This window comes from Bos taurus, chromosome 3 (assembly GCF_002263795.3).
Source record: "Bos taurus isolate L1 Dominette 01449 registration number 42190680 breed Hereford chromosome 3, ARS-UCD2.0, whole genome shotgun sequence".
NCBI classification, from domain to species: Eukaryota; Metazoa; Chordata; class Mammalia; order Artiodactyla; family Bovidae; genus Bos; species Bos taurus.
In genome coordinates this window covers 71,919,349-71,991,437 of record NC_037330.1, presented here as the reverse complement: position 1 = coordinate 71,991,437, position 72,089 = coordinate 71,919,349, and the positions used below count along the sequence as shown (strand labels likewise).

General features: G+C 36.1%; 1 long non-coding RNA gene across 1 annotated transcript in view; it reads right to left on the bottom strand.

Annotated features, from left to right (window-relative positions):
- Positions 1–70,609: 70,609 nt before the first annotated feature.
- LOC112445884 (uncharacterized) overlaps positions 70,610–72,089 on the bottom strand; it is a 1,482-nt gene continuing 2 nt past the window's right edge. Inside the window, exons 1-2 of the long non-coding RNA XR_003033888.1 lie at positions 72,000–72,089; positions 70,610–70,981 (exon numbers count right to left, since the gene is read on the bottom strand). The exon at positions 72,000–72,089 is cut by the window's right edge and continues 2 nt beyond it. This is a non-coding gene — a long non-coding RNA (uncharacterized lncRNA). The remainder of the gene's footprint in view (positions 70,982–71,999) is intronic.

Below are 72,089 nucleotides of genomic sequence, written 5' to 3'. Positions count from 1 at the left end.
GCATTCAAATACCATTTTTTAGTATTGCCTTATTGAATGCACTCAAGTAGCACTTTATAAATGCACAGCAACAACAGCAAAAATTATCAACAAATATTTAGCTCTATTAAAGGATATGAAGACCAATAATAATACCTTTGATTCAACTCCATTTAAAAATCATTTCACTGGATACAAAAACTGTCAGCTCATGTGGCACTTATATCTGTGTCAGCTGATTACCGAGTCTCATGCTTCCAGTCTTTACTACAGAAATCTGTAACAAGTTGTTAATAAAACCAATTCAGTTAAACTCAAAGTCTTAGATTTGTTTCTAAATTTGTCTTTATATCAAACAGTTAAAATCCAATAATTGTCAATGCATATGAACCTAAGCTATTCATGTTTTGGGGAAGGGAAAAAAAAATCACAGCGAAGGAAACTGACATTTATAGAATGTCTCATGTGTTACAGACAAGCTGAGAGATTATTTATCATCATTATCTCATTAATTCAGAAAAGTCCTTTGTGAATTTGAAAATATTATTTCTATTTTATAAACGTATAAAATTGATAGATTTGATAGATTCCCTAACAACCAGTGTAACAGAGCTAATAATTGCTGGAGCTTACAATGTCCTAGAGGTTAAAATTATTGTAAAAACTGAGAAACTAATTTTAAAATTTAATTGGAAATGTGAGTTACCTAAAATAGTCAAAACAACTTTGAAAAATTATATTTAGAAGTATTGAAGTACCTACTTTCATGACTTACTTTAAAATTATAGTATTCAAGATATTGTAGTGTTGGCCTAGGGACATACATATAGGTTGATGGAACAGAACGTAAAGTTCAGAGACAAACTCATAGCCAGAGATTTTTCACAAAATAGTTTAATAATAAACTGTTTGTTGTTTAATCACTAAGTTTTGTCTAACTCTTTGTGACCCATGGACCATAGCCTGCCAAGTTCCTCTGACTTTGGATTTCCCAAGCTAGAATACTGGAGTGGGTTGCTGTTTCCTTCACTGGGGATCTTCCTGACCCAGGGGTTGAACTCACATCTCCTGCATTGGCAGGCAGATTCTTTACTGCTGAGCCACCAGGGAAACTCAAAAATAAATTGGGTAATCTTTAAAATGAATTTTGCTAAAATAGACTGCTATCTGGAAAAACTGAACCTCAACTTTTAGCTCACATAATAGACAGCAATTTTTTGAAATGAATAATAGACTTAAAACTAAGAGCTAAATGTATTAAAAAAGAAAAAACAAAAACAAACCTAGGGGGAAAAGAGATGAAAGCTTTTCTACCCTTGGAAGGACATAAGAAGTCTGAACCTTTAACAACTATTGTATGTAGATAGATAGATAAAAGTTGAAATTCATCTAAATTTTAAAACTGCTCATTAGATGACATGTTAAGAGAATAAAGAGGCAAGCTACAGACAGGGAGAAAATATATGCATAACATGTATTTAATAAAGAACTTATCTAGAATGTTAAAATGAATGCTTACAACTCAGTAACAATGGAGTAGAATATTAATATTAAAAATTAAGCAAAAGATTTGAAAAGTCATCTCACCAAAGAGTGACAAATAAGCATATGAAAGAACTCTTGACATTTGTTGTGGGAAAATTCAAGCAGAAACATCAATGAGATACAACTACACAGAATTATGAAGCCTGAAGTGTTAAAAGATTGACAATATATGCATTGCAAGAAAGTGAAGTAATGACAACTTTCATATGTTGTTGAGAAAATGCAAAATGGTACTCTTACTTCAGGACAGTTGGTGGTCTCACAAAAAATTAAACACCAACTTATTATGCAACCCAGAAATTTCAGCTTCTAGGATGATACATAGAAGAACGAAAACATATATCCACACAAAGAATTAGACAAAAGTGCCCATAGAAGATTCATTTATAATAGCTAAAACTTGGACCAATTAAAATACTTATCATTCTGAATTAATAAACAAAAATGTATATATCATTTTGAAAAACACCACTATTACTTACTAATTAGTGAAAGGGAATAAACTAGTTATTTATACAGAGAACATGCATGGATCTCAAAAGCATTTTTTTGGGATAAGGAACACAGACATAAATGATCACTTAATGTTTCTATTTATATAACATTTTAGAAAGGCAGAAAAATTGGGATAGAAATCAGCTCAGTGGTTTCTAGAGACCAAGTTTAGAAGAAGGAAATAGTTGCAAAGTGGCACTAGGAAACTGATACAAATGTTCTATATGTCAATTGCTAAGGTAGTTACATAAGTACATATATTTGTCAAAATTCATTGATTTGAGAACTTAAGATCAATGAATTGTAGTGTATGTCAATTATACCACAACAAAGTTGAATTTACAAAAATTGGATTTGGCTAGTACTGGAATCCATACTCTTGTGCACTGATAATTCTAATATAGCCAAATCATTAATCATGTCTGAAAATGTGCAAAAATTATTTTGAGTTTAATTTTAGTATCTGAGAGTTTGTTCACACTCAACCTATAGGTTTAATTAGAATATGAATGACTTTATCTGTATTTTGCAAGCACAAATGTTTCTTGATTCTAATCTACCTGGCATATCTTTTAAATAATGCAGCAAACGTGGTGGTTTAGAACTGTTTTATTTATTTTTTTAATTTCAGTCACCAGTAATCTTTGAAATTAAATAACTCTTAGGTATAATGCTAACATCTTTCTAGTCTTGATATTGTCCATATCACATGTCTGTCTAACTGTGAGTTAAAGTATATGGAAAACATTATAATTACTGGACTGCTATTTATTGTTTTGATTGCTAGTTGGCATTGCTTTTGTTTATTTGACCTGAAAACTGCATCTATTGTGATTGATAAGCAATATCTATATAAACATCAAATAATGCATTCACTTATAATTTTTATTTTCATGAATCCATATAAGGATATCAGAGAAGAAAGTAGGTAAAATAATGAATTTGAAAGAATATTTACAATTAATGACTCAGTTAACAAAATATCTAAACTTAATTAAATGGAATTCACATTTTAATAAATACATATATAACTTAATACATGTAGTATTTGTGAAAAACAGATGGTTATGCCCTGTTTTAAACGTGTATAGAAATTGCTATTTGACTTTGCTATAAGAAGAAGTACAAAAAGGAACCAATATTTACTTAATGCCTTTTATTTATCAGTTGATTTCAGTTCTATTCATTCCTTTATTCATTAAGCAAGTCTTCACTAATTTTTAGTGATTATTATGGATGCTGTACCTGCAGTATTATCAAGATTGACATTACATTTTCTGGTCCAAGATTGTAGACTGGGCATATATGGTTAACTGTTTATGAAAGGACCTTAGCAAAAAACAAAATATACTTGACCTGAAAATCTTGGAGATAGGAAGGAACAAATAAGAGTATTTATCAGAGACTTCTAAATCTCCTCTAATGTCTCATCATCCCTCTAATTTTCAGTAGGTCCATTGTTGCATAGAATAAGTGTTACATTTTTCAGTTCTCGGGGTCAGTTGTAAATATTTGGCAAAGTTTTGCTAATGAAGCCTGGAAGCCAGCTTCTTGGAAATCTATCTTCCTTGAATCCTCCTTTATGATGACTGGAATGATGGAAGTAGCCAAATGCCATTTTTTGTATGGAGCACAAATGTGAGAGTACTTTCAAAGCTCCACGTAAGTACTACACTGATTTCCCATCTGAGTGTGATGTTCTCCATAGTTGTCTCAGACCCTGCTCCCGATTTTATATTCACTATCCTATTCTTGCTAAGTTTCCCTAAGCCTACTAGGCAGCTAATGGTGTTCAGCACATTCTACTCCCATATATTCCACCCTGGCATATTGAATATTTTAAGTTGTAGGAGCTTGAACGGAATAAACAGGAAGTTCTTTCATTGACCTTCTTCTGTCCTTCTCCCCTGAATCATATCATGAAACCTTTATGAAAGAGTTACCCACTTTATACCCAAGGAAATAATCATCTTTAATTTCAAGATAGCTGGACATTGAGGAACATCCAAATGAACAGGCCTTTCTAAATTTTCATCAGTTTAGCAGACTTAACTCATGCTCTTTGTAGAATCATATTTTTCTGTGATTTTCTGCTCATCAAACCTAACATAAAAATACACAGGATTAACCAGTTTTTCTTTTTATATTTATTTCCTTAGGAGCTATTTCATCATGTAAAACTTATGCTAAAAATGTGTACTCTTTTTTTCTGTTCATCTGTTTTTGTCAGTTTAATTTTCAGACATGCCAAGGACCATAAGAGCGTAGGAGAAAACTGTTTTTTCCTGCAGTTTCCCCTTGAACAACACTCTGGGTTAGATTCTATTAAGGCCAGTAGAACCTTCTCTGACTCAACTTAGAATTGAGAACATATAATTTAATGAATAAGATATACGGATTGCTAAATGTATCATTACCGTTCACTCTCCTTTCCTAAATTTATGACCCAAATGATTCAGGCAGACAGCAATGTCTATGTTCATGTGCACTTCAGATTAAAAAGGATACGTGCCGATTTTTTTTAGGAATACTTTCACATACTTTTATATCTCTTCTAATGATTCGTCAAACATCCAGTTGGAAAGTGCGAGGCCAGCATCTCTTCTTTTCAGGCTCCTCAATTATCTATGTTTTGTTTTGGTTTAGTCTACTCAGTGGTATCTGAGAGACAGCTTATATTGACTACAAGGAACAGATTCACTGTATCTCTTCCCAACTATACATTCTCTGATATTAAGTTGGTACCTTAAGGAACCTAACACAGTATAAGTATTTATACCAAAAAAATTTGCAAATACTCAAAAAGGTTTCTCTTTTGAGAAATTTATTAATACAGTATTGAATCCATGTGTTCAGTTTGGGGTGTAGGGACTCTAGGTCTCCAAAATAGGATGATAAAACACATACACATTCATTTATTTCTGTTAACTCTGGTATCATGATCATACAGACTGGTTGGAATAAGTGATGGGGGAGTTAAAAGGCAAACACAGCCATCTGTTAAATAGCACTGTACTTGATATATGTCAGTTCTTTTCACATAAAAGGAAAAGGCCCATTTTAAATATTGCTATAAATTATAGACTTAATTATGACTGTGAAAGAGAACTTATTGATTACTATGTTTTAAATTTTAAAACTAACAGTCATCAGAAGTTTGGAAGTCATAGAGAAAAAAAGAAATATGTTTAGGCTCTAGATTTTCATGTAACAAATTAAGGAATCAAAGATTGGCCTATAGATCCTGATCAAGAGAAAACAATAACAAAAAAGTCCACAAAATAAAAATTTGAGTATATTATTAAAAGTTAAAGAGATATTATAAATACAAATTTAGACAGAAGAGGAGTTTGGTTAGACCAAGTTAAATTTTGATCTATTATTATGAGAAAATAACTGCTAATGTGTTTTAAATAGCTCAAGAAACATTGACAGAGCATATTATATGAAATTATGAGATCATATCTTAGAAACTGTAGATAGTCTAAATAGATCAATTTCCTTTGAGGAAAAGAAAACTGAATGTTGGAAGTATGGGAGTAGTTTATATTATAAGCACCTTTGTATTATCAGATATTTTAAATAATTCATACATTACTTCAGAAAAAAGTCTTTTTAAAAGAGAGATTTATTTATCCTTGGTTGTTAGCAGTATAATATATTGAAAAAGATGTGCCGTTAAGTCAGAAATTTTAAATATTGCAAAAAAAGAGTTATATAATTGAAGGACATCATGGATGGAATACTAACCTGAGTTAAAGGGTCAGGAATGGTTGCATAAAGGAAGTGATGTTTAAGCTCAAACTTTGATAATAAATAGAACTTAATTATTTAAAATAGAGCAAAATTTCACTTTTAATGTCTGAGTATTATTCTATTATATATCTTCAATCACTTCTTCTTTAGTCATCTGTTAATGAAGGTTGCTTCTGTATTCTTACAATTAAAACAATCCTACTATGAACACTGGGGTGCATGTATCTTTTCAAACTGGTGTTTTTGTTTTTTCAGATATATGCCCACAATTGGAATTTCTGGGTCATATGGTAGTTTTAGTTTTTTGAGAAAACTCCATACTATTTTCTTCAGTGGTTGCACCAATTTACATTCCCATTGATTGTGTACAAGCATTCCCTTTTCTGTCCATCCTCACCAACATTTATTATTTATATGCTTTTTGATGATAGCCATTCGACTTGTATAAGTTAGTGTCTCATGGTTTTGATTTGCATATCCCCAATTATTACTGGTGTTGAGCATCTTTTCATGTGTCTGTTGGACGTTTGATTTCCTCTTTGGAAAAATGTTTACTCAATTCTTCTGCCAATTTTTTAACAGGGTTGCTTAATTTTTTGATATGGAGTTGCATGACCTCTTTATATAATTTGTATATTAACTGCTAATTGGTAATATCACTTACAAATATTTTTTTCCGATTAAGCTGGTTATTTTTTTTTTTTTTGATTTGTCAATGGTTTCTTTTGCTTGCAAAAGTTTTTAAATTTAATTAGGTCCCATTTGTTTATTTTTGCTTTTATTTCCTTTACTTCAGAAGAGGGATCCAAACAAATATTTGTGAAAGTGTTCTGCCTATGTTTTCCTCTAGGAATTTTATGGTATCTGGTCTTACATTAAGATCTTTAATCTATTTTGAGTTTATTTTTGTATGTGGTGTTAGAGAATATTCTGATTTCATTCTTTTACATGAAGCTGTCCAGTTTCTCCAGGACCACTTATTGAAAAGTTTTTTTTTTTTTTTCCTCTGTTGTATATTCTTTTCTCCTATGTCATACTGTAAGTGCATAGGTTTATTTCTGAGCTTTCTATCCTGTTGCATTGATCTATGTGCTTGTTTTTGTGCCCATACCATACTATTTTGATTATTATAATTTTGTAGTAAAATTTAAAGTCAGGGAACACGATTCCTTCAGCTCTGTATTTTCTCAAAATTGTTTTGGCTATGTTGAGTCTTTCATGTTTGCATATAGATGTTTTGTTTTAGTTCTGTGAAAAATGCCACTGTATTTTAATGTGGATTGCATTGAACATGTAGATTGCCTTGGGTAGTATTTTAACAATATTGATTTTTCCAGTCAAAAACATGCTTTATCTTTCTATCTGTTTGTATCATCTTCAATTTGATACAAACCTTAATTGAAGGTTTATATCACCTTCATCAATGTCTTCTATTTTTCCAAATGCAATTCCTGTGCTTTCTTAGGTAGGTTTATTCCTGTGTGTGTGTTTTTGTTTTTGTTTTAATTGAAGGATAATTGCTTTACAAAATTTTGTTGTTTTCTGTCAAACCTCAACCAAATCATCCGTACTTATTCATATAGCTCCTCTCTTTTGAAACTCCCTCCCATCTCCCACCCCATCCCACCCCTGTAGATTGATACAGAGCCCCTGTTTGAGTTTCCTGAGTCATATAGCAAATTCCCGTTGGCTATCTATTTTACATATGGTGATATGTTTCCATGTTACTCTTTCCATACAGCTCACCCTGTCCTCCTGAATCCCCATGTCCACAAGTACATTCTCTATGTCTGTTTCTCCATTGCTGCCCTGTAAGTAAATTCTTCAGTACTATTTTTCTAGACTCCATATATATGCATTAGAATACGATATTTAGCTTTCTCTTTCTGACTCACTTCACTCTGTATAATAGGTTCTAGGTTCATCCACCTTATTAGAACTGACTCAAAGGCATTCCTTTTTATGGCTGAGTCAGACTTTATTTTGGGGGGCTCCAAAATCACTGCAGATGGTGACTGCAGCCATGAAATTAAAAGATGCTTGCTCCTTGGAAGGAAAGTTATGACCAACCTAGGTAGCATATTCAAAAGCAGAGACATGACTTTGCCAACAAAGTTCCGTCTAGTCAAGGCTATGGTTTTCCCAGTGGTCTTGTGTGGATGTGAGAGTTGGACTGTGAAGAAAGCTGAGCCATGAAGAACTGATGCTTTTGAACTGTGGTGTTGGAGAAGACTCTTAGTAGTCCCTTGGACTGCAAGGAGATCCAACCAGTCCATTCTGAAGGAGATCAGCCCTGGGATTTCTTTGGAAGGAATGATGCTGAAGCTGAAACTCCAGTACTTTGGCCACCTCATGTGAAGAGTTGACTCATTGGAAAAGACCGATGCTGGGAGGGATTGGGGGCAGGAGGAGAAGGGGATGACAGAGGATGAGATGGCTGGATGGCAGCACTGACTCGATGGATGTGAGTCTGAGTGAACTCCGGGAGTTGGTGATGAACAGGGAGGCCGGGCGTGCTGCTATTCATGGGGTCGCAAAGAGTCAGACACGACTGAGCGACTGAACTGAACTGAATATTCCATTGTGTATATGTACCACAATTCTTTATCCATTCGTCTGTCGATGAACATCTAGGTTGCTTCCACGTTCTAGCTATTGTAAATAGTGCTGCAATGAAAAATGGGATACATGTGTCTTTTTCAATTTTGGTTTTCTCAGAGTATATGCCTAGGAGTGGGATGGCTGGGTCATATGGTGGTTTTATTCCTAGTTTTTTAAGGAATCTCCATACCATCTTCCCTAGTGGCTGTATCAATTTACATTCCCACAAACAGTGCAGGAGTGTTCCATTTTCTCCATTCCCTCCCAGTATTTAATGTTTGTAGACTGTTTAATGATGGACATTCTGACTTTCTGATGGTGTGAGATGGTATCTCATTGTAATTTTGATTTGCATTTCTCTAATAATGAGCAATGTTGAGCATCTTTTCATGTGTTTCTTAGCCATGTGTGTGTCTTGTTTGGAGAAATGTCTGTTTAAGTCTTTTCCCACTATTTTATTGCGTTGTTTGCTTTTCTGGCATTGAGTTGTATGAGCTGTTTGTATATTTTGGATATTAACCCTTTGTCAGTTGTTTCACTTGCTATTATTTTCTCCCATTCTGAGGGTTGTCTTTTCACCTTGCTTATAGTTTCCTTTCCTGTGCAAAAGCTTTTAAGTTTAATCAGGTCCCACTTGTTTACTTTTGTTTTTATTTCCATTACTCTAGGAGGTGGGTCATAGAGGATCTTGCTTTGATTATGTCATCGAGTGTTCTGCCTATGTTTTCCTCTAAGAGGTTTAGTTTCTGGTCTTACCTTTAGGTCTTTAATCCATTTTGAGTTTATCTTTATGTATGGTGTTAGGAAGTGTTCTGATTTCATTCTTTTACATGTAGCTGTCCTGTTTTCCCAGCACCATTTGTTGAAGAGGCTGTCTTTGCCCCATTGTATATTTTTGCATCCTTTGTCAAAAATAAGATACCCATAGGTGCATGGATTTATTTCTGTGTTTTCTATCTTGTTCCATTGGTCTACGTTTTTGTTTTGTGCCAGTACCATACTGTCTTGCTGACTGTAGCTTTGTAGTAAAATCTGAAGTCAGGAAAGTTGATTCCTCCAGCTCCATTCATCTTTCTCAAGACTGCTTTGGCTATTCGGGGTCTTTTGTGTTTCGATATGAATTGTGAATTTTTTAATTCTACTTCTGTGAAAAATGCCATTGTTAATTTGATAAGGATCATATTGAATCTGTACATTGCATTTGGTAGTATAGTCATTTTCACAATATAGATTCTTCCTACCCAGGAACAAGGAAAATCTCTCCATCTGTTTATCTTGTCTTGATTTCTTTCATTAGTGTCTTATAATTTTCTGTGTAGAGTTCTTTTGTCTCCTCAGGTAAGTTTATTCCTAGATATTTAATTCTTTTTCTTGCAATGGTGAATGGGATTGATTCCTTAATTTCTCTTTCTGATTTTTCATTGTTAGTATATAAAAATTCAAGCAATTTCTGTGTATTGATTTTGTATCTGGCAACTTTGCTAAATTCACTGATTAGTTTCAGCAATTTTCTTATATTATCTTCAGGGTTTTCTATGTACAGTATCATGTCATATGCAGCAGTGAGAGCTTTACTTATTCTTTTCTGATCTGGATTCCTTTTATTTATTTTTATTCTCTGATTGTTGAAGCTAGGACTTCCAGAACTATGTTGAGTAATAATGGTGAAAGTGCGCACTCTTGTCTTGTCCCTGAAATTAGGGGGAATGCTTTTCCCATTAAGTTTTTCACCACTGAGAATAATGTTTGCAGTAGGATTATCATATGCAACCTTTACTGTGTTGAATTATGTACCTTCTAAGCCCATTTTCTGAAGAATTTTAATCAGGCTTCAGCAATATTTGAACCGTGAACTTCCAGATGTTCAAGCTGGTGTTAGACAAGGCAGAGGAACCAAAGATCAAATTGCCAACACCCACAGGGTCATCGATAAAGCAAGAGAGTCCCAGAAAAACATTTTTTCTGCTTTATTGACTATGCCAAAGCCTTTAACTGTGTGGATCAATATAAACTGTCGAAAATTCTGAAAGAGATGAGAATACCAGACCACCTGACCTGCCTCTTGAGAAACCTGTATGGAGGTCAGGAAGCAACCATTAGAACCGGACACAGAACAACAGACTGGTTCCAAATAGGAAAAGGAGTACTTCAAGGCTGTATATTGTCACCCTGCTTACTTAATGTATATGCAGAATACATCATGAGAAACGTTGGGCTGGAGGAAGCACAAACTGGAATCAAGATTGCCGGGAGAAATCTCAATAACCTCAGATATGCAGATGACACCACCCTTATGGCAGAAATGAAGAACTAAAGAGCCTTCTGATGAAAGTGAAAGAAGAGAGTGAAAAATTCGGCATAAGGCTCAACAGTCAGAAAACTAAGATCATGGCATCTGGCCCCATCACTTCATGGCAAATAGATGGGGACACAGTAGAAACAGTGACAGATTTTATTTTGAGGGGCTGCAAAATCACTGTAGATGGTGATTGTAGCCATGAAATTAAAAGACGCTTACTCCTTGGAAGGAAAGTTCTGACCAACCTAGACAGCATATTAAAAAGCAGAGACATTACTTTGTCAACAAAGGTCCATCTAGTCATGGCTATGGTTTTGCCAGTAGTCATGTATGGATGTGAGAGTTTGACTATAAACAAAGCTGAGCACAGAAGAATTGATGCTTTTGAACTGTGGTGTTGGAGAAGACTCTTGAGAGTCCCTTGGACTGCAAGGAGATCCAACCAGTTCATCCTAAAGGAAATCAGTCCTGAGTGTTCATTGGAAGGACTGATGTTGAGGCTGAAACTCCAGTACTTTGGCCACCTGATGCGAAGAGGTGACTCATTTAAAAAGCCCCTGCTGCTGGGAAAGATTGAAGGCAGGAGGAGAAGGGGATGACAGAGGATCAGACAGTTGGATGGCATCACTGGCTTAATGGACATGAGTTTGGATAAACTCCAGGAGTTGGATGATGGACAGGGAGGCCTGGCGTGCTGTGGTTCATGGGGTCGCAAAGAGTCGGACACGACTGAGCAACTGAATTGAACTTAACTAAATCATAAATGGGTGCTGAAGTTTGTCAGAAGCTTTTTCTGCATATAATGAGATGATAGTATGGGTTATATCATTCAATGTGTTAATATAGTGTATCATATTGATTGATATCCGCATATCGAAGAATCCTTGCATCCCTGTAATAAACCCAGGTTGATCACGGTGTATCAGCTTTTTGACGTTTGCTGAATACTGTTTGATAAAATTTTGTTGAGGAATTTTACATCTATGTTCATCAGTCATTAGTTCAGTTCAGTTCAGTTCAGTCACTCAGCCATGTCCTACTCTTTTCGACCCCATGAATCGCAGCACGCCAGGCCTCCCTGTCCATCCAACTCCCAGAGTTCACTCAGACTCACGTCCATCGAGTCAGTGATGCCATCCAGCTATCTCATCCTCTGTTGTCCCCTTCTCCTGCCCGCAATCCCTCCCAGCATCAGAGTCTTTTCCAGTGAGTCAACTCTTCGCATGAGGTGGCCCAAGTACTGGAGTTTCAGCCTTAGCATCAGTCCTTCCTCATACTGGCATGTAATTTTCTTTTTTGGTGCTGTCTTTCTCTGGTTTTGGTATCAGGGTGATGGTGGCCTCGAAGCATGAGTTTGGAAGTGTTCATTCCCCTGAAATTTTTTGAATGAGTTTTTGAATTTAGGCATTAACTCTTCTCTAAATGTTTGATTGAATTCTCCTGTGAAGCCATCCTGTCCTGGGCTTTTGTTTTTGGAAGATTCTTGATCACAGCTTCAATTTCAGTGCTTGTAATTGGGTTGTTCATAATTTCTATTTGTTCCTGTTTCAGTCTTGAAGATTGAACTTTTCTAAGAATATGACCATTTCTTCCAAATAGAAGAAATTTTGTTGCCATATAGTTGTTCCTAATAATCTCTTATAATCCTTTGTATTTCTGCATTGTCTGCTGTAACCTCTCCTTTTTTATTTCTAATTTGTTGATTTGAATCTACTCTCCTTTTTTCTTGATGAGTCTAGTTAAAAGCTTGTCAGTTTTGTGTTCTGAAAAAAACAACTTTTAGTTTTATTAATCTTTACAATTGTTTTTTTCATTTCTTTTTCATTTATTTCTGCACTCATCTTTATGATTTCTTTCCTTCTACTGATTTTGTGTTTTTTTGTTGTTGTTGTTGTTCTTCTTCTTCTTTTTCCAGTTTTTTATGTGTCAAGTTAAGTTGTCTATTTGATGTTCTTCTTTTTTCTTAAGGTAGAATTGTGTTGTTATAAACTTCCCTCTTAGAACTGCTTTTGCTCTATCCCATAGGTTTTGAGGTCTCTTGTTTTCATTGTCATTTGTTTTTAGAATTTTTTTATTTCTCTTTTGATTTATTCAGTAACCTGTTGGTTATTTAGAAACGTGTTGTTTAATCTCCCTGTGTTTGTGTTTCTTACAGTTTTTTTTTCCCCTGTAATTGATATCTAGTCTCAAAGCATTGTGGTTGGAATAGACGTTTGATATGATTTCAATTTTCCTAAATCGACTGACATTTGATTTGTGACCCAAGATGTGGTCTATCCCAGAGAATGTTCCATGTGCTTTTGAGAAGGTATATTCTTCTGCATTTGGATGGAATGTCCTGAAGATATCAATGAGATCCATCTCATCTAATGTATCATTTAAGACTTGTATTTCCTTATTAATTTTATCTTTTGATGATCTGTCCATTGGTGTGAATGAGGTGTTAAAGTCTCCTACTATTATTGTGTTACTGTCAATTTCTCCTCTTATGTCAGTGTTTGTCTTATATATTTGAGGTGTTCCCATGTTGAGTACTTAGATATTTACAATTGTTATGTCTTCCTCTTGAATTGATTCATTGATTATTGTGTAGTGTCCTTCCTTATCTCTTGTAATCTTCTTTATTTTAAGGTCTATTTTGTCTGTTATGAAGCTTGCTACTCCAGCTTTCTTTTGCTTCCCATTTGCATGGCATGTATTTTTCCACCCTCTCACTTTCAGTTTATATGTATCTTTAGGTCTGAAGTGGTTTCTTGGGTCTTGTTTTTATATCCATTCAGCCAGTCTGTATCTTTTGGTTGGGGCATTTAATCCATTTAATGTAAAGTAATTATTGATATATATGTTCCTATTGCCATTTTCCTAATTGCTTGGGGTTAATTTTGTAGATCTTTTTTCTTCTGTTTTATTTCTTGACTATGTAAGTCCCTTCAACATTTGTTGTAAAGCTGGTTTAGTGGTAATGAATTCTCTTAACTTTTGCTTGTTTGAAAAGCTTTTTATTTCTCCATCAATTTTGAATGAGATCCTTGCCGGGTACAGTAATCTTGATTGTAGATTTTTCCTTTTCAATACTTTAAATATATCCTGCCATTCCTTTCTGGCCTGCAGAGTTTCTGCTGAAAGATCAGCTGTTAAGTGTATGGGCTTTCCCTTGTATGTTACTTGTTGCTTTTCCCTTGCTGCTTTTAATATTCTTTCTTTGTGTTTAGTCTTTGTTAGTTTGGTCTGCATGTGTCTTGGCATGTTTCTCCTTGGGTTTATCCTGTATGGGACTCTTTGTACCTTTTGGACTTGATTGACTATTTCCTTTTCCATGTTGGGGAAATTTTCAACTATAATCTCTTCAAAAGTTTTCTCATACACTTTCTTTTTCTCTTCTTTTTCTGGAACCCATATAATTCGAATGTTGGTGTGTTTAATAGTGTCCCAGAGGTCTCTGAGACTATCCTCAGTTCTTTTCATTCTTTTTCCTTTATTCTGCTCTTCAGAAGTTATTTCCACCATTTTATCTTCCAGCTCACTGATTCATTTTTCTGCTTCATATATTCTGCTATTGATTCCTTCCAGAGTATTATTAATTTCAGTAATTGTGTTGTTTGTTCTGTATGTTTATTCTTTAATTCTTCCAGGTCTTTGTTGGTTGGTTCTTGCATTTTCTCCATTTTGTTTTCCAGGTTTTTGATCTTTACTATCATTATTCTGAATTCTTTTTCAGGTAGTTTGCCTATTTCCTCTTTTTTTTTTTTTTTTAATTTGGACTTCTGTGTTTCTAGTTTGTTCCTTCATTTGTGCAGTATTTCTCTGCCTTTTCATTATTCCTTTTTTTTAACTGATTATGTTTGAGGTCTCCTTTTCCCAGGCTTCAAGTTTGAATTCTTTCTTCCTTTTGTTTTCTGCTCTCCTAATGTCAGTCCAGTGGTTTTTGTGTGCTTTGAATAGGGTGAGATTTGTGCTGAGTTTTTGTTTGTTTGTCTGTTTTTCCTCTGATGGGCAAGGCTGAGTGAGGTGGTAATCCTCACTCAATTTTCCAATGATTGGGTTTGTATTTTTGTTTTGTTTGTTGTTTAGATAAGACACCCTTCACAGGGTGCTACTAGTGGTTGGATGAAACAGGATCTTGTATTCAAGTGGTTTCCTTAGTGTGAGTTCTCACTATTTGATACTTCCTAGGGTAGTTCTCTGGTAGTTTAGGTCTTGGAGTCAGTGCTCCCACTACAAATTCTCAGGGCTTGTTTTTGAGATTTGTGTGGTTCTGTATATTCTTTTCTTCTGGTCAGGTACTCCTGTCCACTCTCAGCTGGTGTTCTGCAAGCACTTCTGTGTCTGAAGGTGTATTCCTGGTCTATCCATGGAAAGAGATGTAATCCATGTCCACATACTCATCTGCCATCTTATTCTCCTGTGTTTTTGTTTTTTTTTTTTTTTCCTTTAAGCTTTCTAGTTTCACTGGCTCATAAGGTGGCCAGGCCCAGAGGTCTCTCAGCTTGTACTTCGGACCCAAGTCCGTACTTAAAGAAAAGAAGAATTTACCAGGTAGAAAAGATCAGAGGAAGGAAATCCAAGCAGTTGTCAAGTCAAAGCAGGGGAGATGCTAAGTTTTTCAGGTAAGAGAGGGTTTACTTGCAAAGGAGCCCAGTGAGGAGACAGGAGAAAAGTATCAAACCTGCCTTCGCAATGCAATGGGATTGCACATGGATGGACTTGGAGGCATTATGATAAGTGAAATAAGTCAGAAAGAGAAAGACAAATACTGTATGATATCACTTATATGTAGAATCATAAAAGTAAAACAAGATACTGAATATAACAACAACAAAAAAAGCACAGTCACAGATATAGAGAACAAACTAGTGGTTACCAGTGGGAGTAGAGGGAGTGATGGAGGAGAGGAGCAATATATTGGTGGGAGAGTGGGAAGTATAGACTATTGGTTATAAGAAAGGCTCAAGGATGCACAATATAACCTAATTGGGAATATATCCATTATTTTGTAATAACTGTAAATACAAACTCACCTTTAAAAACTGTATAAAAGGAATTTTAAAATGTTGAAAAACATAAGATAGAGTAATATAGAAGAAAATATTCAAGAAGTTATTTTGAAGACAGTCAAAAGCACTTATGATTTGATTGGAATAAAGTCATGGAGGTTGAAAGAGTTAAAGTTTTGTCACTCTGGAGAATAGGAGATGGAGAAATGGGGAGGAGCACAATGTTTGGGAGACTTGAGGTGAAAAAAAAAAGGTTACTTTATATTTGTATAAATCTGAGGAATTCTGAAATTTTCTTCAGTGGTGCTAGACTGGCACAACACTGTAACAAGAGTCCTGAGAAAATTTGCAATAAACCATTGGCCATGGTGAACCGTGGTGAACTGAAGAGGGCAAGGAATAACATTTGTGGAAAGAAGTAAAAAAGAAGAGGGAAGAAGGGGCTGGAAATGTTTGATAAAAGCAATATATTGGTGAAAACAAGATGATATTTAAAAAAAATAGGAGTTACAAGTTATTATGTTAAAGGAAAAACAACTTGAGATAATTATAAGAAACAGAAATGGATGAACTTACAGAAAGAAGTCAATCTCAGAAGATGAAGAGGCCAACAAACTGAAATGCCAAGTAATTGAATGGATACTGAAGATACCTGGAAATGGTGAGAATCAGGGATGAAATAGTATGAAAACAACTGAGAGAAAGGAATCAAAAATGGCCTGAGGAGACAGTAGATATTAGCAATGCCAAGAGTTGGAGCATAATACAGGTGGTTGACAGAAATATAGATTTTACAGAGAGATGTAAACTGAACAAAAGCATTAGCATAAGCAAGGGGGATAATTAGTCTGCTCACCAATACTTTTAACTCATTAATCTATTTGTTTATTCATTCACTTTTCTCTTTATCCTTTCAACCATGTTTACGTTTGTTCATTAAGCAACTTAATTCATGATTTACTATGTACCAAGTTCTGAAAAAATTCTTAAAGTTAAATACATACTTTCTGCTCTAGTTTTCCTAATCTAGTTGAGTAGAAAGAAGTGTAGAAAGAGAATTACACATTAGCATAAGTTTTATAACAAAGATCTTTGCAAAATGCTCTCTGGAAATAAGAGAGAGATTATATGGTTATTAAAAGGACCCAGTCATAAGCACTCCATGCAGACTCTGGAGGAGCTGTATTTTAACTGAATATTTACTTCTGAGAAATGTGAGGTAGAGAAGAATATAAGGACATGAGAAGGACATATGAACAATTCACTTAGAAAACACTTTCAGCAAATTTAGGAAATAGCAATGACCATGAGGTAGTGTCTTGAATAAGTAGACCTTGATTTCTGTAGAATACCATTAATAGCAATTACCGAAGCATAATGAAGTAATACCTCTTGCCAAGTGCACTGAATTTAGCCTCTGTATCCATGACCATGTGGAGTCCAGTGATCTGCAGGTTACTTACCTGAAAAATTTAATTTAACTTTCTTTGTACTCAAGTGTCTAATTTATCTGTGAAGCAAGATGGATATTAACACTTTCTGATCTAATCATCCTTGTGCTTAATGTTGTCTCTCCTAAAGTTCTAATTAAATCCATTCTTCTTCTCCCACTGTTAAAACATCCCAAAGAGCATTGATTTAATGAATTATTTGTATACTGATGCTGTGTTGAATCTTTTCTTTTAGGTGTATATGAGAAGATTTTAAACATTCTGTGAAATATTTCCATTCATCCACAGGGAAAAATGTACTGGGCCCTTCGTTACTTGACAGAACTAGTTGTTCTAAGTCTAATATGACAGTGAAAATAAGATGCATATTTTCTATTGTCTTTTGTTTCAGGTCTAGGATTAGCAATTTTAATTTTAACTGTTACATTCACAGGCCTTCGACTGGAAAAAGACAAGCTGCAGAAAGGGTGACAGTAGTTGGTACATCTTTGAAGATATATTTTAAAGACATTTAACAACTGAATAAAATATGATTATAAATAAAGAGACTGTATTATTGCAGTTATTTTTTCTGAATTAAAGATTGGTTTTCCTCTTCATAAATTTCTGAAGTAAAATAATAGTAAAAGTAAATAAAATTTTTATTGTCCTCACACTTTCATTTGTTAGATCTGTGATATAACTAACCCAGACAAAACCACTGTCCTTTCAAGGCATCAGTTCAGTTGAGTCGCTCAGTCGTGTCCGACTCTTTGCGACCCCATGAATTGCAACATGCCAGGCCTCCCTGTCCATCGCCAACTCCCAGAGTTCACTCAAACTCACATCCATTGAGTCTGTGATGCCATCCAGCCATCTCATCCTCTGTCGTCCCCTTCACCTCTTGCCCCCAATCCCTCCAAGCATCAGGGTCTTTTCCAATGAGTCAACTCTTCACATGAGGTGGCCAAAGTACTAGAGTTTCAGCTTCAGCATCAGTCCTTTAAAGAACACCCAGGGCTGATCTTCTTTAGGATGGACTGGTTGGATCTCCTTGCAATCTAAGGACTCTCAGGAGTCTTCTCCAACACCACAGTTCAAAAGCATCAATTCTTCGGTGCTCAGCTGTCTTCACAGTCCAACTCTCACATCCATACATGACTACTGGAAAAACCATAGCCTTGACTAGACAGACTTTGTTGACAAAGTAGTGTCTGCTTTTTAATATGCAATCTAGGTTGGTCATGACTTTCCTTCCAAGGAGTAAGCATCTTTGAATTTCATGGCTGAAATCACCATCTGCAGTGATTTTGGAGCCCCAAAAAAATGAAGTCTGACACTGTTTCCACTGTTTCCCCATTTATTTCCCATGAAGTGATGGGACCAGATGCATACATTAACATTATTCACTCAATTATATATTTAAGAAATATTTCTAGGTACTGAAATATTGTGCTCATAGTTAGATAAGACTGATTGGATAAGAACTATTTATTATATCTTTAATTATATCATCTATAATTAATCTCTGATTAATATTAATATGGAGAAATTCTGATATCTAAGACTTAATCTATGAGAAAAAAACATTTATCTGTTCTTTTTTTAATCTCCACTTATTTATTTTAATCTAAAACTATTCATAAAGTATAATTCTGAATCAGGAAGTCCAATTTTCAGAAACCAAACCACAGTAGCTATTGTCTGCTTCATCTTTTTATCAAAGCAACTATTTCAAGATTCCCTCTGGGTCATATATAACCAATCCCTATATGGTCCATTGCCATCATGCTCCTCAAGTTTGACATGAAATATGTTTCAACCTCAGTGCCATAGCTTAAGTTTTCCTTTCTTCCTACAATATACAAAATTCTCTTCTCTTCCTCTCATTATATATCTTTCTCCATCTGGAATATACATAATTATTCTTCCCATGACTTAGTTATTTTATAACCAGAAGTTTGCGCCCTTTGACCTCCTATTTGCTCATTTTATCCATCTGCAAGCCTCTTTCCTTCTGGCAATCATCAATCTGTTCTCTTTATTCATACTTCTTTTGTTTTCTGGATTCTATATGTAAGTGAGATCATACAATCTTAACTCTCTGATTTATTTCATTTAGCATAATGCCATCAGGTCCTTCCATATTGCCACAAATGATTGTTTTTTAAGGCTTAATGATAATCCATTGTGTATGTATAAAGAAGCAATGGAAAATTATTTAAAATCTACTGTAGAAGGAACATTATTGAGATAAATTTTAAAGACAGATTGAAAGACAAAAAGTTATGAGTCTACTATATAATAAATGGTCATTCAAAAAAGCAAGTCACTATTTTTACAATTATATGTGAAATTGAGCTTCCTTGGTAACAGATAATGTAACATTGTAGTTTCATATATTTAAGAGCATTTTGTCCATAAATTGATGTCCATAGTATTTCCATCACAAAGTATCAATGAATAAAAATGGCTGACCTATAGAAAAATAGCCTATAAAACATCGGATTTTTAAGTTTTAAGTAGATATGGAGAATATAAGAGTGGTGATTAATTAGCAATTTTTTAATTTGCAAAATTAATAAGGTAAACAAGATAAGGATGAGATGCTTCTATGGGTTTCATTGCAGACTATCCATATAAGGCATTTAGAATAAAATTAATGTCAGACCTGCCATATCAATGAAAGGCCTATAATTAACTGGAAACAAAGATGAGTAAGTTGAATGAAATATATGATTTTACAGAAAAATTTTAACCTGTGACGTGTAATCTTTTGCCTTTAGAAAATATTAGAACACAGTCATTAATAAACTTGTTAGCTAAAATAATATATAAATATGTTAAAGCTAAAGAGTATCTTAAGTTTGATTAATGTTGATAATTAAAGTCTTGAAGACTGACCTTGCCTACACTGGATATTGCCATATTTTCCATCTTACCAGTGTTGTGACTCCTTTCATGGAATTTAATTTGCATTTCCTAATGAACTTTTTATACTATTGGTCATTTGGATACACCTTGCTATGAAATGTCTGTTCAAGTCTTTAGCCCTTTTTACTTTAGGAGTCCTAAACATACTTTGCAGGTGGAGCTATTACACTGCCTTCTCCCACTCTGTGGACTTCTGTACTCCTGTAATTCTATCATCTGGTAAAAAGAAGTCCCTAAACATTTTTTTTTTTTTTTTTTTTTTTACTGTGCCTTTGGCTTGTGGATCTTAGTTCCCCAATAAGGGATTAAACTTGGGCCCTCAGGGCAGGGAGACCACTGGGTTCTAAGCACTGCATCAGTGATGATTTCCCAAGTCCTTAATCTTTATATTATTCAACTAATCCTTTTTTTTTTTTTCGTCATTTTCGAGTCAGTTCAGTCACTCAGTCATGTCCGACTCTTTGTGACCCCATGGACTGCAGCACACCAGGCTTCCCTGACCATCACCAACTCCTGGAGCCTACTCAAACTCATGTCCATCACATTGATGATGCCATCCAACCATCTCATCCTCTGTTGTCCCTTCTCCTCCAGCATTCAATCTTTCCCAGCATCAGTGTCTTTTCCAGTGAGTTAGTTCTTTTCAACAGGTGTCCAAAGGATAGGAGCTTCAGCTCCATTCCTTCCAATGAATATTCAGGACTGATTTCCTTCAGGATGGACTGGATGTATCTCCTGGCAGTCCAAAGGACTCTCAAGAGTCTTCTCCAACACCACAGTTCAAATGCATTCATCTTTCAGCGCTCAGCTTTCTTTATAGTCCAACTCTCACATCCACACATGACTACTGGAAAAAGCATAGCTTTGACTAGATGGACCTTTGTTGGTAAAGTAATGTCTCTGCTTTTTAATATGCTGTATAGTTGGTCATAGCTTTTCTTCCAAGGAGCAAGTGTCTTTTAATTTCGTGGCTGCAGTCACCATCTGCAGTGATTTTGGAGCGCCCACCCGCCCCCCCCCGCCCAAAATAAAGTCTGTCACTATTTCCATTATTTCCCCATCTATTTGCCATGAAGTGATGGGACCGGATGTCATGATCTTAGTTTCCTGAATGTTGAGCATTAAGCCAACTTTTTCACTCTACTCTTTTTTTTTTTTTTTTCATATATATCACCTCAGAAATTTCTCTTAAGCTCTCTCTATCCGGTTTCTAGTGACCACTGATCTGAATTCTGTTACCATAGTTTTTCCTTTTTCAGAGTGTCTTATAAATTGGAATGTGCATTTTCTAGCCCTTTCTTTCCTAATTTTTGTCTTTTCCTTTTTTACTCTTTTCCATGCAATTATTTAATTAAATAAACTCTTTATATTTTTTCTGGCTTTTCATGCTAATATAAAATTGCTGATCTTTAACACAAATGAACATTTTGAACCAATTCACTTAAACATTATAGTAGTATAAAACACCATATATTATGCAAATACATACTCTTGAAAAGAAAATTTACATATACAGTTTTATCTACTAGAATGACATATAAAATATTTTATTACATAGAATAGGATAAATCAACTAGATGCCATAAGTGGTCAGTTAAAACTGGCCCTAATCAGTGAGGTAGGAATCAACTAGAATAGCTTGCTAGTGCATATGAGGTGATTATTGGCTCTATCCTATGTTTATGCCCATTCCTATCTAAATCATTTATTTAATGTTAATTTTAAAATCAAAATCAGGAAAGACCTTTGATCAAAACATTCAGTTCAGTTCAGTTCAGTTGCTCAGTTGTGTCTGACTCTTTGTGACCCCATGAATTGCATCACATTCACCACCCCTATTCACCATAATACAGAAAGTGATAGCCAGAGTAATTAGGCAAGAAAGAAACAAAAGGAACCTAAATCAGAAAGAAAAAAAAATTGGCTCTATTTTCAGATGCTATTTTCTTATGAATTGAAAATCCTAAAGAATCCACCAAAAAAACCTATTAGAACTAATAAATTCAATAGTTGCAGAAAAAAATCACAAATAAAAATTTGAGTTTCTACTCACTCACAAAAAGCTATTGAGAAAAACCATTTAAAATAAATCTTATTTGTGGTAGTAACAAAATAATGAAATACTTAGGAATAAATGTAACCAGTGAGGTGGAAAATCTATGCACTAAGTGTAGGACATTGATAAAATAAATTAAAGACAATGCAAATAAATGGAAAGATATTTCATGTTCATGGGTTGGGAGAATAAAAATCATTAAAATATTCATAATACAGAAGCCATCTTTGAACTCAGTATTAGTTCAGTTCATTTCAGTCACTCAGTCATGTCCGAATCTTTGCAAGCCCATGAATCGCAGCACGCCAGGCCCCCCTGTCCATCACCAACTCCCGGAGTTCAGTCAAACTCACGTCCATCCAGTCGGTGATGCCATCCAGCCATCTCATCCTCTGTCATCCCCTTCTCCTCTTGATTCCAATCCCTCCCAGCATCAGGGTCTTTTCCAATGAGTCAACTCTTCGCATGAGGAGGCCAAAGTACTGGAGTTTCAGCTTTAGTATCATTCCTTCCAAAGAAATCCCAGGGCTGATCTCCTTTAGAATCGACTGGTTGAATCTCCTTGCAGTCCAAGGGACTCTCAGGAGTCTTCTCCAACACCACAGTTCAAAGCATCAATTCTTCGGTGCTCAGCCTTCTTCACAGTCCAACTCTCACATTCATACATGACCACTGGAAAAACCATAGCCTTGACTAGACGGACCTTTGTTGGCAAAGTAATGTCTCTGCTTTTGATTGTGCTATCTAGGTTTGTCATAACTTTCCTTTCAAGGAGTAAGCGTCTTTTAATTTCATGGCCACAGTCACCATCTGCAGTGATTTTGGAGGCCAAAAAAATAAAGTCTGACACTGTTTCCACTCTTTCCCCCCTATTTCCCATGAAGTGATTGCGCCAGATACCATGATCTCTGTTTTCTGAATGTTGAGCTTTAAGCCAACTTTTTCACTCTCCTCTTTTACTTTCATCAAGAGGCTTTTTAGTTCCTCTGCACTTTCTGCCAAAGGGTGGTGTCATCTGCATATCTGAGGTTATTGATATTTCTCCTGGCAATCTTGATTCCAGCTTGTGTTTCTTCCAGTCCAGCATTTCTCATGATGTACTCTGCATATACATTAAATAAGCAGAGTGACAATATACAGCCTTGACGTACTCCTTTTCCTATTTGGAAACAGTCTGTTCCATGTCCAGTTCTAACTGTTGCTTCCTGACCTGCATATAGGTTTCTCAAGAGGCAGGTCAGGTGGTCTGGTATTCCCATCTCTTTCAGAATTTTCCACAGTTTATTGTGATCCACACAATCAAAGGCTTTGGATAGTCAATAAAGCAGAAATAGATGTTTTTCTGAAACTCTATTGCTTTTTCCATGATCCAGTGGATGTTGACAATTTGATCTCTGGTTCCTCTGTCATTTCTAAAATCAGCTTGAGCATCTGGAAGTTCATGGTTCACATATTGCTGAAGCATGAATTTTGAGGATTACTTTACTAGTTTGTGAGATGAGTGCAATTGTGTGGTAGTTTAAGCATTCCTTGTCATTGCCTTTCTTTGGGATTGGAATGAAAACTGATCTTTTCCAGTCCTGTGGCCACTGCTGAGTTCCAAATTTGCTGGCATATTGATTGCAGCACTTTCTCAGCGTCATCTTTTAGGATTTGAAATAGCTCAACTGGAATTCCATCACCTCCACTAGCTTTGTTCATAGTGCTGCTTCCTAAGGCCCACTTGACTTCACATTCCAGGATGTCTGGCTCTCGGTGAGAGATCATACCATGGTAACTATCTTGGTCGTGAAGATCTTTTTTGTACAATTCTTCTGTTTATTCTTTCCAGCTCTTCTTAATATCTTCTTCTCTGTTAGGTCCATACCATTTCTGTCCTTTATAGAGCCCATCTTTGCATGAAATATTCCCTTGGTATCTCTAATTTTCTTGAAGAGATATCTAATCTTCCCCATTCTGTTGTTTTCCTCTATTTCCTCTATTCCTCGGACGACCCAACGTCCGAGGTCAGGGGCAGAAGCCAGGAGGACCCCATGCTCGAGGGGCGGTGGCCGATAGGAGCTACTCCACGTCTGAGGTCAGGGGCAGTGACCCAGAGTGCCAGGCTGGGACAGCGCAAGAGCAGCCGAGAGGATCTACCCCCTGCCCGAGGCCAGGGGCGGCGGCCAGGAGGAGCTATCCCATGCCCAAGGTCAGGGGCAGCAGCAGAGAGGAGCAACCCCACGTCCAAGGAGCATTGGCTGTGCGGGCACAGGAGAGCCTAGAGAAGCTATTCCACATTCAAGGTCAGGAGGGGCGGCGGTGAGGAGATACACCTCATCCAAGGTAAGAGAAACCCAAGTAAGACGGTAGGTGTTGCAGGAGGGCATCAGACAGCGGTTACACTGAAACCACAATCACAGAAAACTATTGTCAATCTAATCACACTAGGACCACAGCCTTGTCTAACTCAATGAAACTAAGCCATGCCATGTGGGGCCACCCAAGATGGGCGGATCATGGTGGAGAGGTCTGACAGAATGTGGCCCACTAGAGAAGGGAATGGCAAACCACTTCAGTATTCTTGCCTTGAGAACCCCATGAACAGTATGAAAGGGCAAAATGATAGGATACTGAAAGAGGAACTCCCCAGGTCAGTAGGTGTCCAATATGCTACGGGAGATCAGTGGAGAAATAACTCCAGAAAAAATGAAGGGATGGAGAAAAAGCAAAAACAATACCCAGCTGTGGATGTGACTGGTGATAGAAGCAAGGTCCAATGCTGTAAAGAGCAATATTGCATAGGAACCTGGAATGTTAGGTCCATGAATCAAGGCAAATTGGAAGTGGTCAAACAGGAGATGGCAATAGTGACCATCAACATTCTAGGAATCAGTGAATTAAAATGGACTGGAATGGGTGAATTTAACTCAGATGACCATTATATCTACTACCGCAGGCAGGAATCCCTCAGAAGAAATGGAGTAGCCATCATGGTTAACAAAAGAGTCTGAAATGCAGTACTTGGATGGAATCTCAAAAACGATAGCGTGATCTCTGGTCATTTCCAAGGAAACCATTCAATATCACAGTAATCCAAGTCTATGCCCCAACCAGTAATGCCGAAGAAACTGAAGCTGAACGGTTCTATGAAGACCTACAAGACCTTTTAGAAATAATACCCAAAAAAGATGTCCTTTTCATTATAGGGGACTGGAATGCAAAAGTAGGAAGTCAAGAAACACCTGGGGTAACAGGCAAATTTGGCCTTGGTATACAGAATGAAGCAGGGCAAATGCTAATAGAGTTTTGCCAAGAGAATGCACTGGTCATAGCAAACACCCTCTTCCAACAACACAAGAGAAGACTCTACACATGGACATCACCAGATGGTCAACATTGAAATCAGATTGATTATATTCTTTGCAGCCAAAGATGGAGAAGCTCTATACAGTCAGCAAAAACAAGACCAGGAGCTGACTGTGGCTCAGATCATGAGCTCCTTATTGCCAAATTCAGACTTAAATTGAAGAAAGTAGGGAAAACCACTAGACCATTCATGTATGACCTAAATCAAATCCCTTGTGTATATACAGTGGAAGTGAGAAATAGATTTAAAGGACTGGATCTGATAGAGTGCCTGATGAACTATGGACTGAGGTTTGTGACATTGTACAGGAGACAGGGATCAAGACCATCCTCTTGGAAAAGAACTCAGTATGACCCCTATCAAAATTCCAATGGTATTTTAAAAAAATTCCAAAATTTACATAAAACTGTGAAAGACCCAAAACAGCAACCCTCTCCAGTATTCTTGCCTGGACAATTACATGGATGGAGGAGCATGGCAGGCAACAGTTCATGGGGTTGCAGAGTCGAACACAACTGAGTAACTAAGTGCATTGTTAGGATGGCAATATTTTGTCAATTGATCTAAATAGTCAATACAATTTCTATCAAAATATAATCTGCCTTTAAAAAATTTATTTTTATTGAATTATTGTTACTTTACTATGTTGAATTAGTTTCAGCTCTACAGCAAAGTGAATCAGCTATATGCATATATTTATTCCCTCTATTTTTATTTCCTTTCCATTTAAGTCACTACAGAGTACTGAGTGTTAATTTCTGGTGTACAGCAAAGTGATTCAGTTACATATATGCACATCTATATTAGTATTTGTATATATATGTATAAATATTTAAAATTTCAGATTGTTGTTCATTATAACAGGATATTGAACATCATCCCCTGTGCTATCGGAGAAGGCAATGGCACCCCACTCCAGTATTCTTGCCTGGAAAATCCCATGGACAGCGGAGCCTGGTAGGCTGCAGTCCATGGGGTTGCTAAGAGTTGGACATGACTGAAGCGACTTAGCAGCAGCAGCAGCAGCCCCTGTGCTATAGTATATCTTCATTATTTATTATTTTATACAGATCAGTTGTCATCTACTAATTCCAAATTCTTAAATTATCCCACCCTTTCCTCTTTGGTAGTCATAAATTTGTCTTCTATGTTTGTCTGATCCTGTTTTGTAAGTACATTCATTCATATCATTTTTTAGATTTCACATATAAGAGATATCATACAGTATCACATGATATTAGTATGATAATCTCTTGGTATATCCATGTTACTGCAAATGGCATTATTTTATTCTTTTTATGGATAAGTAATATTCTACCATGTGCATAAGGTAAAATATTGTTGGTAGAATATATATGTATTTACACACACACACACACATATATATATATATATGCATTACTTCTTTTTCATCATAAATGGATGGGATTGTTTTATTTTTCATATTGTTCATTGCTCGTATTTGGAAATATAATTGAATCTGTATTTATCTTGTATAACCCTGTTTACCTTTTTCCTTAGTAGTAATTGCTTTTAGTTGGGGATAGAGGAGTTCTTAAAGATTTTCTACATACAAATCAAGATCATGCATCTACAAATAGAAGTAGTTTAAATTCCTTTTTTCCAATTTGGATGCCTCTACTCCCTTTTCTTCTAATTGGGCCAGAACCTACAGTATGATGCTGAATTAGAACTGGTGAGGGTAGACATATTTTCTTTTTTTCTATTCTCACGGGGAAAGAATTCAGACATTTACCATTAAGTATAATATTATCTGTAAACTTTTTAAGAAGCATTTTACATTTCAGGAAGTTCTTTTCTATTTTTTATTTGAGTGTTTTTTCATATTGAATTGTATCCAATGCTTTTTTTGCATCTTTTGATGTGGTTGTGTGCTTTTATGTTTTATTATGTAGTATTAATATTATGTATAACATTGAGTTTTCAATGTTGAATTATGATGAGATTTTAATGTCAAACTGTTTGTAATGGGATAAATTTCATTTGGTCAAGATACATAATCATTTTTGTATGTTTATGGATTTCATTCACTAGATTTTGTTGAGTATTTTTTCATCTATACTCATTTATAACTTTATTGCTACTTATGTTTCAGGTATTCCTTTGGAAAAGGTGTATGGATTCATTATATATTCTAAGGTATTATCTACAGGTTATAAGATAAAGTCAAGCATGTATCTGCTGATATTTTTTAAGTTGACCTGATTTCATACTTGGAAATGTTTCTTAGTAGTAGGCTTCCCTAATGGCTCAGATGGTAAAGAATCTGCCTGCAATGCAGGAGACCCGTGCTCTATTTCTGGGTTGGGAAGATCCCCTGGAGAAGGAATGGCAACCCACTCCAGTATTCTTCCCTGGAGAATTGCGTGAACAGAGGAGGCTGGCATTGGTCCATGGGGTCGCAAAGAATCAGATACCACTGAGCGACTATCACTCACTCTATTACAAAATATATAGTATCCTTATGTCATATCTTTCAAGTAAGCTCTCCATCTCTCAGAGCCTAGCTTTAAAATGGAGGCAAAATCATGCAAGCATCATAATATAAAGTTTTTCAAGTATAAACTGCAGCCCATGGAAAGAAAGTCCTTGTGTCATTTGTAATTTTTTTTTGATATTGGCTGTATTAAGAAAAAAATGTCTATTAATGTTTTTCAGGTCAGTCATCAGACCCCTGGGGGAGATTTCTGCTCTGGCTGTGATATCCTGAGGCAAAAAATTAAGAAGTCTTTGGAAAAAGTATAATCACCTTTGTCTTATTTCATCTGATTCATACTTTTCATTTCTATTATTCCCTTAAAAATTTTAATTTCACATTTGTAGATTTTATTTCACTTTGATAAACTAACTTCAATGTAAGATTTATTTACAGAATTATTTATAGTAACAGACACAGTGATCCATATTCTTCTTTACACATGGCTTTTGTCAGAACTTCATTACTTTGTGATATGAGGAAAAAGATTATTGGCCTGGTGTGGAATATTATTTCTGTAGTGTCATAGAATAGCTATCTCCCAAGCAATATCTGTAAGTAGAATGTTTGCTTGAGGCTTAAAAGTAATAGCTCATGTTTTGTCCTCAATTAACATAAAATAATCATTGAAAATAAAATTGATCCAGTGATTTGGATTGAAAGTCATGTCCATATGACTGATTTACAGTTTGATAATATATTTTTTATGGCACAAATCACTAAGTTGCATATCATGAATATTTCAGAGATGAAATTGGTGGCGACTTTATAACTTTCTGGGTTGATAATGATCATGTATCATGATGCATTACCTTTGAGTTGCGCTCTAACCAGGGCTCAAACCACAGCCAACATAGTTAACTTCCAACCTGGCAAAATAGTGGAGCATCAGAATCCTCTCAGGCAATTACATTCTTGAGATTTCCTAAAGTTTGGAAGTAAGAACCAGATTCTTAGGACATAAAGGTTTTTCAGATACAAACACTGGTATGGAAAATCTTAATTTTATGATCTTGCTATACTGATGCTACTTTCAGTTTTATGTTAAATGGAGAGAAATTATTCAGGGATATATTTTAATCTCCTGATACTGACAATACCTTTGCTATTAATCAAGTTCTACAGCTTCTTACACTATTGATATTATGAAATCCCTCTCAGTATAGTGAAGATGAAGAACATATCAGGGATAAAATTCTAACACTTCCTTTTGCAATTGTCATTTGCAATGTGTAAAGTTGAAGATTGTATTGGTGATTCAGTAAGGCAGTAAATTCCCAAATATCTTCCTGGAATTACTCTGAAACTCATGTCAGTAATTCTAAATGGTCATTAGACTGTGTGAGAAAATTAAATACACCATATTGTCTAATAATTTGTTTCTATCTAGGAAAGAATGTTTTACCCATGTAAAGCCTTTGAGACCCTGAGATATTAAATTACATGTCCAAGATACCATTTTTAGTCAGTGCCACCACTGACTAAAATGTGTATTTACTATACTACACTGCTTTTAATACCAATCTACTTGTATATTTTATTAAGCATCACACAATGATCATGGCCAAATATTTCTTTGACATAAATGGATGTTGTATTTACTTAAGGCATATCATGACTGGATATAATGAAAGAGCAAGGAACCGAGGCACTACCAGCTCCATATCAAAGTCAGACCCAAGATAGAAACATCACATAGTTTTCAGCATTATGCCTGGTACCTACGAAACCATATGGCATTGGTGGAAATGTAATAATATTAAAAGAAGCAAGATAGTACTCATAAGAAAGATCTTTCCCAAGGCACACGGCACAAAATTCCTCAGTGTGACAAAAATTGTGATAGCTACAGGCCACCAAAGAAAGAAATATTGTGACAGTTATAAGACACCAAAAAGGATCTCTGTTCTTATAACAAGCAAAGAAATAAACTTACAGCTATTTGAAAAGCTAAAGAGAGAAACCCACTTCTCTTAATCTCTTTTTGAGATTTTACTCAGATTATACTCTTTTGTAGTTCTTGTTCCTTTACTCAAATATTGTCAAACTTTAAAACTTTTAATTCATCTTCTAAAGGTACAATAATAATAAAAATAATATAGATGCATATACAAAAGATGGGTTGAATGGAATCAGATCAGTTCAGTTCTGTCGCTCAGTTCAGTTCAGTTCAGTCGTCCAGTCATGCCCGACTCTTTGCAACCCCATGAAATGCAGCATGACAGGCCTCCCTGTCCATTATCAACTGCCAGAGTCTACCCAAACCCATGTCCATTGAGTCAGTGATGCCATCCAACCATCTAATCCTCTGTTGTTCCCTTCTCCTCCTGCCCTCAATCTTTCCCAGCATCAGGGTCTTTTCTAAAGAGTCAGCTCTTCACATCAGGAGACCAAAGTATTGGAGTTTCAACTTCAACATCAGTCCTTCCAATGAACGCCTAGGATGGATATCCTTTAGGATAAACTGGTTGGATCTCCTTGTAGTCCAAGGGACTCTAAAGAGTCTTCTCCAACATCACAGTTCAAAAGCATCAATTCTTTGGCACTCAGCTTTCTTTATAGTCCACCCCTCACATCCATACATGACCACTGGAAAAACCATAGCATTGACTAGATGGACCTTTGTTGGCAAAGTAATGTCTCTGCTTTTTAACATGCTGTCTAGGTTGGTGACAAAGTAAGCATCTTTTAATTTCATGGCTGCAGTCACCATCTGCAGTGATTTTGGAGCCAGGGAAAATAAAGTCAGCCACTCTTTCCCCATCTATTTGCCATGAAGGGATGGGACCGGATGCCATGATCTTAGTTTTCTGAATGTTGAGATTTAAGCCAAATTTTCACTTTCCTCTTTCACTTTCATCAAGAGGCTCTTTAGTTCTTCACTTTCTGCCATAAGGGTGGTGTCATCTGCATATCTGAGGTGATTGATATTTCTCCCGGCAATCTTGATTCCAGCTTGTGTTTCTTCCAGTCCAGCGTTTCTCATGATGTACTCTGCATATAAGTTAAATAAGCAGGGTGACAATATACAGCCTTGATGTACTCCTTTTCCTATTTGGAACCAGTCTGTTGTTCCATGTCCAGTTCTAACTGTTGCTTCCTGATCTGCATGCAGGTTTCTCAAGAGGCAGGTCAGGTGGTCTGGTATTCCTATCTCTTGAAGAATTTTCCACAGTTTATTGCGATCCACACAGTCAAAGGCTTTGGCATAGTCAATAAGCAGAAACAGATGTTTCTCTGGAACTCTCTTGCTTTTTTGATGACCCAGTAGATGTTGACAATTTGATCTCTGGTTCCTCTGCTTTTTCTAAAACCAGCTTGAACATCTGGAAGTTCACGGTTCACGTATTCCTGAAGCCTGGCTTGGAGAATTCTGAACATTACGTTACTAGCTTGTGAGATGAGTGTAATTGTGCAGTAGTTTGAGGGTTCTTTGGCATTCCCTTTTTTTGGAACTGGAATGAAAACTGGCTTTTTCCAGTCCTGTGGCCACTGCTGTGTTTTCCAAATTTGCTGACATATTGAGTGGAGCACTTTCAGAGCATCATCTTTCAGGATTTGAAATAGCTCACCTGGAATTCCATCACTTTCACTAGCTTTGTTCATTTTGATGCTCCCTAAGGCCCACTTGACTTCACATTCCAAAATATCTGGCTCTAGGTGAGTGTAAGTGATCACACCATCCTGATTTCTGGGTTGTGAAGAACATTCTTGTACAGTTCTGTTATTCTTGCCATCTCTTCTTAATATCTTCTGCTTCTGTTAGGTCCAAACCATTTCTATCCTTTATTGAGCCCATCTTTGCATGAAATGTTCCCTTGGTATCACTAATTTTTGAAGAGACCTACAGTCTTTCCCATTCTATTACTTTCCTCTATTTCTTTGCATTGATTGTTGAGGAAGGCTTTCTTATCTCTCCTTGTTATGCTTTCAAACTCTTCATTCAAATGGGTATATCTTTCCTTTTTCCCTTAGTCTTTCACTTCTCTTCTTTTTACAGTTATTTGTAAGGCCTCCTCAGACAGACATTTTGCTTTTTTGCATTTCTTTTTCTTGGGGATGGTCTTGATTCCTGTCTCCTGTACAATGTTACTCTGTTCAGTTCAGTTCAGTCGCTCAGTCGTGTCCGACTCTTTGCGACCCCATGAATCGCAGCACGCCAGGCCTCCCCGTCCATCACTAACTCCCGGAGTTCACCCAGACTCACGTCCATCTAGTCAGTGATGCCATCCAGCCATCTCATCCTCTGTCATCCCCTTCTCCTCCTGCCCCCAATCCCTCCCAGCATCAGAGTCTTTTCCAATGAGTCAACTCTTCACATGAGGTGGCCAAAGTACTGGAGTTTCAGCTTTAGCATCATTCCTTCCAAAGAAATCCCAGGGCTGATCTCCTTCAGAATGGACTGGTTGGATCTCCTTGCAGTCCAAGGGACTCTCAAGAGTCTTCTCCAACACCACACTTCAAAAGCATCAATTCTTCAGTGCTCAGCCTTCTTACAGTCTAACTCTCACATCCATACATGACCACAGGAAAAACCATAGCCTTGACTAGACGGACCTTTGTTGGCAAAGTAATGTCTCTGCTTTTGAATACGCTACCTAGGTTGGTCATAACTTTCCTTCCAAGGAGTAAGCGTCTTTTAATTTCATGGCTGCCGTCACCATCTGTAGTGATTTTGGAGCCCCCAAAAATAAAGTCTGACACTGTTTCCACTGTTTCCGCATCTATTTCCCATGAAGTGATGAGACCGGATTCCATGATCTTCGTTTTCTGAATGTTGAGCTTTAAGCCAACTTTTTCACCTGTGTCCAATTCTGTGACCCCAGGTACTGCAGCACACCAGGCTTCCCTGTTAATGAACAACTCCTGAAGCTTACTCACTCATGTCCATCAAGTCAGTGATGCCATCCAGCCATCTCATCCTCTATTGTCCCCTTATCCTCCACCTTCAACAATGAGGCAGTTCTTCACATCAGGTGGCCAGAGTATTGGAGTTTCAGCTTTAGCATCATTCCTTCCAAAGAACACCCAGGACTGATCTCCTTTAGAATGTACTGGTTTGATCTCCTTGCAGTCCAAGGGACTCTCAAGAGTTTTCTCCAACACCGCAGTTCAAAAGCACCAATTCTTCATGGCTCTACTTATCTTATGGTACAACTTTCATACATGACTACTGGAAAAACCATAGCTTTGACTAGATGGACTTTTGTTGGCAAAGTAATGTCTCTGTTTTTTAATATGCTGTCTACATCGGTCATAACTTTTCTGTCAAGGTATAAGTGTCTTTTGATTTCATGGCTACAGTCACCATCTGCATTGATTTTGAAGCCCACCCCAAAATAAAGTCTTTCACTGTTTCCATTGTTTCCTCATCTATATACCATGAAGTGATGGCACCAGATGCCATGATTTTAGTTTTCTGAATGTTGAGTTTTAAGCCAACTTTTTCACTCTCTTTCACTTTCATCAAGAGACTCTTTAGATCTTCTTCACTTTCTCCCATAAGTGAGGTGTTATCTGCGTATCTGAGGTTGTTGATATTTCTCCCAGCAATCTTGATTCCAGCCTGTGCTTCATCCAGCCTGGCATTTCACATAATGTTTCTGTGTATATGTTAAATAAGCAGGGTGACAAAATACAGTCTTGATGTACTCCTTTCCCAGTTTATACCAGTCTGTTGTTCCATGTCCAGTTCTAACTGTTGCTTCTTAACCTACATACAGATTTCTAAGGAGGCAGGTCAGGTGGTTTGGTATTCCCACCTCTTTAAGCATTTTCCACAGTTTGTTGTGATCTACACAGTCAAAGGCTTTGGTATAGTCAATAAAGCAATGGTCAATGTTTTTATGGAACTCTCTTGCTTTTTCAATAATCCAATGTATGTTGGCAATTTGATCTCTGGTTCCACTGCTTTTTCTAAATCCAGCTTGAACATCTTGAAGTTCATAGTCTACATACTGCCTGGACAAATTTTGAGCATTATTTTACTAGCATATGAGATGAGTGCAATTGTGCAGTAGTTTGAACATTCTTTGGCATTGCCTTTCTTTGGGATTGAAATGAAAACTAACCTTTTCCAGTCCTGTGGCCACTGCTGAGTTTTCCAAATTTGTTGGCGTATTGAGTGCAGCACTTTGACAGCATCATCTTTTAGGGTTTGAAATAGCTCAACTGAAATTCCATCATCTCCACTAGCTTTCTTCATGTCATGCTTCCTAAGGCTCCCTTGACTTCACATTTCACGATGTCTGACTCTAGGTGATTGATCACACTCTCGTTATCTGGGTCATGAAGATATTTTTTGTATAGTTCTGTGTATTCTTGTCACCTCTTCATAACATTGTCTGCTTCTCTTAAGTCTATACCACTTTTATCCTTTATTGTGCCCATCTTTGCATGAAGTGTTCCCTTGGCATCTCTAATTTTCTTGAAGAAATCTCTAGTTCCCCATTCTTTTCTTTTTATTCCCATTTCTTTTCTTTTACTCTATTTCTTTTCCTTGATCACTGAGGAATACTTTATGTCTCTGTGCTATTTTTTGGAACTCTGCATTCAAATGGGTGTATCTTTTCTTTTCTCATTTTCCTTTAGCATCTCTTCTTTTCTCAGCTATGTGTAAGACTTCCTCAGATGTCCATTTTGCCTTTATGCACTTCTTTTTCTTGAGGATGGTTTTGATCACTGCCTCCTGTACAATGTCACAAACCTCTGTCCATAGTTTTTCAAGCACTCTATTGGACCTAATCCCTTGAATCTATTTGTCACATCCACTGTATAATCATAAGAGATTTGATTTAGGTCATACCTGAATGATCTAGAGGTTTTCTCCACTGTCTTCAATTTCAGTCTGAATTTTACCATAAGGAGTTCATATTCTGAGCCATAATCAGTTTCCAGTCTTGTTTTTGCTGACTGTATAGTGCTTCTCCATCTTTGGCTGCAAAGAATATAATCAATCTGATTTCAGAATGGACCCTCCAGTGATGTCCATGTATAGAATCTTCTCTTGTGTTGTTGGAACAGGGTGTTTGGTATGACCAGTGTGTTCTCTTGGCAAAACATTCTTAGCCTTTGTCCTACTTCATTTTGTACTCGAAGGTCAAATTTGCCTGTTACTCCACATAGCTCTTGACTTCCTACTTTTGTACTACAGTCCCTTATAATGAAAAGAACATCATTTTTTAGGTATTAGTTCTAGAAGGTCTTGTAGGTCTTCATAGAACTGTTCAACTTCAGATTCTTTAGAATTACTAGTTGGCACATATACCTGGATTACTCTGATATTTAATGATTTGCTTGGAAATGAACAGAGGTCATACTGTCCTTTTTGAAACTGCACACAAGAACTGCATTTCAGACTCTTTTGTTAACTATAAGGGCTACTTCATTTCTTCTAAGGAATTTTTGCCCACAGTAGTAGATATAATGGTCATCTGAGTTAAATTCATCCATTTCAGTCTATCTTTTTGCCTTTTAATACTGTTCATAAGGTTCACAAAGCAAGAATACTGAAGTGGTTTGCCATTCCCTTCTCCAGTCAAGAGTGATGACACAATGGAGTACATCAAGGCTGTATTTTGTCACCCTGCTTATTTAACTTATATGCAGAGTACATGATGAGAAATACTGGGCTGGATGAAGCACAAGCTGGAATCAAGATGGTGAGGAGAAATATCAATAAACTCAGATACGCAGATGGCAACACACTTCAGGCAGAAAGTGAAAAAGATCTAAGAGCCTCTTGATGAAAGTGAAAGAGGAGGGTGAAAAGTTTGGCTTAAAACTTAACATTCAGAAAACTAAGATCATGGCTTCTGGTCCCATCATTTCATGGCAAATAGATGGGAAAACAATGTAAACAGTGACAGACTTTATTTTGAGGAGTGGGGCGGGGGAAGGGGGCTTCAAAATCACTGCAGTTGGTGACTCCAGCCATGAAATTAAAAAACACTTACTCCTTGGAAGAAAAGCTATGACCAACATAGACAGCATATTAAAGAGCAGAGACATTACTTTGCCAACAATGGTCCATCTAGCCAAAGCTATGGTTTTTCCAGAAGTCATGTATGATTGTGAGAGTGGGACTATAAAGACAGTTGAGCACTGAAAAAATAATGCTTTTGAACTGTTGTGTTGAAGAAGACTCTTGAGAGTCCCTTGGACTATAAGAAGATCAAACCAGTCCATCCTAAAGGAAATCAATCCTGAATATTCATTGGAAGGACTGATGCTGAAACTCGAATACATTGGCCACCTGATGCGAAGAACAGCCTCATTAGAAAAGACCCTGATGCTGGGAAAGATTGAAGGCAGGAGGAGAAGGGGACAACAGAGGATGAGATGGCTAGATGGCATCACCAACTCAATGGACATGAGTTTGAGTAACCTCCATGAGTTGTTGATGGTGAGGGAAGCCTGGTGTACTGCAGTTCATGGAGTCACAGAATTGGACACGGCTGAACAACTGAACTGAACTGATTCCAGTGCATTTTAATTTATTGATTCCTAAAATGATGATGTTCACTCTTGAATGAATAATGAATAAACAAATTCATTTGAATGGAATGAATTCCAATGAATGGAATAACCAAATAGAAACCAATACAATCCATTTGAGAAATTCCTGAACATTGTTAATTTCTCATAAGCCTTTTGAAGAAGTATCAAACCAAACAAGCAAACAAGACACACCTCACAGGTTTTGAACTTCAACTAAATAATGTAAGTAAGAATGAATGCAAATTATACACAGAAAAAAAAAAAAAGATTTAATTTGTTGTATTTTTTTATTCAAATGCAAGTTATAACTTCCTTCTTACTTTCATTTATGTAGAATTATTCATTAATAGGACTATTATTATGCATTGTCACTGTAGGAAAGTTAACAAAGTAAAACACACAATAACCTAAAAATCTCCCACAATTCTATTATTTCTAGGTAAAAACTGTGTGAATCCTTCTATTTGTTTAAAACACACATATACAATAACATTTATAATAGTTTATTTTAATTTATTAAATAAATATAACAAAATTTGTAATATATAAATTTATAAAATTTATAATTTTAAAAAATAATAAGTAAATATTATTTATAATAATGTTTTCAATAGTATACAATAATATTTCAATTACATTTCATATACTTATTTTTTGTTTAAAAATATAAATTTTAAAGTTAAACATTATTGAATGGCATACATATTAAAGCTATAAAAGCAAAAGAATAACAGTATCATAGGAAATGCATAGAGTTTGATTCTGGTACACGGACTCTAAAGACTGATTGTGTGCATTTCAACCTAAGCTCCATCCTTTGAGCAGTGTAATAGTAGGCAAATGTCTTAAATCTTCTCAATTTTAACTTCCCTTATTTTGTAACTATCATTGTAAGTAAAATCTACAGTAGCAAATTACAATAAAACAGCATAAGTCATGCTTCATGACCCCTTTAGTTTAATGTTTATATTGTTTCCAATTTTCTTTCCTTTTTTTTTCTTCATTACTTTTCTGCCATTTATAGAAATTCATCAATGACATTCATCTTCTAGCTCTTCTGCAAAACCTTAATTATTTACTTAGGATAAATTCCCAAGTGTGAAGTCATGATCAAAAAGTGTATACCTTTTAAAGACTTAGATACACAAGACTGGAATTAGCTTCTAGAAGCACTATACTAACATACATTTATCTTATTATAAGAGAGATACCCTCATCCTTCCCAACATAGTGATGTGTGTGGGTGTATCTGTGTGTGTATGTAAATCTATGTATGCTGGGGAATATATATGTGTATTTTAATGTCTGTATTTTGACAGGCCATAAATGCAGACAAATGGATTCTTACTATTTATACTAGTTGCCCTTTATGATTCCAGAGAACATGGCTTCCCACTGTTGAATCCACACACTATGAAAAACTTATATTTTCTTTCTTAACTACACTCTCATAAGGCTAAAGGTAGATAATGTAATCATTGTCTACCCATTAGAAAATGGTAACAATTTTTAGAAAGAAGTGTGTTTCTCCTTTTTTTAGTTAAGAAGATATATTGTGGGTATTTGTGGGTTCCTCAAATATCTTCAGATAAAATTCACTCCAGTTCAATGGTTTGAAATAATTCAGACTGAGATTTTAGCATTAAAACAATTTCATATTTAAAATATTTTTAAGTTGTCAGAAGGGAGGATCTAGGAAAGGGATACTTAGGGAATTTGGGATGAACATGTACACACTGCGATATTTAAAGTGGATAACCAACAAGGACCTAACGTATAGCACAGAGAACTCTTCTCAATGTCATGCAGCAGCCTGGATGGGAGGGAAGTCTAGGGGAGAATGGGTATATGTATATGTAGGGCTAAGTCTCTTTGCTCTTCACCTGAAGCTACCAACATTAATTGACTATATCCCAGTACAGTTAAAAAGTTATATATATACACGCACATATATATCGGAAAAGGCAATGGCACCCCACTCCAGTACTCTTGCCTGGAAAATCCCATGAAAGAAGGAGCCTGGAAGGCTGTAGTCCATGGGATCACTGAGGGTCGGACACGACTGAGCGACTTCACTTTCACTTTTCACTTTCATGCACTGGAGAAGGAAATGACAACCCACTCCAATGTTCTTGCCTGGAGAATCCCAGGGACAGCGGAGCCTGGTGGGCTGCCGTCTATGGGGTTGCACAGAGTCGGATATGACTGAAGTGACTTAGTAGTTGTAGTAGTAGTATACATATATATATATATATATATATATATATATGTATTTCTAAAAACCACCAGAAGTCCCATCATATCTCTCTGATGGATTTACCCAACACTCAAGAATTTCAACAGATAAATCTTTAAGAATTCTATTAGATAATAAAAAACAAAACAAAAGTCTCTATCTCCCTTTCTTTTCTTTGTACATACATACACATATCTTTACACAAATACAAACACACACACACAAGACCAGAGTTATAAGTGCAAAGAGTTATAGGTTTAACTGTATCTGTATGTATCTATACCTGTCATTAAACTACTAAGTCCACGATCTACTATACTACATATCAGCCTCAAAAGATCCCTTATTTCCCACAAAATAATTACAATTTTTTATTCCCTAGTTTTTCTTTCATTTAAAAAAAAATGTATTCATTTTTAATTGGAGGATAATTCCTTTACAGTGTTGTGTTACCTTCTACCATATATCAACATGAATCAGCCATCGGTATATATAAATACCCTCCCTTTTCAACCTCTCTTTTACCTCCCACCCAATCCCACTCCTCTACGTTGTCACAGAGCACTGGATTTGAACTCCCTGCATCATAGTGCAAATTCAAACTGGCTATGTATTTTACATATGGTAATGTATATGCTTCAATGATGCTCTCTCACTTTGTCCCACTCTCTCCTTCCTCCACCATTAATAATTATCATTCTGACATATATTCTGAAGAGTTAAGTCAGGTCAAGAGGGCCTTAGAAAGCATTAATATGAACAAAGCTAGTGGAAGTGATGGAATTCCAGCTGATCTATTTCAAATCCTAAAAGATGATGCTGTTAAAGTGCTGCAATCAACAAGCCAGTAAAACTGAAAAATTCAGCAGTGGCCACAGGACTGGCAAAGGTCAGCTTTCATTCCAGTCACAAAGAAGGGCAATGCAAAATGTTCAGACTGCCACACAATTGCACTCATTTCACATGTTAGCAAGGTAAGGCTCAAAATCCTTCAAGCTAGGCTTTAATAATACGTGAACCAAGAACTTTCAGATGTACAAGCTGGATTTAGAGAAGGCACAGAAACAAGAAATCAAACTTCCAACATTCCTTGGACCATAGAAAAATCAAAGGAATTCCATAAATACTTCTGCCTCGTTTGTTATGCTAAAGCCTCTGACTGTGTGGACCACAACAAACTGGAAAATTCTTAAAGAGATGGGAATACCAGGCCACCTTACCTGCCTCCTGAAAAATCTGTATGCAGGTCAAGAAGCAACAGTTAGAACTGGACTTGAAACTACAGATTGGTTCCAAATTGGGAAAGAAGTATCCCAAGGCTGTATATTGTCACTGTGCTTATTTAATTTATATGCAGAATAAATCATGAGAAATGCCAGGTTGGATGAAGCACAAACTGGGATCAAGATTCCTGGGAGAAATATCAATAACTTCAGATATGCAGATGACATCATCCTTATGGCAGAAAGTGAAGAAGAACTAAAGATCCTCTTGATGAAAGTCAAAGAGGAGAGTGAAAACATTGGTTTAAAGCTCAACATTCAGAAAACTAAGATCATGGCTTCTGGTCCCATGACTTCATAGCAAATAGGTGGGGAAACAATGGAAACAGTGAGAGACTTTATTTTTAGGGGCTCCAAAATCACTGCAGATGGTGACTGCAGCCATGAAATTAAAATACATTTGTTCCTTGCAAGAAAATCTATGACAAACCTAGACAGCATATTAAAAAGTAGAGTCATCACTTTACCTATAAAGGTCCATCTAGTTAAAGCTCTGGTTTTTCCAGTAGTCATATATGGATGTGAGAGTTGGACCATAAAGAAGGCTGAGTGCTGAAGAATTGATACTTTCAAAATGCGGTGCAGTAGAAGCCTTTTTTTATTTTATGCTTTTAATGGTTTTATTTTTTATCATTTAAATTAATTTATTTTTTTAATTGAAGGCTAATTACTTTATAATATTGTGGTGGTTTTTGCCATACATCGACATGATTAAGCCATGGGTGTACATATGTCCCTCCCATCAGGAACACCCCTCCCAGCTACATCCCTACCCCATGCTTCTGGGTTGTCCCAGAGCACCAGCTTTGAGTGCCCTACTTCATGCATCAAACTTGCACTGGTCTTCTATTTTACCTATGGTAATATACAGGTTTCAACATTATTCTCTCAAATGTCCCACCCTCACCTTCTTCCACATAGTTCAGTCTATTCTTTACATCTGTGTCTCTTTTGTTGTTTTGCATATATACTCATCTTTATCATCTTTCTAAATTCCATATATATGTGTTAATATACTGTATTGGTATTTCTCTTTCTGACTTACTTCACTCTATAAAATAGACTCCAGTTTCATTCAACTCATTAGAACTGACTCAAATGAATTATATTTTATAGCTGAGTATATTCCATTGTGTATATGTACCACAACATCCTTATCCATTTGTATGCCAGTGGATATCTAGGTTGCTTCCATGTCTTAGCTATTGTAAACAGTGCTTCAGTGAACATTGGGGTACACGTATCTCTTTCAGTTATGGTTTCCAGACACAACTGAGCGACTTTCACTTTCAGATACACAAAAGAGATTTAAAAAACCTAAGAACTTATTTGAAGAAATAGAGGCTGTAAGATTCCCAAATCTGAAGAAAGATGTGGATTTAGGTGTATGAAAAGTCTAAGTAATTTGAGTAAACTCTCAAAAGTCAAAACAAAAAAGCCTTTAAAATAGCAAGATAAATTGTATATAATTATACCTCACAATCAAATGGAATTTACTCCTGAAATGATAGAACGGTTCAATATATAAAAGAAAATCAATGGAATATATCACTTTAAAAGAATGAAGGAGGAAAAACTCACTACTATCTTAACTGATGTGGGAAAAGCATTTGACAAAATTCAACTCTTTCTGATGATTAAATCACTCAGAAAACTAGGAATAGAATGAAACTACCTTGACTTATTTGTGGCCATGTATGAAAAATCCATAGGCAACATTATACTCAATGGTGAAAGACTGGAAAATTTTTTCTGTAAGATCAGGAACAAGACAAAGTTTCTTGTATTCAGCACTTCGACTTAACTCAAAGTCCTAGCCAGAACAATTAGGCAAGAAAAAGAAATATAATCATACAAATTGGAAAGAAATAAAATTAACTGTTCATAGGAAACATGTTTTTCTGTATAGAAAACCTTACAGCTTCTGTATTTAAAAAAAAAAATATGTGAATTCAGCAAAGTTGAAAAATATCAAATCAGTATGCCAAAATCAGTTGTGTTTATATACACTAACAATAAGCAATCTGAAAATGAAATTAATAAAACATTCCCATTTACAATAGTATTTTAATCATAATAAAAGATTTAGGATAAATGTAAACAAAGAGGAAAAGATTTGTATACTAAAAACTAAACTAAATGTATGAGTGAAGGAAACTAAAGAATACATCAATAAATGGAAAGATATCTCAAGTTCATGAATTGGAAAACTTAATACTGTTGAGATACCAACACTGACCAAACACTATAATATTTATCAAAATCCCCATGATATCTTTTGTAGAATTAAAAATGTATATCTTAAAATTAATTTGAAACCTCAACAAATCCCAAGAAGTTAAAACTACTTGAAAATGAAGAACAAATTTGGAGATCTAACACTAATTTTGAATTACTACAGAGCCACAGTAATTAAAACATCATGGTAAATGCATAAAGATGCTTTACTGACTATGCCAAAGCCTTTAACTGTGTGGATCAAAATAAGCTGTGGAAAATTCAGAAGGAGATGGGAAAACCATAACACCTGACCTGCCTCTTGAGAAACCTGTATGCAGGTCAGGAAGCAACAGTTAGAACTGGACATGGAACAATAGACAGGTTCCAAATAGAAAAAGGAGTACTTCAAGGCTGTATGTTGTCACCCTGCTTATTTAACTTATATACAGAGTACATCATGAGAAACGCTGGGCTGGAGGAAGCACAAGCTGGAATCAAGATTGCCAGGAGAAATATCAATAACCTCAGATATGCAGATGACACCACCCTTATGGCAGAAATGAAGAACTAAAGAGCCTTCTGATGAAAGTGAAAGAAGAGAGTGAAAAATTAGGCTTAAGGCTCAACATTTAGAAAACTAAGATCATGGCATCCAGTCCCATCACTTCATGGCAAATAGATGGGGAAATAGTGGAAACAGTAGCTGACTTTGTTTTTTGGGGCTCCAAAATCACTGCAGATGGTGATTGCAGCCATGAAATTGAAAGACGCTTACCCCTTGGAAGGAAAGTTATGAACAACTTAGACAGCATATTAAAAAGCAGAGACGTTACTTTGTCAACAAAGGTCCATCTAGTTAAGGCTATGGTTTTTCTAGTAGTCATGTATGGATGTGAGAGTTGGACTATAAAGAAAGCGGAGCAGCTGAAGAATTGATTCTTTTGAACTATGGTGTTGCAGAAGGCTCTTGAGAGTCCCTTGGACTGCAAGGAGATCCAACGAGTACATTCTAAAGGAGATCAGTCCTGGGTGTTCATTGGAAGGAGTGATGTTGAAGCTGAAAATCCAATACTTTGGCCACCTAATGTGAAGAACTGACTCATTTGAAAAGACCCTGATACTGGGAAAGATTGAGGTCAGGAGGAGAAGGGGATGACAGAGGATGAGATGGTTGGATGGCATCACCAAATCAATGGGCATGGGTTTGGGTAGGCTCTGGCAGTTGGTGATGGGCAGGGAGGCCTGGCGTGCTGTGTTTCATGGGGTTGCAAACAGTCAGACACGACTGAGTGACTGAATTGAACTGAACACATGAAGACCAATGGAATAAAATAAAGAACCAGAATGAAACCATTACATATATATAACCAAATGATTTTGACAAGGGTATCAAGAAAACTCAATAAGGAAAAGAAAATTTTCTAAAAAAATGGTGTTAAGAAAATTGGATGTCTAAATAAATACATAATACATTGTTTAATTTATATACTTATATATAAAACACATACATATATATAGCAATGTATTATGTTTATATACATATGTATACATATACACACATATTATATATATATATGTACATTTTGAGAGAGAGAGATATACATCTATCAATTTGAATCTTGACACTGCATTGTAAACAAAATTAACTCAAAATGGATCAAAGACCTAAATTCAAGTGCTAGATTTATTAAATTCTTAGAAAAAAAAGCACAGGGAGAAACTTCAGTACATTGACTTTGGCTATGATTCCTTGCATATAATTCCCAAAGCACAGGGAACAAAGAATAGATAAGTTGGATTTTATCAAATTTATAAACTTTTGTATATTCAAAGAGCACTCTCAATATACTGAGAATGAAACCCATAGAATGGAAGAAAACACCTGTAAATCATATATTTGATAAAGTCCTTCTAGGACTTAACAACAGCAACAATAACAAACAACCTGATTAAAAAGTGGGCACAGGACTTGAGTAGGCATTTCTCCAAAGATATATGAATGGTTAATAAGCACATGACAATATGTCAACAGCACTAGGCATTAGCGAAATGCAAATTAAAACCATAATGAGATATTACCTTTTACCTACAAGGAATGGTACAATAATTTTCCTAATGGAAAAAAATGTGTAAATAAGGCTGTGGATAAACAGAAATCCTCATACATTGTTAGTGGAATGTAAAATGTGTGGGCTCTGAGGAGATCAGTTTATTGTTTCCTTAAATAGTTAGACATAGAATTAGCATACTACCCAGCAATTTCGTTCCTAGGTACATATCAAAGAGACATAAAAGCATATGTCTACATAGAAAATTTTGTAAGGATGTTTACAGTAGTATTCTTCATAAAGTGTGCGTGCCTCCTCAATAGCTCAGTCATGTCTGACTCTTTACAACCCCACAGACTGTAGCCTGCCAGGCTTCTCATAGCAGACACAGGTGAAAGCCACCCAAAAAGTTGTTATTAATATACACATACAGTGAACTCATCCACAAAAAGGAATATATGGTACAACTTCAACTCAAGTACAACTTGAGTGATTTTTTTCACATGAAATGTCCAGAACAGGCAAGTCCATATGGAGGGAAAGAAAATTAGTATTAGCTCTGTCACATTGTCACCACATCATGTTGGTCCCATAGCACAAGTTCCCTATTGTATAGGCAGCAGGTGGGATATCAGAAAGGATTGCTAGAGGATACAACTAGTCACTTTACTTTAGACTGTTTTATTCCCCTTGGGTCTGATATTCCAGTCCATATCCTAAGATGACAAGAAAATGTATGTGTGTGTGCTTTTGTGTGTATATGTATCTGCATGTGTATACACTGGATACACTGAATTTCTCTATCATTTTTAGTGACTTGAGTGAGGAAGCGTAAGTTTTAGAAGCTTGGTCTGTTAACTTTATCCTATCCACCACTCCTCTTCCTCCAATGATATGATCTTTAATTATTTTAATAAAACTATCAAAAAAGTGATAAGGATTAGCTGAATTATTTCTCTATGTAAGGCATTTTCTGGAGAAGTCCTGAATAGGAGGTGAATCTGCTGTACTGATTGAAAGTGTGAGGTCTTCACAGACAGTTTAAGTGATAAACACATCGCATAGATGTGGAGCTCGGATAGGTCAAGAAGTCTTTTTGTATTCACTGAAATTCATGATGAACAAGAGCTAAGAGAAATAAGAGGTCGAACAAACAGATTAGCATAGCATATCCAAAATGACCCCTTGAAACTATTTAAAACCCAGAAGATGGTGACTTTTGATGTACAATTCAGGCTATAGTTCAACTTCCTTTTAACACATTAGCCACAGAAAATAACTTAATTAAAAATTCATACTAAAACATCAATCATTATTTTATCTGACAAACTTTAATCACAGAGTCTGTCTATATAGAAAATCTAATGATATTCTTTCTCCAAAATTTTGAAAAAGTAGCCCAACACATTACAATGAACCAAAATACTGCAATAAAAATAAACACAAGACATACCTGACAATTAAAAGCATATACCACTAATTGTGTTACACAAAAACATTAAGAAAATCACATTTATGTTTTACTTGAAATTCAATTAAAAAAACTGTGAAACAGATGCTTCCTTAAAAACTACTTTTCATAATTTTTGCAATGAATGTAAAGTTTTAACATGAAAGTTGAATTATTTGACTAATGATTCTTATTATTAGTATCTAATAATTTGATGAGTGATAAAATACCCAGAAGTATATAGTTTCTTAAATAACATACTTAAACTTTACATAAAAGTTATTTCTAAGAAAGATATATACATAAAAGTGTTTTTGGAAGACTATTCACTATATTCAAGATATTTATTCTATTTGGACAACATAATTTGTAATAGAATTTTTTATACAAAAAGAAAATGTCTTTCTTCTTTACTCATTCCCTTTCCACTAGCTGTTCATTATATTTAATTTTTATTCACTAAGCATATTAACAACTTTGTGCCATACAGACGAAAATAACCAAACATTTACCCAAACATAACTCACAATCTAGGGCAGACAAGTGAACAAATAATCAAGACAAAATGAGAAAAGAAAGATAATCATTTTAATTATATAAATAACTTGCTAAATGGCAAATAGCAAATAAGTAGTAGATGTGGATTTTTGAATCGATGACTCTAAGACAAAAAGATACTGTCACCACAAGAATGTCTCTTAGTTTCAGGACACAGGGTTAAAGCATAGGGTTATGAACAATAATTGAAATAATATTTAAATAAACAAATGTATGACCATTTAGGAAACTAAATTAATTTGGTTGAACATATCTTTATCTTGTATGTTTTTAGAATAGACATAAATTATCCAATACAAGGATGACATGCTGGTTTTCCCCTAACATTGACATTTCAATATTTCAAAGTCTACCACCATATTACAGATTGTAATAAAGATATTTTAATATACCTTAAAAAATTCATTTTTGTATTACTGACATTAGTCTAAACAAGAATGTTGTACTTTTTCATTGTTCACATTTATTTATAAGAATACACTGTGACCTTGTGTTCTAAGGATACAAAGTCTTAAAGATTCAAACTCAACATCCATTCTGATGTGATAAACAAAATAAAATATTTTAAGCTCTGTAATCTAACTGCTCCCAGTAAAAAAACATTTTGAAAATTTAAGAATTTTTAAAACTTATAAGTTAAGTTGCCTTAATGGCACAAATGTGTATCTTAGCAATTCAACCAAGATACCACTAAAAAGTCAAAAACTTAATTTTTATTGGAGTTAATTGCATTACAATATTGGGTTAGTTTCTACTGTGCAATGAAGTGAATCAGCTATTTGTACATATATATCCCCTCCTTAAATCTCCCTCCCAACCCCACATCCCATCCGTCTAGGTCATCACAGAGTACTGAGCTGAGTTCCCTGTGCTGTAGGTACCCACTAGCTATCTGTTTTACACATGATACTGTATATATGTCAATTTCTAATCTCCCAATTTATCCCACTCTCCCCTCTGGCCACCCCTACCCTGTAGCATGTCCACATATCCATTCTCCATGTCTGTGTTTCTATTTCTGAAGCAAGAGGAAACTTAACAGAGAGTAAGAGAAAACTTTACATTAGCTTGAAAGAGTAAATATATGTAAAACCTTCTGACAATCTTTCAGAGTTAAAGCAAACATGTTTTGACATATAAAATTAGGAGTGAAACAAGAACTTAGATAATGTTCACTAAAATGTTCATACAGAAGAAGCACAGACATTTTGTTGATTCTTGAGATTATTGGTATATACTTGAAATATAGTGGAATGAATCAAATAATCACCTAACTTTTCAATTTTGGCACTGTGAATAAATATAAAAAGAGAGAAATGGCAGTGTTCTTAGATATTGGAATTGTTTTTAGTACTGACATTAAACAAATACTTTGTTACTTATAAATTGTACATAATAGTTGCTCAAATTTTATCATTCTAAATGCCTAGAAGTTACAGTTACATAATTTTTCTGTAATAAGCTGATCAATAAATACCAGCTCCGAAGTAACATTCAAAGTATTCTGAAGTTTCAAGTTTTTTGCTTTTATATAGCAGTTCCATAACACTAAATATATTATGAGGTAGGGGATAATATGAAATTAAATATAGTATTTACTAGTGTTTCGTTTATATCTCCCTGAAAATAATGTTTATCTATTTGTTAAATAAAAATTTTTAAGCACTTGCTTCTTTTAAAAAATCTCTTTATAAGTACAGTTGATTTTTATTATTCAGAATAGTTCTAGAAGGTTGTCAGGAATGCTGAATTAGCAAGTATGAATTGTTATCCAGAGGAGAAAAACAGGATTAGGCTCCTATGAGCTCCATCACAGCATTTTCATCAATTTTGTGAGCTCATATCTTAAGATACCTTAAATACTGCATACTGTTGATTCATTAAGTTTGAATTCATGACCAATCACCCTATAACTCATGGCTGAACAAAGTTAGTTTAACACCGATGTTTTCTCCATAAAGTCCATCACAGTCTTTCTGTACTTTGGAACACTAGACAGCATTTCAGCATGGGGGCCATTTTAAACAGCAAAGTCACAAAGAGCACAGAAATTGAAAAAAACAAAAAAACAGATTGGCAGGATACTTGAATACAGTATGAGAGGGGAGAACAGAAAACAGAGCAGTTGTTTTTTCAACCTGAGCTGGAAACAAGCATGTTGGGCAACTCTGATTTCTTTTTTTTTACTGCTCTGCATCTTCAAACAATTGGGAAAAAAACCTCAAGTATTGTTTTTGGGTTTGCAAATAAATGAGTGTGTAGGTGAAGTTGCAAATATGGAAGCTGCAAATAATGATGTTCAGCAGCTAAATGATATATCTGTCAGGTGCAGCTTTCAGTTCAATTCAGTCACTCAGTCATGTCCAACTCTTTGTGACACTATGGACTGCAGCATGATAGGCTTCCCTGCCCATCACCAACTCCCAAACTCATGTCCATTGAGTTGCTGATGCCATCCAACCATCTCATCCTCTGTCATTCCCTTCTCCTCCCTCCTTCAATCGTCCCCAGTACCAGGGTGTTTTTTAATGAGTCAGTTCTTCACATCAGGTGGCCAAAGGATAGGAGCTTCAGCTTCAGCATCAGTCCTTCCAATGAATATTCAGGACTGATTTCCTTCAGGATTGACTAGTTGGATCTCCTTACAGTTCAAGGGACTCACAAGAGTCTTCTCCAATACTACAGTTCAAAAGCATCAATTCTTTGAGCTCAGCTTTCTTTATAGTCCAACACTCACAGCCATACATGACTACTGGAAAAACCATAGCTTTGATTAGATGGACCTTTGTTGGCAAAGTAATGTCTCTGCTTTTTAATATGTGGTCTAGGTTGGTCATAGCTTTTCTTCCAAGGAGCAAGTGTCTTTTAATTTCATGGTTCTAGTGATCATCTGTAGTGATTTTGGTGCCCCCCAAAATAAAGTATGTCACTATTTCCATTGTTTCCCCATCTATTTGCCATGAAGTGGTGGGACCAGATGCCATAATCTTAGTTTTCTGAATGTTGAGTTTAAGCAAACTCCTTAATCAAGGAGCAAATTCCTTAAAAACTCCTTCACTCTCCTCTTTCACTTTCATCAAGAAGCTCTTTAGCTCTTCTTCTTTTTTTGCCCTAAGAGTGGTGTCATCTGCGTATCTGAGGTTATTGATATTTCTCCCAGTGATCTTGATTTCAGTTTGTGCTTCATCCAGCCCAGCATTTCACATGATGTATTCTGCATATAAGTTAAATAAGCAGGGTGACAATATACAGCCTTGAGCATAAAGGTGCAGCTTTAGGCTCTCCTTTTTGAGGAACTTCCTTCAGACTTCAGATGAATAACAACAAACTCACAGATTACAGATATTCTTCAAAATACATTGGGATAACATTTCAATAAACTGGTTGTAAGTTTAAAGTAGAAACTTACAAGAAGTTTCTTGAACTTTTCTTAAGTAACTTAAGAGAAATTACTTAAACATCTTAAGAAGAAAATGCCTTTTATATGCCTAACCTACCAAAAATCATAACCACTTGGTCCATCTTACATGTTCAGGACAATAACAATAGCCTACAGTTGAGAAAATCGTCAAATGTGACATTTTATAATAACGTGTTGACTATCTAATGCGTTTAGTGAATACTACTCTGAAAGTGAAATATAATGGCTTTATGGATACAGAATGAGTGTGTTACCCTGGAGATTCCATGACTGATCTACAGTTGTGGCTCCCTACTGCTGCCTAGCATCATGACATAACATATCACTACCCTGGGCAGGGGACGGGGGTGGGCAGGAATCAAAATTCGAAGCAGGGTTTCTACTGAATCTGTATTGCTTTTTCATCAATTTAAAGCTGAAAATTTTTATATAAAATCTTCATAAGTTAGTGACCATAGTATTTTTCTGATCTCTTCCTCTCAGTCCCTTTTTTATAGATATACCTGAAGTAAATATCTTTAGTCATTGTTCTTATTAAATAGTAAGGTTACCAAATGCAGTGGCTGACCAGTAGAATATTTAGACTTCCAAATTATACAATGTTAATGGTGACTGTAGCCGGAAATTAAAAGATGCTTACTCCTTGGAAGGAAAGTTATGACCAACCTAGATAGCATACTGAAAAGCAGAGACATTACTTTGCCAACATAGGTCCGTCTAGTCAAGGCTGTGGTTTTTCCTGTGGTCATGTATGGATGTGAGAGTTGGACTGTGAAGAAGGCTGAGCACCGAAGAATTGATGCTTTTGAACCGTGGTGTTGGAGAAGACTCTTGAGAGTCCCTTGGACTGCAAGGAGATCCAACCAGTCCATTCTGAAGAACAGCCCTGGGATTTCTTTGGAAGGAATGATGCTAAAGCTGAAACTCCAGTACTTTGGCCTCCTCATGCGAAGAGTTGACTCATTGGAAAAGACTCTGATGCTGGGAGGGATTGGAATCAAGAGGAGAAGGGGATGACAGAGGATGAGATGGCTGGATGGCATCACCAACTGGATGGACGTGAGTTTGACTGAACTCCGGGAGTTGGTGATGGACAGGGGGGCCTGGTGTGCTGCGATTCATGGGCTTGCAAAGATTCGGACATGACTGAGTGACTGAAATGAACTGAACTAATACTGAGTTCAAAGATGGCTTCTGTATTATGAATATTTTAATGATTTTTATTCTCCCAACCCATGAACATGAAATATCTTTCCATTTATTTGCATTGTCTTTAATTTATTTTATCAATGTCCTACACTTAGTGCATAGATTTTCCACCTCACTGGTTACATTTATTCCTAAGTATTTCATTATTTTGTTACTCCCACAAATAAGATTGATTTTTAAATGGTTTTTCTCAATAGCTTTTTGTGAGTGAGTAGAAACTCAAATTTTTATTTGTGATTTTTTTCTGCAACTATTGAATTTATTAGTTCTAATAGGTTTTTTTGGTGGATTCTTTAGGATTTTCAATTCATAAGAAAATAGCATCTGAAAATAGAGCCAATTTTTTTTTCTTTCTGATTTAGGTTCCTTTTGTTTCTTTCTTGCCTAATTACTCTGGCTATCACTTTCTGTATTATGGTGAATAGGGGTGGTGAATGTGGATGCACTTGTCTTGCTTCTGATCTTAGAAAAAATAATTGGATCTAAGTTAGCTGTGACTTTGTCATTTATAGACTTTATTATTTTGATGCACATTCCTTTTCAATTTTCAGTGTTTACTTTGAAAGGATGTTTAATTTTGGCAAATATTTCTACTGTATCTATTGAGATAGTCATATAATTTAATCTCTCAGTTTGTTAATGTGGTATATGGCATTATTGAATTGGATATGTTGAACCCTCATTGCATCCCTCAATAACAAAGAATGATCAAACTACCGCACAATTGCACCCTTCTCACACTCTAGTAATGTTCAAAATTCTCCAAGCCAGGCTTCAGCTATACGTGAACCGTGAACTTCCAGATGTTCAAGCTGGTTTTAGAAAAGGCAGAGGAACCAGAGATCAAATTGCCAACATCCGATGGGTCATCAAAAAAGCAAGAGAGTTCCAGAAAAATATCTATTTATGCCTTATTGACTATGCCAAAGCCTTTGACTGTGTGGATCACAATAAACTGTGGAAAATTCTGGAGGAAATGGGAATACCAGACCACCTGACCAGCCTCTTGAGAAACCTATATGCAGGTCAGGAAGCAACAATTAGAACAGGACATGGAAAAACAGACTGGTTCCAAATTGGAAAAAAAGTACTTTAAGACTATATATTGTCACCCTGCTTATTTAACTTATATGCAGAATACATCATGAGAAATGCTGGGCTGGAGGAAACACAAGCTGGAGTCAAGACTGTTGGGGGAAACATAAATAACCTCAAATATGCATATGACACCACCCTTATGGCAGAAAGTGAAGAACTAAAGAGCCTCTTGATGAAAGTGAAAGAGGAGAGTGAAAAAGTTGGCTTAAAGCTCAACATTCAGAAAACTAAGATCATGGCATCCAGTCCCATCCCTTAATGCAAAGAGATGGGGAAACAGTGGAAACAGTGGCTGACTTTATTTTGGGGGGCTCCAAAATCACTGCAGATGGTGATTGCAGCCATGAAATTGGAAGACTCTTACTCCTTGGAAGGAAAGTTATGACCAATCTAGACAGCATGTTAAAAAGCAGAGACATTACTAGACAAACAAAGGTCTGTCTAGTCAAGGCTATGGTTTTCCAGCAGGCATGTATGGAAGTGAGAGTTGGACTATAAATAAAGCTGAGCACAAAAGAATTGATGCTTTTGAACTGTTGTGTTGGAGAAGACTCTTGAGAGTTCCTTGGACTGCAAGGAATATCCATCCTAAAGGAGATCAGTCCTGGGTGTTCATTGGAAGGACTGATGTTGAAGCTGAAATTCCAATATTTTGGCCACCTGATGCGAAGAGCTGACTCATTTAAAAAGACCCGGATGCTGGAAAAGATTGAGGTCAGGAGAAGAAGGGGATGACAGAGGATGAGATGGTTGGATTTCATCACCGACTCAATGGACATGGGTTTGGGTAGAGTCTGCGAGTTGGTGGTGGACAGGGAGACCTGGTGTGCTGCCGTTCATGGGGTCGCAAACAGTCATCCATGACTGAGCGACTGAACTCAACAGACATATATCCCACTTGATAGTGGAGTTAATCCTTCTAATATACTGTTGAGTTGGTTTGCTAGTATTTTGTTGAAAAGTTTGCCTCCATATTTATCAGGGATATTGTCATGTGGTTTTCTTGTAGTATTCTCTGGCTTTGATATTAGAGTAACATTGACCTCTAAGATGAGTTTTGGATTTTTCTATGCTCTCCAATTTTTAGAAGAGTTGAGAAGACTCATATGAATTCTCTTTCAAATATTTGGGAGAACTCACCAGTGAGATCACCAGGTGACAGACTTTTCCTTGCTGGAGTTTTTGACTACTGATTCAGTCTCTTTAGGATTCTCTGGTGGCTCAGAATGGTAAAGGATCTGCCAGCAATACACATTCATTACTGATTGGTTTAGATTTTTTATTTCTTAAGGGTTCAGTCTTGGTTGATTGTATGTTTCTACGAACGTATCCATTTCTTTGAGGTGATGTTGGCATGTAATTCTTCAGTCTCATGAGCTATTGTATTTCTGTGGCATCGATTGTAATGTTTTCTCTTTCCTGATTTTGAGTTTTTTTTTAATAATTAGCATGGCTATATATTTTTCAAATTCATATATCATTTATGAAAACATGTCTAAATTTTGTTGGCCTTTTAAATTATTTTTCTTGTCTCTATTTCATGTATTTCTACTCATGAAGTAGAGTAATAACAGTCCTCTAGACTTTACACTGTTTCGGTATTGAGTTAGCTGATATGCATCTTTTCCCTGTCTGTATAAACTTTAGATGTCGTTCATCAATATCTGAAAGAACTGACATCTTGACAATACTGAGTCTTCCTATTCAAGAATATAACATATTTCTCCATTTATTTAGTTCTTGGTATGTTTCATCAGAGTTTTATAGTTTTCCTCACAAAAATAGTGCCAATATTTTGATTTTTACCTAAGTATTTCACTTCTAAGGGTGCTAAGGTAAATAGTATTGTGCTTTTAATTTCAAATACATTTTTTTTATTATTGATCTGTAAGAAATCCATTAACATTTGGGTATTAACCATACATTTTGCAACCATTATAACCCCATCTTTGCCAGTTTACTCTTTATTCTTTAGGCTCCTCTACAAACATCTGAAAATAAAGACCATTTTATTTCTTCCTTCCCAATCAATGCACCTTTTATTTTTCTAGTCTTATTCTAATTACTGCTTTAAAATTTGATTTCCACCACTGCAGCAATGATAGATCCACATACCACAGAAATGAGAATGATATGCTTTGCATTAGAGTTTGCATCTTTAGTTTCAATTCCTCAACACAATTTTGATATTAGTCCTATTCAATTCAGTCCCTCAGTCATGTCCAACTCCTTGCAACTTCATGGACTGCAGCATGCCAGGCTTCCCTGTCCATCACCAATTCCTAGAGCTTGCTCAAACTCATGTCCATCAAGTCGGTGATGCCATCCAACCATCTTGTCCTCTGCCATCCCCTTCTCCTCCTGCCTTCAATCCTTTCCAGAATCAGAGTCTTTTCTAATGAGTCAGTACTTCCCATCAGGTGGCCAAAGTACTGGAGTTTCAGCTTCAAAATCATTCCTTCCAATGAATATTCAGGACTGATCCTCTAAGATTGACTGGTTTGATCTTCTCACAGTCCAAGGGACTCTCAAAGGTCTTCTCCAATACCACAATTCAAAAGCATCAATTCTTTGCTGTTCAGCTTTCTTTATGGCTCAACTTTCACAGTCATACATGTCTACTGGAAAGACCATAGCTTTGACTAAACAGATCTTTGTCAACAAAGTAATATCTCTGCTTTTTAACATTCTGTCCAGGTTGGTCACAGCTTTTCTTCCAAGGAGCAAGTGTCTTTTAATTTCTTGGCTATGGTCACCATCTGTAGTGATTTTGGAGCCCCCCCCCCAAAAAAAAAATAAAGTCTGTCACTGTTTCCACTGTTTCCCCATCTATTTGCCATGAAGTGATGGGACCGGATGCCATGACCTTTGGTTTTTGAACATTGAGTTTTAAGCCAACTTTTTCACTCTCCTCTTTCACCTTCATGAAGAGGTTTTTACGTTTCTCTTAGCTTTCTGCCATAATGTGGTGCCTTCTGCATATTTGAGGTTATTGATATTTCTCCTAGCAATTGTAATTCTAGCTTGTGCTTCATCCAGCCCAGCATTTTGCATGATGTTCTCTGCATATATGTTAAATAAGCATGGTGACAATGTACAGCCTTGATGTACTCCTTTCCCAGTTTGAAACCAGGTTCATTGTTCTGTTTCTGGTTTTAACGGTTGCTTCTTGACCCGCATACAGTTTCCTCAGGATGCAGGTCAGGTGGTCTGTTATTCCCACTGCTTTAAGTATTTTCCACAGTTTGCTGTGATCCCCACAGTCAGAGGCTTTAGTGTAATCAATAAAGAAGAAGTAGATGTTTTTATTGAATTCTCTTGCAGTTTTTATGATCCAACAGATGTTGGCAATTTGATCTCTGGTTCCTCTTCCTTTTCTAAATCCAGTTTGAACATCTAGAAGTTCTTGGTTCACCTACTGTGGAAACCTAGCTTGGAGAATTTTGAGAATTACTTTGCTAGCGTGTGAGATGAATGCAATTGAGTGGTAGTTTGAACATACTTTGTCATTGCCTTTCTTTAGGATTGTAATGAAAACTAATCTTTTCCAGTCCTGTGGCCACTGCTGAGTTTTCCAAAACTGCTGGCATATTGAAGGCAGCACGTTCATAGCATTATCTTTTAGAATTTGAAATAACTGAGCTGAAATTCCATCACCTCCACTAGTTTTGTTCATTGTGATGCTTCCTAAGGCCCACTTGACTTCACATTCCAGGATGTCTTGTTCTAGGTGAATGATCACACCATGGTGGTTATCTGAGTCATTGAGATCTTTTTTGTATAGCTCTTCTATGTATTTTTGCCACTTCTTCTTAATATCTTCTGTTTCTGCTAGGTCCATACCATTTCTGTCCTTTATTGTGCCCATCTTTGCATGAAATGTTCCCTTGGTATCTCTAATTTTCTAGAAGAAATCTTAGTTTTTCTCATTCTATTGTTCTCCTCTACTTCTTTGCTTTGATTGCTTAGGAAGGCTTTTTTTTTTTTTAATCTCTTCTTGCTATTCTTTGGAACTCTGAGTTAGATGGATATATCTTTCTTTTTCTCCTTTGCCTTTGGCTTCTTTTGTTTTCTCAGCTATCTGTAAGGGCTCCTCAGATAACCATTTTGCCTTCTTGCATTTCATTTCCTTGGGGATGGTTTTGATCACTATCTCTTGTACAATGTTATGCAGCTCCATCCATAGTCCTGCAGGCACTCTGCATATCAGATCTAATCCCTTGGATCTTTTTGTCACTTTCACTGTATAATCAGATAAATATGATATTAGGTATTTAATTTCACTAAGTCTTCTGATTTAATTTCCAATACATTTTTTGGAAATGTGTATAATGAAGAGAAATTACTACTTTCCAAATTCTTTTTTCTTTTTGATGATTGTTACACCATACAATTCCATTTAATTACCTCAGTTTTTCAAAATTGAACTTGTTGGTGTTTGTTTACATTAATCATCTAACAATGAAATAATCTTAGCACTTTTAATTGATTTTCTATCATTGTCCTGAGATAGGGTACACGTTATCCTTTCTTTTGACACTTTTTCTTCATAATATGGGTCATGCATGTTGTAGCTTTTTTTGTTAAGAACCATAAACCTAGTGAGTTGAGATTGCATCAATCAGTTCCATGAACCCGCTGCCATTTCTTTCATTATTTAAGAATGTTTGAAGCAAACAAAACACATGTGGCTTAACCTTGGTCTACCAGATTTCCTGCTGCTGCTGCTGCTAAGTCACTTCAGTCATGTCCGACTCTGTGCGACTCCATAGACGGCAGCCCATCAGGCTCCCCTGTCCCTGGGATTCTCCAGGCAAGAGCACTGGAGTGGGTTGCCATTTCCTTCTCCAATGCAGGAAAGGGAAAAGTGAAAGTGAAGTCGCTCAGTAGTGTCTGACTCTTAGTGACCCCATGGACTACAGCCTACCAGGCTCCTCCATCCATGGGATTTTCCAGGCAAGAGTACTGGAGTGGGATGCCATTGCCTTCTCCGACCAGATTTCCTAGTTTGGTGAAAATTTGATCTTACCAATAAATGAGCTATGTTTGGCTAATTTCATGAATTTGCTTTCGATAACTAAAATTATACCATTTTTTCAAATATCAGCTAAAGGTTTATGTTTCCCAGTATTCAGACACAGTTCTATTAACTACAGTTATTGATTCCTAAATCAACTATGTCCCTGTATTGGTTTGTTGTGGTTTTCCATCTATAAATATAGCCTAGTTAATTTTTATCCATTTTTTTATATCAGTGGTTATGGCAGGACACCACTCTCGGAAATTGTGCACTTGATGTTAGTATAGGCAACTTAATCTTTGGTTTTTAAATTTGGAAATAGTAAAATTATATCCATATATTTTATGAGTTTAGCAATTTGAGTTAAGAGATCATTATTATGTTATGATTAACAGCTCTTATACTTTAAAAAAAAGTATCTAATTTAATATCACTTAATGATCCACTAAATATATTCAAGGGTTCATTAGAATCATTTAAATGTTCTCAAAAAACATAAATTTAAAGTATATACAGCTGAAGATGGTTCAACACAGTTCATAAGGCATAAAATGTGTCATGAGCTGATACTCAGCTGCTTGCTTTACTTACTAGGGAAACCTGAAGACTTGTATTCTTCTTCTTATTGAGCTGTAAGGGTGTAACAAGCTTTCTTCCAAAACTTTTCAAGGGAATATAAACTATCCACACCTTTTATAGTATAGACTGAACTTAAATCCACTAGCTGTGAAAAATGTTGGAGAAGACCTTCATACTGAATTATTTCCTCTAAATTTCTTTTACTAGTTCAGATAATGATAATAATAATCTTAAATGTGAATCAAATTCTTATGATTTCCCTTTACAAAACATCTCAGATATATCACTATTGCCTTAGTTAATGTATCACTCTAGAAGTGAAACATTAAGTTGCATGCAAAACCTTTGCTTTCTAGGTTGAACTCACTCAGGGACAGGTATATTCTCAATTTGACCCTGGAGGTATTTCTAATGAAGAGATACTTGTTTATTTGCTATTTCCTAGAAGAAGAGAAAATGAATTTACTTAAAGAAGAGAATATTACTAACATCAATTTAGAGAGCTTAAAATGTATGCCTTAATAAAACCTATGAAATGCCATATGGCCTCACCCCTAAAATTATGATAATAAAAATGCTAACAATGTTTCTATTCCATATGCTTCAAATGCCTCAACTTCCCTATATTCAAGAAATAAGTCGGTAAATTTATCTCATCTTTTGGCCAGGGGCATTGTGAGAAATTAATTTCAAAATTATTTTTCCTCATTATATAAAAATTGCTAGGACAATAGTCATAAAAATTATGACAGTCTTCCAGACAGGCAGCATTTTGGAAATTTGTACTCTTTTAGGTATTAGATGATTACTCATGTCAAAACTTTTTTTCAATTTCCTTTGATGAGCTTGAAAAGCATCATGAATACAATGAATTACTTGTGCCTTCTATTTAAAAATGACTTTGAATCTTCTAATACAAGTTTCTTAGTCACAATAGACTTGTTTCTACTTGCAGCACATATAGTAATCTTGACTACAGATTCCTGTAGGTTCTAGGATACCCTGCTGAGCCTCACATGACCGACATTATAACAGAACCGCTTGCAACCCACTGCTTATTTACTACATATTCTCAACTCAAGATTATTCATCTCTTTCCCCCAGATATTAGGGGTTATTTAGCTCCTGTGACTTTTAAAAATCTTCTGAACAACGTCATTTTGGATTTTCAGGTCAGGATGGTAACCGGCCAGTTAATGCTTTCCCCAGACTTCCACTGAAAATGCAGAGAGAAGGAAAATTAGTAGAAATAGCAATTCAGAAAATTGGTTAAATTCTCTCAGTCCTTAAGAGAGTTTCTAATGACCAAAAGATGCTGATATGAAATGTCAGAACAATGCAGGAAATCAGTAAATTAGAACTAGAAATTATACCTAGTGTGTTCTCTGTGTCAGAGGTATGGATTATTTGCTGACCTAAGGGGAGATAGCCAGGCCTCATATCACATTGGATCTGCTCTCTGAGGTAGGAAAGCAATGAAAAAGCCTTCATTTTCCTATTCCCCTCATTGGTGTTTCTTTTTGTCTGCCTCACTTATCAAATAAATTTCTCAGCAGTGTTCCTGGAAGGAGCAGGGGGAAATCAGTAGTGCACTATGTCCTGGGATGTGAAATCAGCAATACAAAATGGGTGGAACAAGAGCCTTATGGGGGTACAGTTTTATTTGATTGTTTTCAGGCAAGAAAAGAGTTCCAGACTGCTGCAAACTGTGTAAAAAATCCCCTTCTCAGAAACTGAAGATCAGGGATGGTGAGCAGGCGGAGCCATGGTAGATGAATGACTGCCAGATACTGCAAGTGTGACTTAGATTTAAATCAATAAACAAACAAAATATCAATGACATAAGTGATGCTTTTAGCAGGCACTCAGCTGATGCTTCCCTGTATGTGCTCCATGTACCACCTATATCAGCCTTACTTTGGAAGCTTGTTAAATGTATAAATCCCCCAGCCTTCCCTTTAGCCACATTTGTCAGCTATGTTGTAATATAACAGTCCCACAACTTCAGGTACTTGCAACAACCTTCTGTTTATGGCTCAGAACTGCTGGTGATTTGAAGTACATGCTTTCATGTTTTCTCATTCTTGGACTTACCCTGGAAGAACAGTTGCTTCCTGGCACATATTGTTCTCCTGACAGAGATGAACATCAAGAGATGGATTGGACCTGGATAATTTTGTTTGGAATGCATGTTTGGATGTGGTATGTGTTACATAAACTTATATTATTTTGCCCAAAGTTACAAATAGGAAGTACTCTAAACCATGTAGCAGTAGGTGAGGATACATACTTCCTCTTTACAAGGAAGGAAGGAAACAGTTGTGAAAAATTCTACATGATCTCAGAAAATAATTTTTGAGTAGGTAGAGTGGGGCCCATAAATTACATTTTAGCAGTCCTCGCATATTATACTGATATATGTTTAATTTGAGAATCACTGAACCATGTAAATAGTGACAAGCTTTGTGTCATTTCTTGTATGAAAAGAAAAATATATTTTGGCAAAAATATTTAGGATACATTTTAAAAATACCTTTCTGAGTTTCAATATTATAGCATTAAACACTCTAAACTTGGGTAAATGGTGATAAAAATACAAGATGCTGAAATCAGTGGAAAGCAAATTATGAAACAAGCGGAAGTTAAATGGGACTTGAAGAGATAATATTCAACATCAAGAATTTAATATGGATTAGAAACGCTGGTGAATGTAACTGGCAATGCAGAGTATCAAATCTGCAATACTGAGACCTGTCTTGAGAAATCATTCTCAAATATAGAGGAAAGTATAAATAAGATGAAATGGACAGAAGATTAACTTCCAAAATATACAAGCAGCCCATGAAGCTCAATATCAGCAAAACAACCCAATCAACAGTTGGGCAGAAGAGGTGAACAAATATTGCTCCAAAGAAGACATACAGACAGCTAATAAACACATGAAACGATGCTCAACATTGTTCATTATTAGAGAAATGCAAATCAAAACTACAGTGACTTATCACTTCACACCAGTCAGAATGGCCATCATCAAAAATTTACAAACAATAAACTTGGAGAGGTTGTGGAGACAATGGAACCCTCCTGCATTGTTGGTGAGAATATACATTGATACAACTACTATTGAGAAGAGTATGCAGATTCCTTAAAAAGCTAAGAATACAACTACTGTATGACTGAACAATCCCAGCTACCAGAGAAACCCAGCAATTCCACTACTGGGCATATATCCTGAGGAAACCATAGTTGAAAAAGACACATGTACCACAGTGTTCATTGCAACACTATTTACAATAGCTAGGACACAGAAGCAACCTAGATATCCATCAACAGATGAATAGATAAAGAAATTGTGCTGCATATTTAGAATGAAATATCACTAGGCCATACAATAAGAATACATTGGAATCAGTTCTAATGAGGTGAATGAAACTAGAGCCTATTATACAGAGTAAAGTAATTCAGAAAGAGAAAATCAAATATTGTATATGAATGCATATATATATGGAATCTAGAAAAATGATACTGATGAGCTTATTTGCAAGGTAGCAATGGAAACACTTGCACTTTGGGACTTCCCTAGTGGCTCAGATGGTAAAGCCTCTGGCTACAATGCGGGAGACCTGAGTTTGATCCCTGGGTTGGGAATTTCCCCTGGAGAAGGAAATGACAACCCACTCCAGTACTCTTGCTTGGAAAATCTCATGGATGGAGGAGCCTGGTAGGCTACAGTTCACAGGGTCTCAAAGAGTCAGACATGACTGAGCAACTTCACTTCACTTCAGTAGAAACACAGACATAAAGAACAGACGCAGTGGGTGAACACAGCAGGGGAAAGAGAGGGTGGGATGAATTGACAGACATGAGATGAATTGACAGACACAGAGAACAGACACAGTGGGGGACACAGTGGGGAAAAGAGAGGGTGGGATGAATTGATAGAATAGCAGTGAAACATATATATTATCATATGTAAAATAGATTGCCAGTGGGGAATTTGCTGTATGATACAGGGAGCTCAAATCTGATGCTCTGTGTCTACCTAGAGAGGTAGGATGGAATGGGAGGTGGGAGGGAGATTGAAAAAGGAGGGTAACATATACATGCTCATGGCTGATTTATATTGATGTATGGCAGAAACCAACATAATACTGTTAAACAATTATCCTCTTATTAAAAATAAACACATTAAAAAAGAAATGGAAACTGCATAAGATAATACATAGAAAACGGGAACTTAATACTCTGATCACTTATATCACCAATACAAAAAGAAAATACAATATAGGTATTTTCAATATTGCCTTGTCAATAACAGTGAAAAAAAGGGGGAAAACTTTCTGTACAAAAAAATAATAAATTAGCTTGCACATTGAAATAGCACAAGTGTCAAGTTGTTGAAATGTATGTATATAGAATACTTGAATTTTAAGAAAACATTTTCAAATGTCCAGTAAATAGAAAAGAGTTTCCTTTAAAGATTTATTTTATTGGTATGGGCTCAGATTTCTGCTGTACAACATTAAGCCAATGAAGCAATATTTGAAGATATTTGAAAGAAAATGTACCATCAAATTTCTATATCAAATCAATTTACCTTTCTCATCTAAAGACAATAAAATAATATTCCCATATCTTTGAAACTCAGGAAATATACCACCTATAATTTTTTGAGTGTTTTCTAAATATACTAGAAATAGTTTTTCTAAAAATTATATGATGAAAAATAATAATTATCTTTATATAAATACAACAAAATATAATAACAAATATATGCCATTTTGGAGAGAGGTGACAAGAAATAAAAGAAAACTAAATTCCTCATTTTATGACAATATAATATTGGATGCAACTCAAAGGCCCAGCAATGTATAAATGAAAAATAAAATTAAATACATTAAGATGATACAAACTTCTAAAGCACAGCTTTGAAAACTACTCAACACATGATAATTTTCCTCATTTCCTTACTAAAGTAATATATATTAAACATGGAATTAAAAGGTGTTTTGTATATCATTTTGCTACAGATTCATGAAGTAAAATACAGCACAATAGAGCCATGACATACATTGTACTGGATCTTGGTCTCTAACAACACTCTCTAATAAGAAGAAAACCAAAGACTCTTTGGGGAAGTGACTGTATCCCTGACTAGGACAGAAAATATACAAGGTAAGTTGGAGTATCTCGCAGTGACAGACATTAAGTCCTAAAAAACAAAACAAAAGCAAATATATACACACACACATAAAACAATAGAGTATGAGAAAGCAAGATCAAACCAGTCAATTGTAAAATAAATCAGTCCTGAATATTCATTGGAAGGACTGATGCTGAAGCTGAAGCTCCAATACTTTGGCCACCTGATGCAAAGAACAGACTCATTGGAAAAGACCCTGATGCTGGGAAAGATTGAAGGTGAGAGGACAAAGGGACGCAGAGGATGAGATGGCATCACTGACTTGATGGATATGAGTTTGAGTTGGTGACAGACAGGGAAGCCTGGCGTGCTACAGTCCATGGGGTCACAAAGGGTCAGAGACGACTGAGTGACTGAACTTACTGACAGATGAGAAAGAGACATAGGAGCTAAATAAAGACCTCCAATACCAAGAGCAGAAGCGATTTAAGCAACAAGCTACACTCTGGTAAGTATAGAACCAGAGTTAGTCATGTAGTATAAATAAATCAGTGAATAAATAAATGAAGGAGGAAATATAAATCCCCTGCATAGAAAAACTTAACTTTATGTAGATAATCCACTTTCAAGGAGGTTGGACTTGACTTTCCAATATATTCACATAGTGACTTTCTTCCAAAGTATGGTAGGAAAAGGAGAAATCAAAGAGTAGTAACACGACCTCAGCCAGATGATCAAGGTCAATATTAGCTTGATAAGTTACACTGAAAATATGTACTCTTGATATGAGAGCTTCCTTGGTGGCTCAGTGATATAGAATCTGCTTGCAATGTAGGAGACACAGGTTCAATCCCTAGGTTGGGAAGATCTCCTTAAGTAGGAAATATTAATCCATTCCAGTATTCTGCCTGGAAAATTATATGGACAGAAGAACCTGGCTGGCTACAGTCCATAGGGTCATGAAGAGTTAGACATGACAGCACACACACCAACACCACTCTTGATATGATGTAATGAAAATGACATTTTACCTCTGGTCTTTCCCCTAAAACCCACAACCGCTAATAGAAAACATCAGACAGATCTCAGGTTGGAAATAGTTTATGATATATCCTACCCATACTCTTCAAAACTTTCAAGATCACAAAAAATAAGGAAAATCTAAGACATTATCACAGACTGTAGGAAACCAAAAAGACACAATGACTAAATTAACATGGTGTCCTCAAGTTGATCATGGAATAGAAAAGAGACCTTAGGAAATAACTTAGGAAATACAAATAAAGCATTGGCCTCAGTCAATATATTAATATCTGTTAATTAATTTTAAGAAATACATCATGCTAATGTAACATTAATATGTTTAATAATAAAGAAAATGGGGTCTGGATATTATGGAAACTGAACTACTTTCACAATTTTCTCTAAAGCTAAACCTTTCTAAAATGTAGTTTACTTTTAGAAAGATTTTAAGAATTTTTACTGACTTCCGGATCATGGTGCTATTAGAATTTAATTTGTATTCATCTATGAGGGAACTTTGCCAAACTTAATTTTAAAAATATGTGATGATGTGATCACTCACCTAGAGCAAGACTTCCTGGAATTCGAAGTCAAGTGGGCCTTTTGAAGCATCACTATGGACAAAGAAGGTGAAGATGATGGAATTCCAGTTGAGCTATTTCAAATCCTAAAAGTGCTGCACTCAATATGCCAGCAAATTTGGAAAACTCAGCAGTGGCCACAGGACTGGAAAAGGTCAGTGTTCATTCCAATCCCAAAGAAAGACAATGCCAAAAAAAAACTCAAACTACCGCACGATTGCACTCATCTCACACGGTAGTAAAGTAATGCTAAAAAATCTTCAAGCCAGGCTTCAACAATACGTGAACCATGAATTTCCAGATGTTCAAGCTGGTTTTAGAAAAGGCAGAGAAACCAGAGATCAAACTGCCAATATCTCCATTTTTATGCATTTTATACATTTTATCTGCCAACATCTGCAGATATGCAGATGACAACATCAAATTGTCATCTGTGTATCTGAGGTTATTGATATTTCTCCCAGCAATCTTGATTCCAGCTTGTGCTTCATCCAGTCCAGCATTTCTCATGATGTACTGTGCATATAAATTAAATAAGCAGGGTGACAATATACCGCCTTGACGTACTCCTTTTCCTGTTTGGTACCAGTCTGTTGTTCCATGTCCAGTTCTAACTGTTGCTTCCTGATCTGTATACAGATTTCTCAAGAGGCAGGTCAGATGGTCTAGTATTCCCCTCTCTTTCAGAATTTTCCACAGTTTATTATGATCCACACAGTCAAAGGCTTTGGCATAGTCAATAAAGCAGAAATAGATGTTTTTCTGGAACTCTCTTGCTTTTTTGATGATCCAGTGGATGTTGACAATTTGATCTCTGGTTCCTCTGCCTTTTCTAAAATCAGCTTGAACATCTGGAAGTTCATGGTTCACGTATTGTTGAAGCCTGGCTTGAAGATTTTTGAGCACTACTTTACTAGTGTGTGAGACGAGTGCAATTGTGCACTGGTTTGAGCATTCTTTGGCATTGCCTTTCTTTGGGATTGGAGTGAAAACTGACCTTTTCTAGTCCTGTGGCCACTGCTGAGTTTTCCAAATTTGCTGGCATATTGAGTGCAGCACTTTGTCAGCATCATCTTTTATAATTTGAAATAGCTCAATTGGAATTCCATCACCTCCACTAGCTTTTTTCGTAGTGATGCTGCTAAGGCCCACTTGACTTCACATTCCAGGATGTCTGGCTCTAGGTGAGTGATCACACCCTCATGATTATTTGGGTCATAAAGATCTTTTCTGTATAGTTTTTCTGTGTCTTCTTGCCACTTCTTAATATCTTCTGCTTCTGTTAGGAAGTCCCTTCAGAAATGCTATAATGTTTCTGAAATGCTGTAACATTATAGAGTCACCTCAGAAATGCTATAGCAATTATTATTTGACACCATGCCCTTGACTTTATCTCTGGTCAACAAAGGCATTGAGCATATGAATCACTTCTTTGAAGTTCTGAAGAAAAACTATTGTATTTACCACTTATATGAAAGGTCTTTATTATTTTTACAAAGACTTGTTTTTCCATATATCTTTATTAGAGTTCAGAGATAAGAAAATATTATATCTCCCTTTGTAAATTAAAGTGAAGTAAAGTGAAGTTGTTCAGTCATGTCCAACTCTTTGGAGAACCCACAGAGTGTAGCCTACCAGGCTCTTCCATCCATGTGATTTTCTAGGCAAGAGTACTAGAGTGGGTTGCCATTTCCTTCTCCAGGGAGTCTTCCAGACCTGGTGATCGAACCTGGCTCTCCTGCATTGTAGGCAGACACTTTACCATCTGAGCCACAAGGGAAGTTTAATTTATAGTTCTTTCAGTTTCTCTTCTAGACTTGGCTTCCAGAAAACATTGAACCTAGTTTTGCTCTCAAATATAAAAACCTTTCCTTAGCCTAGGTTTTCTAGCACATTTATTTGCTTCCTAATATTTGTTGTTTTCTTATTTGTTCATATTTTTAAACCTAAATATAAAAATGACCTTTTTTTCTTAGAAACTGTCATCAGTTCAGTTCAGTTGCTCAGTCGTGTTTGACTCTTTGCAACCCCATGAATCACAGCATGCCAGGCCTCCCTGTCCATCACCAACTCCTGGAGTTCACTTAAACTCATGTCCATCGAGTCGGTGATGCCATCCAGCCATCGCATCCTCTGTCATCCCCTTCTCCTCCTGCCCCCAATCCCTCCCAGCATCAGGGTCTTTTCCAATGAATCAACTTTTTGCATGAGGTGGCCAAAGTACTGGAGTTTCAGCTTCAGCATCAGTCCTTCTAATGAACACCCAGGACAGATCTCCTTTAGGATGGACTGGTTGGATCTCCTTTCAGTCCAAGGGACTCTCAAGGGTCTTCTCCAACACCACAGTTCAAAAGCATCAATTCTTCGGTACTCAGCTTTCTTCACAGTCCAACTCTCACATCCATACACGACCACTGGAAAAACCATAGCCTTGACTAGACTGACCTTTGTTGGCAAAGTACTATGTCTGCTTTTCAATATACTATCTATGTTGGTCATAACTTTCCTTCCAAGGAGTAAGCGACTTTTAATTTCATGGCTGCAGTCACCATCTGCAGTGATTTTGGGGCCCAGAAAAATAACGTCTGACACTGTTTCCACTGTTTCCCCATCTATTTGCCATGAAGTGATGGGACCAGATGCCATGATCTTAGTTTTTTGAATGTTGAGCTTTAAGCCAACTTTTTCACTCTCCTCTTTCACTTTCATCAAGAGGCTTTTGAGTTCCTCTTCACTTTCTTCCATAAGGGTGGTGTCATCCACATATATGAGGTGATTGATATTTCTCCCGGCAATCTTGATTCCAGCTTGTGCTTCTTCCAGTCCAGCGTTTCTCATGATGTACTCTGCATATAAATTAAATAAGCAGGGTGACAATATACAGCCTTGACGTACTCCTTTTCCTATTTGGAACCAGTCTGTTGTTCCATGTCCAGTTCTAACTGTTGCTTCCTGACCTGCATACAGGTTTCTCAAGAGGCAGGTCAGGTGGTCAGGTATTCCCATCTCTTGAAGAATTTTCCACAGTTTATTGTGATCCACACAGTCAAAGGCTTTGGCATAGTCAATAAAGCAGTAATAGATGTTTTTCTGGAACTCTCTTGCTTTTTAGATGAAAATTGGCATAGTGTGTGTGTAAAATAAGTTAGTATGCTACTAACTTATCTACGATATTATACTATTAAGATGTATAAGTTATAGCTTCTCTAATTATATTATGTACAAAGTATTATTTAGCTATTTCATAGAGCACTCTATTTTCTACTGACATCTACACCTTTTTTCTTCAACACTGCATGTGTATCTACCATGTGGAGTAGCTGTATACTCATCCTGAATAACACCTTCTTATAAAATAAGCCAAATTTCTAATGTCAGAATTAGTGTTATTGGAAAATGAAATAAGCCTAATGAGTTTTAAAGAGAATAATCTATTTGTAAGTTAAATATTCTCTCTATAAAACTCTGAAACTCTAAAATATCTAAATGATAAACTTTCAACTGTTGGTTAAAAAAAAATTCTTAAAGTAAAAGAACACAATAATTGTATTAATTGATTATAGAGATCATGATACCATGCTTTTCTCACCTCACCTTTTTTCTTTTTCCAAAGTTTCTCCTTTTAATGAAATGATATGAGAAAAATCCCCAAATCTCAGGGATTATCACAAACATTTTTACTCTTAAATGATCATAGGAATCTTAAAGCAACTCTGGTAACTGGCTTTTTACTTCACTGGAACCTTATACAAAGATGTGTTTGGTACAATTTCTGTCTCCTGTTGGTACTGCCATATCCTGCTGAAGCAATAGGTACTCAACCAAATTCCATGGCTTCACAATCTAAATTACTGTTTCTTCTCTATGTTTGGACAATTTAACCTGTATTTACCATGGTCAAATAACCACATCAATGTTTCTAACAAAGAAATTTCCAACTAAAAATGTACACAAAATACATTTTTATGTTATTGTCCTGTCGCTAAGTCATGTGCGACTTTTTGCAACCCCACGGCCTGCAGCATGCCAAGCTTCTCAGTCCTCTTCTATTTTCTGGAGCTGTCTAAAACTCATGTTCATTGAGTTGGTGATGCTATCCAACCATCTCATTCTCTGCCACCCCCTTCCCCTTTCACCTTCAATCTTTCCCAAACTCAGGGTCTTTTCCGATGAGTTAACTCTTCCAATCAGGTGGCCAAAATATTGGAGATTCAGTTTCAGTATCAGTCCTTCCTATGAATATTAAGAGTTGATTTCCTGGTTTGATCTCCTTGCAGTCCAAGGGACTCTCAAGAGTCTTCTGCAGCACCACAATTCAAAGCATCAGTTCCTCAGTCCTCAGACTTCTTTATAGACCAGTTCTCACATCCATACATGACTACCAAAAAAACCAAAGGTTTGACTATATTGGCAAGGTAGTAATGTCTCTGCTTTTTAATATGCTTTCTAGGTTTGTCTGAGCCACCAGGGAAGCCACTAGGTTTGTGACGGGCTTCCCCAGTAACTCAGAGGTGAAAAATCTGCCTGCCAATGCGGGAGCCACAAGAGAGGTGGGTTCAACCCCAGTTTCAGGAAGATTCCTTGCAGGAGAACATAGCCACCCACTCCAGTATTCTTGCCTGGAGAATCCCATGGACAGAGGAGCCTGGTGGGCTACAATCCATAGGGTCACAAAGAATCAGACACAACTGAAGCTATTTAGCATGCATGCATGAAGGTTTGTCATAGCTTTCCTTCAAGGAGCAAATGTCTTCTAATTTCATGGCTGCAGTTGCTGTTCATGGTGATTTTGGAGCACAAGAATATGAAATCTATCACTGTTTCCACTTTTCCCCGGTCTACTTGTCATGAGGTGATGGGACTAGATGCTATGACCTTAGCTTTTTGAATGTTGAGTTTCAAGCCAGCTTTTTCTTTTTTTTTTTAATCCAAAAATTAATTTATTGAATACTTGGTATTAGTCTCTATATTTTTCTGCATCTCTACACATTTAAATTTTTTTTTTCTGATTTCTTTTCTTTTTTTTAAATTTTATTTTATTTTTAAACTTTACAATATTGTATTGGTTTTGCCAAATATCGAAATGAATCCACCACAGGTATACATGTGTTCCCCATCCTGAACCCTCCTCCCTCCTCCCTCCCCATACCAACCCTCTGGGTCGTCCCAGTGCACCAGCCCCAAGCATCCAGTATCATGCATCAAACCTGGACTGGTGACTCGTTCCATATATGATATTTTACGTATTTCAATGCTATTCTCCTAAATCATCCCACCCTCTCCCTCTCCCAGAGAGTCCGAAAGACTGTTCTATACATCAGTGTCTCTTTTGCTGTCTCGTATACAGGGTTATTGTTACCATCTTTCTAAATTCCATATATATGCGTTAGTATACTGAATTGGTGTTTTTCTTTCTGGCTTACTTCACTCTGTATAATAGGCTCCAGTTTCATCCACCTCATTAGAACTGATTCAAATGTATTCTTTTTAATGGCTTACGTACATATCAAGCCAGCTTTTTCACTCTCCTTTTCCACCTGCATCAAGAGACACTTTAGTTCTGCTTCACTTTCTGCTGTTAAGAGTGGTACCATCTGCATATCAGGGGTTGTTAATACTTCTCCCTGCAATCTTGATTCCAGCTTCTAATTCATCTAGCCCAGCGTCTTGCTTGATGTACTCTGCATATAAGTTAAATAAGCAGGTGAAATAGGGCTTCCCTGGTGGCTTAGTTATAAAGAATCTACCTGACAGTGTTGGAAATTTGGGTTTGATCCCTGGGTTGGGAAGATCCCTGGGAGAAGGAAATGGCAACCCACTCCAATGTTCTTGCCTGAAAAATCCCATGGAGAGAGAAACCTGGAGGTCTACAGTCCACGGGGTCACAAAAGAGTCACACAAGACTTAGTGACTCAACAAAAAGAATATTTTTTATACTACTTATACAAAAGTTTAAGGAAATTTGAATATACAGATGTAGACTGATTAACTAATAGGGTCAGAAACATCATGCAAAAAGAGCTCTGTATTTTGATAATCTAAAACAAAAAACAGAGTTTAAATTGCCAAAGGCCCTGGATATGGTATTTACATTTCATGTTTATGTAGACATATGTGGTGAAGACAAAATGAAAAAAAAACCTTGAAGCTATGAAACCCATTTTTTTCAATTGATGTTCAATCAAGCAATCAATCAAAATAAAAGTTACCTTAAAAGTCCCATGTTATTTTGTTAACTACTCATCCTGTTACCAAGCTTAGGTTTGGCTGCTCTCTGTTCAAAAGCCAATGCTTGAGAGACAAATGTTGGTGTGAAAAGAAAGCTTGCTTTATTCAGGAAGCCAACAACCTAGGGAGAAGTTGTACTCATGTCCAAAAACAACTCCCAGTTGCTGATCAGGGAGCAAGAGCTTTCCAAAGGAGGATTTTCAGGGTTGTATGTGTGGGAAGAGGGGGTTATATGCAAAGCAGCACAGTCAGCTCTGAAAATCATTTTGAAATTGACCATGTGATAGTCTGATCAGCATCATCTTGATTGTTTTAATACAGTTATTTTGCAGTTCCAGGATCAGTTTATTCCCATTTCCTTGAGACAAGTTCCAAAATTGTCATGGAGCAACTTATGTCATGGCTACAGTCCTGTAGTTAACTTTCTTCTGCCTGGTGGGGTTTCAATACCTGCAAAACAACTCAAAGAATATGACTCAGAATATTATCTATTGTCCTTGAGGAAGAACTAAAGGCCCTTGACTTTGGTTAAGAGCTAACTATTATTATTTTGCCTTGTTTGAGTTCTTTCTTTTGTTTCTGCATTTTCTCACTTCTATGATTAAGTTTTTCTACAGAGAAGAGATAGGCTGAGGACATGAGGGATCTATTCTGGGAAGGCCCCATAGGGTCCTGCTCCATTACAATCCAACCAAGTTATCTTTAATCTTTCTTAGTTCCTTTACTTCTGTTAATATATTAAGTTTTTAGTACCTAGTCTAGAGTTGCTTTTCTTTTCTGAATATATATTTGGGTGACTAAATCCAGCTCTTTATGATTAATTATCTTTTAACTCCCAAACAATTTCCAAACCTAAACTTCTAACTATAAATCCTTTCTTACTTTCTAGATAGGTATATCTTGTTATTGTCTTGTTTTATTTTCTCTATCTATTATCTATCTAATACTGATGTTTTCAATTAGCACCGAGTTCCTTATTTTTACTCTATCCATAGTTGTTCCTTTCCTAGGCTTCCATATATGAGTGAACTACCCACTTTTCAAGAAAAAAAAAATCATTGATTTATCTTTAATTCACCCACCAAGTCCAATGAATTGGAAAATTCTAACTCCACAATTTCTCTTAAATGACCAACTTCTTTCCATTGCACTTTTGTTGCATGATTCCCACATTGACATCTTCAATAATCTTTTACCTAATAGCCCTGTGTCTAGCTTTGCCAAACCCATATCTGTCATTCATCAATAGCCAGTGATTTTAAAAAATCAGAATGAGAGAATTTCCTCACCCTTTCTTGTAAGATATGCCTTCTGTCTTTATCTTTGTCTTCATCAATGTCTTTATCTTGTACCCCAGGCTTCTACACTTCACCTCTATTGCCTATCTTTGGACCCTTCAGAATTTCAAATTCATGCGTCTCTTGAATGCTCACCCTGAAATGTTTCTTATAATGTTAACATTATTTACCATCTTGTGTTATTCAGCACTCTCTCCTCAAATATTGTCTCAGTGAAACTCTCACATACCATCAGTTCTGAAGTATCCATTTAGTTATGC